At 41.0% G+C, this 63,009-nt stretch overlaps 2 protein-coding genes across 6 annotated transcripts in view; both read left to right on the top strand.

The window, feature by feature from the left end:
* Positions 1-21,788: 21,788 nt before the first annotated feature.
* Positions 21,789-37,009, top strand: LOC131245779 (uncharacterized). Of its 5 annotated transcripts, XM_058245464.1 has the most exons (5): positions 21,790-22,167; positions 30,096-30,139; positions 30,541-30,611; positions 33,012-33,164; positions 36,142-37,009. In XM_058245464.1, the coding sequence occupies exons 1-5, from the start codon at positions 21,955-21,957 to the stop codon at positions 36,831-36,833; spliced, it is 1,173 nt and encodes a 390-aa protein (XP_058101447.1). In that variant the 5' UTR covers positions 21,790-21,954; the 3' UTR covers positions 36,834-37,009. The 5 variants fall into 5 exon arrangements, with proteins under 5 accessions (XP_058101448.1, XP_058101447.1, XP_058101446.1 ...); XM_058245463.1 differs by lacking the exon at positions 30,541-30,611 and having other exon boundaries at positions 21,792-22,167; positions 30,096-30,324; XM_058245467.1 differs by lacking the exon at positions 30,541-30,611 and having other exon boundaries at positions 21,992-22,167.
* Positions 37,010-50,366: 13,357 nt separating this feature from the next.
* LOC131245777 (uncharacterized) overlaps positions 50,367-63,009 on the top strand; it is a 24,136-nt gene continuing 11,493 nt past the window's right edge. Inside the window, exon 1 of the mRNA XM_058245461.1 lies at positions 50,367-50,548. Coding sequence (XP_058101444.1) covers positions 50,514-50,548 — 35 coding nt within the window. The 5' untranslated portion in view covers positions 50,367-50,513. The remainder of the gene's footprint in view (positions 50,549-63,009) is intronic.

Below are 63,009 nucleotides of genomic sequence, written 5' to 3'. Positions count from 1 at the left end.
TAAATGTTCCTGCATTAGGGGCACGAAGCCTGCTAGAAATGATAAGTTAGCTTGCAGGACCGTGACAAAGAATGCGTTTGGCTGGTGACCCAACTGTGTCAAAACCGTGGGCCCTACAACGATGTATATTTTGCCCTTGTTTTAGGAAAGGAGCCAAAAAATGAGGCAGATTCAAAGCTCAAATAGACCACCGATAGGAAACAGTCAGTACTGAGCACTTACTGTTGAAAACTTCTTTGGGGACACCGATGGGCTATTGATGCTATCAGAAACTATGTGCTGGTTGGTGTTACGTGGGCTCTACTGTGATTTATGTGATTTATCCACACTATCCATTTATTTTCCAGGTCATTTTATGGCTTGATTCGAAATGAGTCGGATCTAAATCTCAGGTAGACCACAATACATAAAACAATAGTGATTGAATGTGCACCATTAAAAACCTTTAAGGGCCCACTGTAATATTTTTTTGATATTCAACCCACTCATTAAGTCATATAAACTTGGATGAAGAAAGAAAAAAAACAAATATCAACTTGATCCAAAACATTTGTGGCCTTCAAACAACTTGATCCAAAACATTTGTGGCATTCAATCAAGACTATTTCTTGTGATATGGTCCGCTTGAGGCTTGGATCTATCTTGTTTTTTAGCTTGCCATAATATGATATAAGAAAATGGATGAAATGTGTAGATGAAACACACATATCATGGTGGGGACAACAATGCACCGTTTAGTAACTAGTACTAGCTAGTGACAGTGCCAGTAGCCATGTGTCTGTGAAGTCATTTGACTCTTGGTGAAGGGGAAACGGAAATATTAGCTCGATCCAAAACTTTTTGTGGCCCGAGAGTTTTCAACTGTAAACATTCAATCGCTACTATAATTCCCCTGGTGTAGTCCACTAGAGCTTTGGATATGACTCATTTTAGGGCAAACTGCCGAAATGGATAAATAGTGTGGATAAAACACATACATCGTCGTGGGCCCCATAGATTTGACACTATCCAGCCGGCTGGTGTTTGGTTTACCAGCCAACCCGTATCCAAGACAGATGAATGCGGATTGCCAACGATGCCATGGAACTTCTTGCACTTTGAAGCTAGGTGGGGTCACTGTGATGTTTGTGAGAAATACAATCTGTTCATCTCTTTTTTCAGCTCAGGTTAAGATACGTGCCTGAAAACAAGGCAGACTTAAAACTTGAGTGCTTTACCTGGTAGGAAAAAAGTGGGTAGGGAAATGCCACCGTTGAAACTTCCCTTGATACACCGTTATGTTTATATTTCATCCATTAATATGGTCATTTCTATTACGATGGATTGAAAACAAAAAATATTAATCCAATTCAAAACTCCTATAGCTCCATGAATATTTCAGCTGCAGACATTTAATCCTCACAAAAATATTAGCTTAATTCAAAATTCTTAAAGCCCTGTGAATATTTCAATGGTGTATGTTCAGTCCTCACTGTTTCCGATGCTGTTTGGTTGGTAAAGTGACTACCAACAAATAAAATGGTGTTAAAGCTTTGTGGGCCTCAAGAAAATGTATGTGTTTTATCCATGCTATCCATCTATTTGCCAGCTTATTTTATGGCTTGAGCCCAAAAATAAGGCAAATTTATAGCCCAAGCGGAACACACTATAGGAAACAATGCGGATTGAATGCTTACCATTGAAAATTTGGTAGGGTTACGAAAGTTTTGGATCGAGCCAGTGTTCGAAGTATCGGTATCACTATAAGTTTTGCTGGCCAGCGATACGAGAACAAAATTGATATTGCCGATAATATCGCTAATAACCAGAACTGTGGGGAAACATGGGGAAAATGACGGAATTTTTAGTGAAACTTTACGAGATGTTAAAATATACATATTTGCATATTTAGAAATTTAAATAATACTAATAATAATTACAAAAAGAATGCATACATAACAAATTTCCATTTAATAGGGCCTTAAAAGCATGTGTTGTTGTAAGAAATCAGTCCAATCATCCCATCCAGCCTATTTAGTCATCTAAACATCCCTCGATATTGTAAAATGTCAATAACATATGATATCACCAAGAAATCATCAACAATTATAAAGGAAACAAAAGATTATGGTCTCAAAATCACGCATGTTGCGATATCAATAATATCGAGATATTATCAATATTATCAATGATAAATTGAACGCTACATACAGCCATGTGCCTATGAAAAAAATTTGTTCTAATAAACAAAAATTTGATGATATCAATACATTGGCAATATTATTGAAATATTGTCGATACACAGTTATGATACAAGCATAACCTAAAATTTACATAATCGAAAATATTAGTGATACATTGGCGATATTGATGCATTGGTAATACGAGCAACACCTAGAATTTACATAGTTGAAAATATTAGTGATTACATTAGCGATATTGGTACGTTGGCGATACTTGGCGATATATTGCTAATACTTGGAATTTCTATACTAACAACGTTATCGGTATCGTTACCGGTGTTATCGATATCATTGAGTTGGAGAAAAAGATAACATCGGAGATATTTCGAACATTGGATCAAGCTGATATTTATATTTTCCCTTTATCCATATTTGTCTAACCTTATAAGCAGGTTGGATGACAAATAAATATCACTATACCCTTAAAGAGTTTTCAATGGTAAGCATTTCAATCCCCATTGTTTCATGTAGTGTGGTCCACTTGAGCTTTGGATCTACCTCATTTTTGGGCATTGCCATAAAATAAGCTGGCAAAATAAATGGACAGCGTGGATAAAACACATACATTATGATGGGCCTGCATAGCTTTGACATTAGTGAGTTGGCTGGTGTTCGAGTCACTAACCAACTCGCGTCCCATGATTCCTTTAGTATGGCCTAGTTGAGCTTTGGAACTACCTCATTCTTTTTTTTTGGCTCATGTGTTACTATGAGTTGGCAAAACGTATGAACGAGTTGGATTTCTCGAAAACATCATAGTGGGCCTCATTTAGCTTTCAAGTGCAAGTTGGCAATTTGCGTCGATGGATCAACAGATCTTTCATCGTTTGTGACCATAGGCTGGACACGAACCAAGTTGGCTCGGTCGTCTCACTTGACTCGACTCGAAAAAGATCGACTGGAAAATGGTGTTGTTAACAAATGTCTTAAATCTGAAAAGTTCGACTAGCCCAGAGAACGTTTAACTCAAAGTCCAGCAATAATGTATGTTGGAATTTCTGAGATCTTCGACCAGTCGAAGGACAAGTTTGACTAGCCTAAGCCCTGCTTCGACTAGTCGAAGGTTACACAGACTGCGCGCGGACTGCTTAAATTTGAGGCGGTTTTCAGACTATTTCAAGTTGGTGCGAAAGTGAGGTTTCCTAAACTATAAATAGGAGTTCCTAGGGCCTTTTTAAAATAATGTTAAGTCTTTCTAAAGTATTCCAAAGGGTTTCTAGAAAGGGTTCTAGGGTTTCAAAGGGTGTAGAAAGGGTGAGATTGGAGGTTGTTCAAATCGGGTAAGTCTTTTCTCTTTGTAATTTCTGCTTTCATAGTAGATTTTTGTCGCTTTGTGCCGTGGTTTTTTCCCAAAAGGGTTTTCCACGTTAAATCTTTATGTTCTCTTGTGTTTGCTTGGTGCTCTTGGATTGTTATCCTAGATCCATCTCTGTGTGATTTCGCAGAACAATCACCAACACGTGGTATCAGAGCAATCGTTGGGGCACGGATTTGAATATGCAGGATTAACATCAATGGGAAACACCAAGTTTGATATTGAGAAGTACTCAGGCAAAAATAATTTTGAGTTATGAAAGATTAAGATGATTAGTCTATTAACTAAGCAAGGCGAAGCTAAGGTTCTTAAGGATTAGAAATCGACTATGAATGAAGAAGATTAAAATACTCTTGATATGAATGCTTTATATTCCATCCGTTTATGTCTCACTGATGAGGTTCTCTATAATGTTTTGAGGGAGAAAATTGTGGCTAGTTTATGGGTGAAGTTAGAGGATATCTATGCGAAAAAATTCTCTAAAAATCCCCTACACTTAAAGCTACAATGGTATGCCTACAAGATGGCAAAGGGTGGAGACCTATAAGCCCACATCAACAACTTTAATAAATTGGTTTGCAAACTGTTGAATATGGAGGAAGTAATCAAAGATGATGAACAAGTATATATGTTGTTGAATTCTCTTCCGGCATCGTATGAGTCATTCGGGTACTCAATGTGCACCGCAAATAAAACCCTAAGTATCGACACCATTATTTCAACCCTTCAAGGGAAGGCCATGAGAAAGCTAAATGGCGGCATGGGGACATCTCCGATGCACTGATTACAAGAGGTAGGAATACTGAGCGAGGTACAGGATATTCAAGACCTAAATCCAAATCCAAGGGCAAGGGCAAAGGAAAACTAAAGTGCGGAACTGTGGGATGGCTGAATACATGAAAATGGATTATACTAATCTTAAAGCGAAGAAAGAAAACTCAAAGCTTCTTCCAGGGAGGCCAATATTGTCACATCTGATGAAGAGACAAATTGATTTGTGTCTATGATCGGACACATGCACAACAATCATAGAGATGAGTAGATCCTAGATACAGGAGCGTCATATTACATGACTCTTCATCGGAATTGGTTCGTAGTTACAAAGAATGTGATGATGGACAAGTCTTTATGGGTAATGACAATGCCTATAATGTTGTGGCTATAGGTACGGTGAGCATCGAGATATTTGATATGATGGAGTGTACCTTGACTGATGTCAAGCACGTTGCTGATATGAAGAAAAGTTTGATTTCTCTCAATGTACTCGAGGCAATGGGGTGCAAGTTCATTGGTCTTAATGGTGTCCGTAAAGTTTCAAAAGGGGCACTCATGATTATGAGAGCGCAAAGGCACGGAAACCTTTACAGGTTGATCGGAAACACTTCAGCAAGTAGAGCGGCAACAGCTGTTGTAGATTCCACGTCTATACGTATGTGGCATGCACGTCTGGGCCACATGAGCAAGTGGGACATGAAAGTACTATCTGATCGTTGTTTGATTCCAGCTTTTAAGAATTATAATTTAGATATATGCGAACATTGTATATATGGTAAACAATATAGATTATCTTTTAAATCTGAAAAACAGATAAGAGAGTGCTTGATTATGTGCACTCTGACGTATGGGGCCATCGCCAGGAATTTTCATTGTGGGGTCATTATGGTTTGTTTCATTCATTGACGACTACTCCGGGAAAGTTTGGGTTTACTTCATAAACGTAAATCAGAAGTTTTTACCATATTCAAACAATTGAATGCAATGGTGGAAAAACAGTCAGGGCAAAAAATAAAGGTTTTAAGGACTGACAATGATGGAGAATTCACTTCCACTGATTTTAATGAATATTGCAAAGATGAAGGGATCATTAGGCACAACGCAGTGCACCACACGCCCAAACGAAACGGTGTGGCTGAGCGGATGAATTGAACTCTCTTAGAGAGGGCCCGATGCATGTTAAGTAATGTTGTGTTGGGCAAGGACTTATGGACTGAGGCGGTTAACATGGGTTGCTACTTGGTTAACTGATTCCCGTCTATGATAATTGAATGTAAAATCTCAGAGGAAGTATGGAGTGGTCTTAAGTTGAACTACTCAGATTTACACATATTTGGTTATAACGCTTACTCTCATTTACCATCAGTTAAGAGAGTTAAGCTAGACCATATAGTCAAAAAGTATATTTTTGTTGATTATAGTGTTGGTGTGAAAGGTTACAGGTTATTCGACGAGGTCACATGCAACGTCATCACTAGCCGTGACGTCAGATTCGATGAAAGCTTCTTATTCCACAAGAATGATCAAGAGGAGCAAGAGGAATCAGAAAAGTTGATCGTAGACGTCCAGATTGACACAGATGATACTTAGGCAGAGATGGATGCGCAGACAGAGGTACAGGAGCAGGTGGAGCAGCCATCTGTGAGAAGAAACCCACCGCATGATCGCAGGTTACCGGTAAAATACATGGACGACTCTAATATTATATATGCCCTCATTACAAATGAGGGGAACCCGTCTACTATTCAGGAGACTCTTGATGAGTCTGATGCAGAAAAGTAGAAGACAACTATGAACAATGAGATGGACTCGTTGCATAAAAACCACACATGGGAGCTAGTGGAGCTTCTAGTGGGCCGAAAAGCGATCGGATGCAAGTAGTTATTCAAAAGGAAACATGATAGATACAAAGTGAGGCTGGTTGTGAAGGGGTATGCTTAGAGAGAAGGAATCGACTTCACAGAGATATTCGCGTTAATGGTCAAGCAAGTATCCATTAGATTCGTGTTGGTGTTAGTTGCCCAATACGATCTCAAGCTAGAACAAATGAATGTCAAGACTGCATTCCTGCACGGGGAGTTGGAAGAGCAGATCTACATAAAACAACTAGAGGGCTACGAAGTTAAAGGGGTAGAGAAAAAAGTTTGCAGGTTAATGAGGTTGTTGTATGACCTGAAATAATCGCCTAGGCAGTAGTATAAAAAAATTAATTCTTTTATGTTGAGTCAGAAATTTACTCGGAGTGAATACGATCACTGTGTTTATTAGAAGACACTGAGTGATACAAATTCATTATCATAGTATTATATGTTGATCGCCTATCATGATATGTTTGAAATCAACATACTTAAGACTCAGTTATTAAAGACATTCGATATAAAAGATCTGGGGGCTGTAAAGAGGGTTCTTGGTATAGATATTCTTAGCGACAGGAAGAGGAGCATGCTTTGGTTATCAATACCTTGAAAAGATGCTGATCAAGTATGGAATAGACCAGGCAAAGTCAGTGAGCGTTCCCCACGCGACTCACTTCAAGCTTTCCTCAGAACAATGTTCTAAATCAATTGAGGAAAAACAGGTTATGTCTCATGTGCCTTATTCGAATGCAGTTGACAGTTTAATGTATGTTATGGTCTGTAGGAGACCAGATATTTCACAGGCAGTCGGTGTTGTGAGCAGATACATGTCAAACCCTAGCAAGCAACATTGGAAAAGGGTAAAATGGCTACTTTGATACATTCGAGGTACAAAAGACTACGTCTTAACTTTTGATAAAACAGGGGCAAAGTTGGTAAGGTATGTGGATTCAGACTATGTAGGCAGTGTGGATTGGAGAAAGTCGACTTTGAGTTTCTTGTTTATACTAGGGGGTGAAACAATTAGTTGGATGTTAAAGCTTCAGTCTGTGGTGGCTCTTTCTACGATCGAAGCAGAATATATGATAGTGACAAAAGTGTTTAAGAAAGGTATTTGGTTAAGAGGCATGATAAATCAATTAAGACTTCAGCAGTAAGCCGTGCCAATTAATTGTGATAGCGAGAGCGCTATTAATTTGGCTAAAAATTATATTTATTACTCATGTACTAAACACATTGATGTTCGTCACCACTTTATTCGACAGGTGCTTGAAGAAGGAGGCGTAACACTAGAGAAGATTCACACTAGCATGAATTTATCAGACATACTTACCAAGGTCGTTCCTACAGATAAGTTCAAGTTCTGTGCAACTTCTTTGGGCTTAACGATGACGTAAAAGAAGGATAGAATATGCATGAGAAACATTGATTGAAGTTATGATGCAATGCAGAAATAAGAGAAGAGGTCAAGAAACTACACGTTTGAAGATTGAAGACATGGTGGGGATTATTGTTAACAAATGTCTTAAATCTGAAAAGTTCGACTAGCCCAGAGAAAGTTCAGCTTAAAGTCTAGTAGCAATGTATGTTGGAATTTCTGAGATCTTCAACCAGTCGAAGGACAGGTTTAACTAGTCAAAGGTGCCCTTCGACTGGCCCAAGCCCTACTTCAACTAGTCGAAGGTTACACAGATTGCGTAAATTTGAAGCAGTTTTCGGACTATTAATTTCAAGTTGGCGCAAAAGTGGGGTTTTCTAAACTATAAATAGGAGTTCCTAGGGCCTTTCTAAAACAATGCTAAGGCTTTCTAAAGTTTTCCAAAGGGTTTCTAGAATTGGTCTTAGGGTTTCAAATGGTGTAAAAAGGGTGAGATTTGAGGTTGTTTGAATCGGGCAAGTCTTTTCTCTTTGTAATTTTTGCTTTCATAGTAGATTTATGTCGTTTTGTGCCGTGGTTTTTTCCCGAAAGGGTTTTCCACGTTAAATCTTTATGTTCTCTTGTGTTTGCTTGGTGCTCTTGGATTGCTATCCTAGATCCATCTTTATGTGATTCTGCAGAACAATCCCGACTAAATGGGTGCGGGTCAAGTCGAGTTGATTTTTAGAGCTCTAAAAATTTTCGAGCCAAGTCCGAGCTCGACTCAACTCAGCTTGAACCCCAACTCGAATCAACTTAGCTTGACTTAGATTGAACCGACTTTGTGACTTGATCATCTATACTTCCAAACTCTCTCTAATATCCACACTCTCTCCCCCTCTCTTTATTCTTCCATTTTGTACCTCTACATCAATTCAAACACATAGAAAAGAAGGTAGAGTCATCCATCACCATCTTTTGCAAATTTGTTGTCTCTGATTTGCATTTAAACACCAAATTCATCATTTTCTATGATAAAATCAATGATCTTGGTGTTGCTCACGAAATGTTAGATGGAATGTCACGGTGAAGCATTGTTTCTTAAATTACCCTCGTATCAGGGTATTTTCAAAATGGGTATTCGATGGAAGTTTTGGAATTTTTTTTTAGCGATGTGTCGGTCAATTATTAAGGCCAATCATCTTAGGAGTTTTAGTTGTAGTTTAATTCTGATTTCTTTTCCATTGCTTGGTACCCTTATTTAAAGGGTTGTGAACTCATTTTTATTCATTCATTAATCAATTTTGAATTTATTAGAATTTATTTCTATTTTCTGCATTCTTTCCTCGTGGATTCGAGAAGTCTCTGTGAGGAGTCCAGAGAAGTTCCATGGATTCGGAATAGTTATCCTCTTGAGGAAGACGGTGCTCGACCTCACATCCTTTCCTGCGTCAATTTGGTATCAAAGCGAGGATTCCCCCCGGGCCGATGGCAAACAATGAAGGTATGAATCAAAATCCTGTGGACGGTGATCCAGGGATTCGTTATCTTTCGAAAAGAATGGAAGCTTTCCACCAGGGGAGTCAGTTGACCATGCAAGGGTTGAAGGTAACCCTCAACCATCTTGCGGATGCACTACTTCCACCCCGAGCCCTAGGCGGTGCTCCACCACCTATGGTTGCTCCACCACCCATGGTAGCTTCACCACCCGTAGTTGCTGTACGACACAACCCCGATTTTCGTAGAGCTCTACCAGTGGCAAACTGTAGGGCTACACTAGATGATTCAACTTCTATCGATGATGATCTTAATGAGGGTTTTGCTCGACGACCAATCCATGGAAGCGATCATCTAGATCGTGTTGAAAGAGACTATCGAGGTAAGGCTGAACTTCCTAGTTTTAATGGTTTATTACGTATAAAAGATTTTCTCGATTGGCTAGCTGAAGTAGAGATGTATTTTGATTATATGGATGTGTCAGATCATAAAAGGGTAAAATTGGTAGTGTTTAAATTAAAATCTGCTGCTTCTGTATGGTGGGAACAATTACAACTCTCACGAGGCCGTCAGAACAAGGTGCTCATCTCATCATGGCCACAGATGAGACGTCTTCTTCGATCACGATTTCTCCCCAGTGATTATGAGCAGATATTATTCTAGCAATATCAAAATTACCGACAAGAAAATCGAACCGTCATAGATTACACTGAAGAATTCCAGCGGTTGGCTACACGAAACGATTTGTTAGAATCTGAGTCACAGATGGTCGCACGATTTATAGGTGGGTTGCGACCGATAATTCAGGACCGAGTTCAAATGTACCCAGTCGGGACCGTGGATGAAGCCGTTTAATTGGCGGGTAGGGCAAAAACACAACTTGCAAGAGCTCCTGCTCGTCCTTATCCTTCAACTCGACCCCCCATGAAGGGTCCCACGTAGGATCCAATGCTGGCACGAGGAAAAAATCCAGTAGGAGAACGTCCTCAACCTCCTACAACCGCAAACCATGATACGGGGAGCGGCTCATCCAGACCTCAATGTGCAGCACCTACAACAGCGGGCCCGAATAGGATTCCAAATCCATATGCTCGGCCAAGGTCGAACAATTATTACCGTTATGGCTAACCGGACCACTTATCAAACACTTATCCTCAACGTCCCGCAGCACACTTGGCTATAAACGAAGGGGGTACTGAAGATGAAGCCGCAAAAGAAGACCATGGCTTTGATGAACATGAACAAACCACTGAAGAAATAGCAGGTGACAATGAAGTGATGGGCAAGGATTGTGGTGAATTTTTAGTTGTGAGGCGATTACTGTATGCCCCACGAAAAGAATTACATCCACAGCGACACAATATATTTCGTACTCGGTGCATTGTCAGCGGAAAGGTCTGTGATGTGATCATAGACAGTGGTAGTAACGAGAATATGGTGTACAAGTTGCAGCTACCAACGACGAAACATCCTTCCTCGTACTTAATTGGCTGAATTTAGGGCATCAACAAAAAAAAAAAATTAGGCAGATCTCAAACTCAAGTGAATCGCACCACATGAAAACAGTGGCGACTCAATGCTTATAGTTGAAAACTTCTCAAGGGCTACAAAAGTTTTTGATCAAATTGATATTAGCGTTCTCCAATCATCCAAGGTTTTTTAAGTTTCTAGAAAAATGGATGGACATCGTGGATAAAACACATGCATTATGGTGGGCCACGAAACTTTGAAACCAGCTGGCTGGTGTTGGGTTAGTGATGTAGAGCGGGTCGCGGACAGTTTCATGGCCAAGATGGATCAGAAAAGGCCCGGTCGACGACAGAAGTGATCTGGACCGTCAGACCTTAGGTCGGGCGTATCTCACAATCCGGAATGAGTTATCAGGCATAAAATATATGATTTTGGGGTAGAACGAGCTACTTTAGCCAACCAACCCGCTACGCCCGGTTGCGTAAGCCGGATTTGCGAAATACCCCTGGATCGACGGTCATTTCCCTGTTTTAATTTCGTTTTTACTATAAATAGTAAGTTTTAGTTGAATTCATCCGTCGGGCTTTAGGAGTTGCGTCTAACGTGAAAAAGAGCCTAGAATAATTAAGAAAATGGTTTGGTGAAACCAAATAGGACACTTACTATTTTTGGCCGAAAACCTTCCGCATTAGTAGACATCACGACCGTTTATAAATAGTAAGTTTACTATTTATAGTAAGTCACGGATTCTAGGAGTTTTAGTTGTAGTTTGATTCTGATTTCTTTCTCATTACTTGGTACCCTTATTTAAAGGGTTGTGAACTCATTTTTATTCATTCATTAATCAATTTTGAATTTATTAGAATTTATTTCTATTTTCTGCTTTCTTTCTTTGTGGATTCAAGAAGTCTCTGTGAGGAGTCCAGAGAAGTTCCATGGATTCGGAATAGTTATCCTCTTGAGGAAGACGGTGCTCGACCTCACGTTCTTTCTTGCGTCAATTTGGTATCAAAGCGAGGATTCCCCTCGGGCCAATGGCAAACAATGAAGGTATGAATCAAAATCCTATGGACGGTGATTCAGGAATTCGTTATCTTTCGAAAAGAATGGAAAATTTTCACTAGGAGAGTCAGTTGACCATGCAAGGGCTGAAGGTAACCCTCGACCGTCTTGCGGATGCACTACTTCCACCCTGAGCCCTAGGCGGTGCTCCACCACCTATGGTTGCTCCACCACCCATGGTAGCTCCACCACCCGTGGTTGCTGTACGACACAACCCTGATTTTCGTAGAGCTTTACCAGTGGCAAACCGTAGGGCTACACCAGATGATTCAAGTTCTAGTGACGAGGATCTTAATGAGGGTTTTGCCAAACAACCAATCCATGAAGGCGATCATCTAGATTGTGTTGAAAGAGACTATCGAGGTAAGGCTGAACTTCCTAGTTTTAATGGTTTATTACGTATAAAAGATTTTCTCGATTGGCTAGTCGAAGTAGAGAGGTATTTTGATTATATGGACATGCCAGATCATAAAAGGGTAAAATTAGTAGCGTTTAAATTAAAATTTGGTGTTTATGTATGGTGGGAACAATTACAACTCTTACGAGCTCGTCAGAACAAGGTGCCCATCTCATCATGGCCACGGATGAGACGTCTTCTTCGATCACGATTTTTTACCGGTGATTATGAGCAAATATTATTCTAGCAATATCAAAATTGTCGACAAGGAAATCGAATCGTCACAGATTACACTGAAGAAATCTAGCAGTTGGCTACACGAAACGATTTGTCAGAATCTGAGTCACAAATGGTCGCACGATTTATAGGTGGGTTACGACCGATAATTCAGAACCGAGTTCAGATGTACCTAGTCGGGACCATGGATGAAGCCGTTCAATTAGCGGGTAGGGCAGAAACACAACTTGCAAGAGCTCCTGCTCGTCCCTATCCTTCAACTCGACCCCCTATAACGGGTCCCACGCAAGATCCAATGCTGGCACGAGGAAAAGATCCGGTAGAAGAACGTTCTCAACCTCCTACAACCGCAAACCGTGATACGGGGAGCGGCTCATCCAGACCTCAATGTATAGTAACCACAACGGTGGGCCCGAGTAGGATTCCAAATTCATATGCTCGGCTAAGGTCGAACAATTGTTACTGTTATGGCCAACCGGACCACTTATCAAACACTTGTCCTCAACGTCCCGCAACACACTTAACTATAAACGAAGGGAGTACTGAAGATGAAGCCGCAAAAGAAGACCATGACTTTGATGAACATGAATAAACCACTGAAGAAATAGCAGGTGACAATGAAATGATGGGCACGGATTGTGGCGAATTTCTAGTTGTGAGGCGATTATTGTTTGCCCCACGAAAGGAATTACATCCACAGCGACACAATATATTTTGTACTCGGTGCACTGTCAGTGGAAAGGTCTGTGATGTGATCATTGTCATGCCCCAAACTCGGAAATCGATTCACTGGAATCCCGATCACCGAATCCGGTGCCGACAGCCTCCGTAGTATCTCATTCTTGGCTCTCAGCGCCCATATGCCAGGTTCCGATCTTGGGACCCTACAAGGAGGATTTTTTAATGTACATTTTACTTATAAGAAGCATAACCACAAGTATACCCAAATCACAAAGGCAACATCATCATCACATATCCACTAATATAAACATTTGAATACAGTACTGAAAGGAAAATACATAAATCGAAAACCAAGCTCCAGAAGTCCGCTGCATGCTTCAAGCTCAACACCGCTGCGACGTAACGCCACCTACACGCATCTATTGTACATAAGCTTATAGAAAGCTTAGAGGGTGGGGAAAGTGTGTGCACAAAGTAAGTGTCAAGTACGCAATATCAGAATAATCAAAGCGGAAATACTAACAAGCCCATAAATCATACAATATCAAAAATACTGGCAAGTTCATAAATCATACGATATCAGAGTAATGCGAAGACATGCTGATAGTCCAGGAGTCATACAATATCATAGTATGTAATATAGATCAGTTATGCAAATGAGGAGTCATAAAGAATCAAATATCAGATGCCGTATCTAGGCCATATAAATGCAAAAACACAGTAACCCAAAATGTCATATGCTGCGGATGTAATATAATATGCGATGCAAATGGAATGACCATGCTGAAGTGTGAAGTCGAGATGATAGTACGTAGTATCGCAGGCTATGGGGTCCATCATAAGGGACTTCTATCCAAACCAGTCTCATACCTAAATTTGGATAGTTAGACTCAATGTGGTAAACCCCTGATATCAGGTTAGTCGCACGCCCAACCGAAATCCTTGCCATTACGAAGATACACAACAATTAGTTGCGCACCACCAACCTGAGTGGATAGTGAATGAATATGTAACTCCTACTCGATAAGTCCGCATATTAGTGCATTTTCTCTCTGAAATCATCACAAGGGTCTAGTACACTCCAAATGGCACAGCCCCTCTCCCAGCAGCACAGTCCAAGTGAGTGTAAGAAACCTCACTATCCGCCTGGCCAATAGTCTACCAATACCTATCCGGCATGTCGATAGCGAACTCATTCACGAGCTAGTCAAACTCAGCCTAGTAATGCCCCCTACCCTTGGGTGGGTAAGGCCACACCCCCTCCCAACTGACCACGACACAGTGGGAGACGCGGCATCCTGGTATTCGGCACTCGGGCGCTCATGTATCCACTCAGTCTCGACGTTGGGGCGTCCTCTGGTACCAAAAGGGTTTAGAGATTTTCACCCAGGGCCATCTATGGCAACCCGATGCTAGAACAAATTTTCGGTGTCTCGTCTGGCCATCCACGATATGTCTGTGGAGGCTACGTCCCTGATGTCTCTAGGGCACACAATGCAAGATGCATGAGTCATACAATCCAGTCATGCATCAATCATGCGCATACAGTGCGCTCATGTGAGACCATTTCCACTTATCATGGAGTCTCATAACAACCTGCCCAATGACATATGCAATGGTCAACCACATCTTATAACAAACATGCAGATGATGCGTATGAGCATGTATCATGATACTATGTTGTCACATACTCATAATTAGTATCGGATGATATACTCGTAATCGGTATCGATAACCGGCACCAATAATCAACATTGACAATGTGGACATTTAACCAACATTGCTCCCAAGGAATGGTCCACATAGAGCCTAACATATAGTGGACCTATGACCTTACACAAGGGCCAAATATACAACACCATGAGCCTCACTCAAGAGCTTAACACATCACGATGGGCCTTTCACATAGGCCCAACGTACATCACAATGAGCCTTAAACACGGGCTGAATACACATCACAACGAGCCTTAAACACGGGTCGTATATACATCACATTGGGCCTCAAACACGGGCCAAATGTATATCACAATGGGCCTCAAATACGAGCCGCATATACATCATATTGGGCCTTGTCAATTGGCCTAGACAATCGGAATCAACCTCGATAATCAGCCTCAACAATTGGAATCGGCAAATCGGCCACGTCAATCGGAATCGACAATCGGCCATGACAATTGGAATCGATCAACAATCGGCATTGGTAAATCGGCCACGTCAATCGGAATCGGCAATCGGTCACGCTAATCGGCCTCGATCGCTAACCGGCAATCGGCCACGACAATCGAAATCGACAAATTGGTTATGTCAATCGGAATTGACAATCGGCCATGACAATCGAAATCGATCGATAATCCGTCCATCGGCCACGACAATCAGCACATAAACAAGGCGGGGTCCATAGATAAACAGACGATCAACCATAATATAAAGATCGGCCCTCGGGTGTAGTTATATCAAATCCGATAGCACAGAGTCATCCGTTTATAGTGAATGAGGCCCATTAATTAGGGTTAACCCACAAGTGAATGATGAGAATGGGACTATCAAGGCCTAAGGGAAGGTCATAATGTGGACATTCAACCATCATTACCCATCAATGTGGACATTTAACCAACATTGCTCCCAAGGAGTGACCCACATAGAGCCAAACATCATAGTGGGCACATGGCCTCACACAAAGGCCTAATATACATCGCAATAGGCCTCACTCAAGAGCCACATATACATCACATCGGGCCTCGCTAAATGGGCCACAAATACATCACAACGAGCCACATACCTGGGCTTATATACATCGCAATAGGTCGCATACATCAAGTCGGTCACATTACATGGGCCGCACCAATGGGCTTTATATACATAACAGGTGGGCCCCGCATACGTAGCAAATGGGCCTCATATGCATCAAGCGGGCTACGTAACTGGGCCTTGAATACATCAAAAGGGCCACGCGTCATGGGCCTAATTCATATCACAACGGGCCTTGCCCATAGGCCATGAATACATCACAATGGGCCTCATCACATGGGCCTAACACGCACCACTATGGGCCGCTCACATGGGCCTAACACTCAATAGGTGGGCCCTGCACGTGGGCCTCATAATACAAGGCAGGTGGGCCCTATCACACGGGCCTCAAATAGAAGCAGGTAGGCCCTATCATATGGACCTCAAACATACATCATGGTGGCCCCCATGGATGCGTCGCACCAATGGGCCTCAAATAGGCTTGGACCACACCAAAAATCATTTCAATGGTTGTGGGTGTAACATGTGTATCACTGTACACTATCATTTCATGGGGTACACGGCCCATTAATGGTGATCAGTGCTGTCCAAACATTGTCCAGGTAATTCAGCACCACCCAAACATTGTCTACGTAAATCGGCACCATCCAAACATCATCTATGTAAATCAACATCATTCAAACATTGTTTATGTAAATCAACACCATTCAAACATTGTCCAGCACCATTCAAACATTTTACCAGCACCGTCTAGCACAATTTGGCGGTGTGGATATAACAAATACATCACAGTGGTGTCCACACATCCATGTGGACAGTGGATAAAACACGTACATCGCGGCTAGCACCATCCAAGGTCTGGACAGTGGGCAATATGGATGAAACGCATGCATCAAGGTAATCATAAGGGACATAGATCACGTACGAAGGTGTGGGTCCCACCGTCCCATCTTGTGGACAGCGTGGGCACCATACGTGCCAAGGGGTCCCACGTTCCCCAACAATACATATGTTAAGGTGGCCCCATCGTCCAGCAGCTGCTGGACGGTGCTGGATAGGACCCTTCATCAAAGAAGGCCCCACCCTGCTTGCTGACATCAACGTCCAGATGATGGACGGTTTGGATATAATAGTACCTCATGGTGGAGGCACGCAAGCATTGCTGACGTCAATCCAGTCGGCTATATGGCTGATGTGGGATACACCAGCCAATCAGGTTCCCACGTCAGGTGGGTCCACCATATATATTGTATATTATATAAATATATATACATAATGTATGTATGCTAATGCCCAGCCCTGGACGCCTGTTGATGGACGGTCTGGATGGACTGCATTCAACGCTACAGGTGGGTCCCACGTAGGCCTATATATATAATGATATATTATATTATAATAATATTATACTTTATTATATTATATTATATTATATATGTGATATAATACATATTATATTATATAATAATATACATTACTCCTTTTTTTTCTTTTTTTTTTTTAAAAATCGTCCAGGCTCTGGACGTTCTCTGGAGGACGGATTGGATATACAATCCACGCATAAAGTGGGTCCCACGTGGGGCCATTAGATGACATTTAATATATATATGGAAAAAGGAACTATGCGCTCGACCTCACGATAAGCTCCCGTGAGGTCGAGTTGTGTGGCCCCACCGTGATGCGTGTCGACCATCAACACCGTGCATTTTATGGGTCCCCTTTAAATTACCAGATATCCCAAAAATTAGCCGTATACGGAACTCAGGTGGGCCATACCATGTAAAATCATGTGAAGACACCGTTAAAACATATAAAAGCACTTGGTGGGGCCCACCTGAAATTTGCATGCGTCTGAAACTTGGTCTGAACCCTCATCCAAGTGGGACACACATAATGGATAGGCTGGATTTCCAAACCACATCTCAGTGGGCCCAAAAAATGGTTATGAATGTTTTAATGGTGCACGGCCCCTCTCCACTTCTGTATGTGGTGTGGCCCACACAAGTCATGGATTGACTTGATTTTTGAGACCTAGGCCCACGATGGAATGGTGCATCTGACTGATGGGGTAGATGTTCGAAACGCATCACGGTGGGGCCCACACAGCTCGACCTTATGGGACGAACTCGTGAGGTCGAGCGCATAGTACCTTTTCCCTATATATATATATATATATAATCCTTTATATAGCTAGTGTCTAGGCCTTGGACGCCCTGGATGCAGATGCTTGCAATGGGACCGGGCCCACATATGTGGGTCTACATGCGTGGCCCACCAACAGTAGGAATAAAGCTCATATTTGTGTTTTCCCTTCATCAAGCCTGTCTAAACGGATAGCGGCAGGGTGGGCCTCACATGTGGACTATGGTGTGGTCCACTAAATGGATAGCATGGATAAAATATATAAATCTCTAGGTGGGCCATCAACAATGAAAGAGAGATAGAGAGAGAGGGAGAGAGAGGGACAGTGTAGTAGAGGGACCCCGCCACTATGGGCCCCTCTATGATCATAATACATACATCAAAGTAGGTCCCACATACAAGTAGGCCCTAAGATTAGAAATTAACGGTAGATCACCCACCTAAGGATCTTCTTTTCCTTCTTCCGCCTATAGCCTCTAGAGCTCCAATGGATGCACTTCAACGGTTGAGATCGATCATGGAGGGTGGGATTAGGTGGTAGGAAGGTGGGCCACACATGGCTTCTCCTCTCCGATGGAAAATGTTTGGGACGTTGGGTTGCTTTGGGTTTGCTTGGAATGAAAATGAGAAATGAGAGAGAGAGGAGTGGTGTAAGGTATATTACATGGGAATGTATGGGTTGCCTTGACTTTTTGGTAAGAATGGGATGAGATAGGTATGGGTGTTGTTGACTTGTGGGTGAGAGAGGGATGGGTGTGATGGATATGTACTTGACTTGTACATTGATTGGTTGATGTGACTGGTCGTAGAAATTCTCTCAGAATTTGCAACACGCGGCGTTTTCCTCAAACTGAACGCGAGCTCACATCTCCTAGCCCGAGTATCGCCTCGGTGAATGAGACACGGCGTTGGAACCGCGGCGACGACGCGGTCGCACTGGTACAAGTCTTGTGTCAAGCTAACTCTAGAATACAGGATACAACTTAGGATTGCGCGCAACTGCTGTCTACCCGTCGCGGGTCGCCAAAATTCGACCGGGAGGACCGCGGAAGCCTACGGAACAGTACAAGGTAGGATACGGGTCTTACAATCATAGACAGTGGTAGTAGCGAGAACATCATCTCAAGAGTGATGGTGGATAAGTTGCAGCCACAAACGACGAAACATCCTTCTCCATACTCAATTGGCTGGATAAAAAAGGTGAATGGGACCAAAGTAACTGAACAATGCACTATCTTGTTTTCAATTGGCAAAAATTATAAGGGTCAAATACTTTGTGACGTGGTCGACATGGAAGCTTGCCATATGCTACTCGGTCGGCCCTAGCAGTCGAACTGTGATGCGACCCATCGGGAATGAGACAATGTCTACATATTCGTCAAGGATAATCAAAAAATAATCCTTGTCCATATGGCACCAGAGAACCACCCTGAAGCCTCTAAAGTAGAGGAGAGTTCTCTCTTGACCATTCGAAATTTCATGGAGGAATCAAAGGAAACCGGTAAGGTATACGCCGTAGTGGTGAAGGGCGAGGAAGAAGAACCCTAAAAAATCCCTCCAAGTTTAAGACTATTGCTAAATAAATTCAAAGAAGTCTGGCCTGAGGATTTACCTGATGGATTGCCCCCCATGAGGGACATCCAACATCACATAGACCGCGTCCATGGGGCTAGCTTGCCCAACCGCCCTCATTATCGGATGAGTCCGAAGAAGTGTGAGATACTTCAGGGGCAAATGGAGGAATCAAAGGAAACCGGCATGGTATACGCCGTAGTGGTGAAGGGCGAGGAAGAAGAACCCTAAAAAATCCCTCCATGTTTAAGAATATTGCTAAATAAATTCAAAGAAGTCTGGCCTGAGGATTTACCTGATGGATTGCCCCCCATGAGGGACATCCAACATCACATAGACCTCGTTCATGGGGCTAGCTTGCCCAACCGCCCTCATTATCGGATGAGTCCGAAGGAGTGTAAGATACTTCAGGGACAAATGGAGGAATTGATCCGTAAGGGTCTTTGGAGAGAGAGCATGAGAACATGTGTCATACCAGTATTATTAACGCCAAAAAAAGATGAAAGCTGGCGCATGTGTGTCGACAGCCGGGCAATCAATAAAATTACCATCAAATATCGGTTCTCAATACCACGATTGGACAACATGCTCGATATGATAGAAGGGGCCAAGGTGTTCTTTAAACTAGATCTAAGGAGCGGGTACCATCAGATTCGTATCTGACCTGGTGATGAGTGGAAAACAACATTTAGGACCAAGGAAGGGTTGTATGAGTGGTTGGTCATACCCTTCGGCCTATCGAACGCACCAAGTACTTTTATGCATTTGATGAATCAAGTTTTCAAACCGTTCACCGGCCGATTTGTGGTTGTATATTTTGATGACATATTGATATATAACCAGGATGAAGCGGAGTATAGGAAACATCTCAGGCAGGTGCTGCAGGTCCTACAAATTAACAAGTTGCACCTCGACTTGAAGAAGTGTAGTTTTTTAATTAACAGCTTGTTGTTTTTAGGATTTGTTGTGCTGATCCCGACAAGCATTTATGAGGTGAGGATTTTTCACGGGTTGACGACTTTCTGGAAAAATGGATGGACATCGTGGATAAAACACATGCATTATGGTGGCCCACGAAACTTTGAAACCAGCTGGCTGGTGTTGGGTTAGTGATGTAGAGTAGGTCGTGGACAGTTTCATGGCCAAGATGGATCAGAAAAGGCCCGGTCGACGATAGAAGTGATCCGGACCGTCGGACCTTAAGTCAAGCATATCTCACAATCCGAAATGAGTTATCGGGCATAAAATATATGATTTTGGGGTAGAACGAGCTACTTTAGCCAACCAACCCACTATGCCGGGTTGCATAAACCGAATTTGCAAAATACCCCTGGATTGACGATCGTTTTCCTGTTTTAATTTCGTTTTTACTATAAAATAGTAAGTTTTAGTTTGATTATAACTCTTCATCTGTCGGGCTTTAGGAGTTGCGTCTAACGTGAAAAGAGCTTAGAATAATTAGGAGAATGGTTTGGTGAAGCCAAATAAGACACTTACTATTTTTGGCCGGAAACCTTATGCACTAATAGACATCACGACCGTCTATAAATAGTAAGTCCGGATTCTAGGAGTTTTAGTTGTAGTTTGATTCTGATTTCTTTCCCATTGCTTGGTACCCTTATTTAAAGGGTTGTGAACTCATTTTTATTCATTCATTAATCAATTTTGAATTTATTAGAATTTATATCTATTTTCTGTTTTCTTTCCTGGTGGATTCGAGAAGTCTCTGTGAGGAGTTCAGAGAAGTTCTGCGGCTTCGGAATAGTTATCGTCTTGAGGAAGACGGTGCTCGACCTCACATCCTTTCCTGCGTCAGTTAGGCAGCCAAACTGCATCGCCTGAGTCCTCAGGTAGGTCAACGACATGGTGGGGCTCACCAAATTTCACTAGAGGTGGGCATGGGATGACTTGATCTTGCTAACTTGACTTGTCCGACTCGTTCAAATCTGACTCGACCTGAACTAAATGGGTGAGTCGGTCCGAACCTAGTAGGCTTCGCCCAATCTGAACTCAAACAGAGTTGAGTTCCAGTTATCTAGTAACTCGACCCGAAACTTGATCCAGTTAGACCCGACTCTCTAACCCTATCCGCCGCACCCTACCCCGACCCGATCCCAAAATCTCTCCCTCCCTCCCTCCCTCATCCTCCTCATCTTCCAAGCTCGTCAACCACCCACCACCATCACCCTCCTCCTCTTCCTCTTCCTCTCTCTCTCTCCTCTCCACTCTCTCGGTCTCTCCCTCCCTCATCCCTCGATCCGACTTGGTGCCAACTCGACCCGACTCAGTACTTCTGACCGGTTCGGACTTCATCCGGATCAGTCTAGGCCAGACTGGACTCGGATTGAGTTAGGCATGCTGGACTCGGTATTGAGTTGGATCGAGTTCAGGTTAGTCCATTTCAAAACCGGATCGAGTCGAGTCAGCCATAACTCGGTCCGACTCGACTCGATGCCCAGCTCTTGAATTCACTGCTCGGATGCCCACGAACTCGCGGTTTGGCACGTGTAACCGCGTTGGATTCTCTTCCAAACAGCGGCGAAGTTTCATTGCATGGATTTAGGGATTTTCAAAATTTCAAGAGGGAAAGCCAACAGGACGGGGAGAATTAGGGTTAGGGTTTTGAAATGCTGTGGCTGAGAGCGAGATTGAGCTCGAGATGGAGGATCCAAAGGTTCTCCTCCGCCGCCTGTCGTCTTCGTCGTATCGAGGACGAGGGGGACTGGTTCTACTCCTCGGAGTGGTGGGGAACGGAATCCGACGGCCACACCGTTTTCCAATCGAATTCCGTTAAAGGAAACGGCGATGTATCCGTCGTCGCGTATCCTTCTTCAAGACCGGTTAGTTCCTTTCCAGGAATCTCTCTCTCTCTCTCTCTCTCTCTCTCTCTCTCTCTCTCATTAGTAGAAGCTCATAGCTGTTATGCTCAGTGACGTTCATGTGGGTATAGCTGTAAATCATTCAAAGCTCTGTTCTTTGATTGTCTGGAATTTCTTTACGATCCCTACAAACGGGACTAGCATGAAGGAAATGGCAAAGGACTGCTGCCGCACATGTGTTTATGTGGCACACGTGTGCAGGATCAGGGGCATTCATGAGGTGGCTACTGCCTTGGGTATGCCCTGTTCCACTCCCATGGTAGGTCCCTTTCACGACATCATGGACCCTACTAAACTCCATTCAACTCCCCATGTCATAAATAGACATGCTTTAGTTATCAGCTGATGGCTCTGCACGTAGACGTGACATGTGCCCTTGTGGGTCCCACATATAGACTCCAATGCCGGCCGACCCACTGAAATAGATTGAAGACTCCGCCCAACTGATAGTGGCCCATTTTCGGTTGCATTGATTCTCTAGCGGGCTACTCTCCATTGACACTTTGAGCTAGGTTATGTATCTGTTGCTAGCAATTTTCTTTTATGTACAATGCCATGCCCATGGCATACTTGTGTGGCATTGGCACGTCATTAACACAGTCTGTGAAGTGCATAAAGATGATGACCCACATCACAGAGACATCCATTTGGAACATAAACTAAAAAATAGAATTCCACAGTGACCCATCTATGGCGATTGGCTTTATGAATCCAATGACGGGCAGAATACGACCATGAGTCTGCATGATGCAACCTGTGTCCCGAGGCTTCTTTGAATTGATTGATTGAAGGTGGGGTCTGGCAACATCTGTTATCTTGTTATCACAGGCTATGCCTTAACAACAGCCCATCTAAACACATTGATTCATTAGATATTTAATTCCAAGAATGTTCGAGCTTTCTTTAACTTTTATCAATGACTTGTTTTTTGTACATGAGATGTGGACCCACCATCAGGTAGGACTTGCTTTCATTTGTATACTGCGAGATCTTTGGAATCATGATTATGTCATCCACCAAAGAGACCTATATTTTCTCTTTTTGTTCGGTTAGTAATGTTTTATTAAAAAGAGAGGCCTAGAGGCAAATTACAACGCAAGTGCATTACAAAGGAAAACTCACCAACGGAAAGTGGCATATCTTGAGCTAATTAGATGAAATACGCTAAAGCCTCCACCAAGGAGCAAACAAGATGTTTAATTTGAAAGATTATGGTGGAAATTGGGACGTTAATGCCACATGATTCTTCCTTTATCCCAATAGCCCAAATGATAGTTGCAAAGCATGACCTCCATAAAACTCCTCCCCATTGTTACTTAGAAGACGAAACCCCCACGTTTTTCATTTTGGATTATTGGTCATTGCGATCCATATCGCTATGTTTAGGGACCTGAAATTATGGCTCTCTAGTCTATACTTACTATTGATTGAGTTAATGCAAACTTATATTTACAATGTAGAGTTTTATACTTTTATTTATTTGCCTAGAATACAACAGAAAGCACATGGTAAGCCTGGCTACATCTCATGGCATCATTAATCAAACTTGTGTGCTCATATGCTGCAATAAAAAAGGATGGCTGAAAGTAAGAATCTTCATTTACTCGAAGTTGCCAGGGTGTTGTTGTTGAATATGAAAATTCCAAAATTGTTTTGGAGTGATGCGGTTTGAACTGCATGCTACCTAATAAATCGGATGCTGTCATATGTCTTAGGTGGAAAATCTCCTTTTTTTTGTTATGTATCTTTAGACTTCTTATTTCGTTCCTCCTAAATTATTCACTACATGTGTTTTGTACATCGGCTTGATCATGTCCATGACAAGTTTGAACCAAAGGCTATCAAATTTATTTATTTATTTATTTATTTTGGATATTCTCAAGCTCAACGGGAATGTAAGTGTTATGATCCTTTCTCCACAAACGTTACGTGTTAGCCGATGTTACATTCTTTGAACATACTCCTACTCCATATTTCTTAAGGGAGGAAAGTCTTTGTAGTTTGAAGAAAGTTACACCACTTTACTCATTGTGCAATCTTTGTAGTTTGAAGAAAATTCCCCTACTTTACCCATTATCCCGGGCATGATTGATGTAGTGGGGGAGAAGCCTATACAATGTGTAGATCTGCTTTTGTAGGCCTACTCCAAACGTTCAAAGCATGGAGATGGAATGCATACAAGCATGCTTTTTATTATTATTATTATATATAGTATCAATCCTCCTGACATGTCAGAAGATCATCGTCCCTTTAAATCATCACCTATATCGTCAAACGAAGGTAATTTGCCCATCGCTCTTTGTAAGGGTATACATTTTTAAACTCTACATTCATCTTTCCAATTTGTTTTGTTTGTCGGTTTATCTCCTTCATTTCGACAATTTTCTATCCTTGTCGTTTGTTTTTATTTCTCATTCTTTCTAGAAGGCTTTTAGTAATGATTGATGGGTATGTTGGCCTCAATGAAGCCAATGATCTCTACGTGACAGACCTTTCTCATGGGTTTTACTTCGACCCACTTAGTGAAGTAATCAGTCACCAATATGATGAATGTGTCCAGCCAAGTCGAAGGTGGATGGATCTGCCCGATCAGGTTGATCGCCCATCCCTGAAATGGCCAAGGCGTTATGATGGGATGTAATTTGACCGCAGGAACATGTTGTACTGGCCCATTCCTTTGACAAGCTTGACATCCTATTGCGTATCGCGTGCAATCGGCCAACATTTTTGGCCATAAATACCCATAGCATCTAAGCGTAAGCTTCATTTTCCTCCCTGCCTGGTGGGCCCCACAAATGCCTTCATGAACTCCTCCCATGACCGACATAGCCTCCTTCTTAGACAAACATTGAAGTAAAACTCCATCGGCCCCTTTCCTATATAGTTCATTATCAACCATTACATAATTGACAACCGACCTTCATATGCTTCTGTCGGTCTTATTACGAGGAATTTGTAGGTAGCCCATGAGAGGAGCTCTCCAGTCATCCCCTTCAACTTCTATTTGACAAAATTTTGCTATGTTTTCTCTCTGGAAAATAGAAGGCAAAGACCTCCTCTAGACCGTGATTGACCTATTGGTCGATTCTTTCCAGGCTTCCAGGCCTGTAGCTAGTTGTGCCATTTTCTTGGCATGCACATTATGCTCTCGAGTGATATGCATCAGTTGGACCTCATTAAATTGTTCAAGTAATTCGATTACCACAGCATAATATGTTAGTAAAGATGGTCTTGTGCACTTAAACGCTCCCGCCATCTGATTTATCACTAGCTATGAATCTTCGATGATCATCACGTCTTTTAGTTGTAATTCTAACAATATCTCTAGGCCAATTATCATGACTTCATACTCAGCCTGATTGTTGGTGCATTCAAATTGTAACTGGAACGCAAACTCTTGCTGATTCCCATTAGGAGCAATTTGCACTATTCCAGCTCCAGACGTCTCTCGTGTCCTCGATCCGTCGAAAATCAATTTCCACGGTGTGAGTTGCACGTAATATGAATCTACAATATCCATAGGAATTTGTTTTTCTAGATATGACGGGTGATCGGCCAAAAAATCTATTATGGCTCGACCTTTTACTGCGTTCTGTGGCACATAATGCAAATCAAATTTAGGTAAGGCCAACACCCATTTACCAATTCGACTGCTAAAAATTGGCCGATTTAACATATACTTTACTAAATCAGTCATAGCTATTACATTTACTCTATTGGGCATTAAGGTGATAAGGTCTAAGGTGGGCATCAATTTGTCATAATGAAAATATGTAGTAGATTTACTAGATGCGATAGGCCATCTAGGAGCCAAGCCTGCCAAAACTCTCATGGATTTAAATACAAAACTTAGTGTAGATCAGGAAGAATTGTTTGATGATACAATTTTTTTTTTTTTTAAAACACAATCGAGGATTGGACCCTAGATCGCTCACACAGAGAGACATCGTCTGCTCGTTGGAAAGTTAATGGCCTATGGGCTTTATTCGAACATACATTCATTGTAACTAATGAACCCTTATCCAGAGCTTTATTTAAATGCAAACTCTGTTTATTTTATTGAACTGGTTCGGCCGGATTCTTGATAACTTCCCATAATGAAGGAAAACATTATTTAAAAAAACGGTCGTTTATAGGGGCCTGTGCAATATTACTATTAAAATCTTTTAGAAGTCCACCTTATCTGGTTTGCGAGTCAACTTAGCGAAATCCAAGATGTACGGGGTCAATTTGAAGACAGAGGAGCTCAATTCATTCGTCGAAATTTTCGACTGTAAGGCAGCCACTCTTCCATCTCTCTTCGTTGGGCTCCCTCTTTGTTTTGGTTCATCTCCTAAACATTTATGGGAGAAAGTCATAACAAGGTTCCACAAACATCTCGCCAGATGGAAAAGCCGCTATCTGTCTTTGGGAGGCCGCCTTACCCTCATCGAAGTAGCCCTTTCCAACTTATCGTTGTACTTCATGTCTATCTTTAGATGTCTAGGTTCGGTCTTGGCTATCCTTGAAAATCTAAGACGGGACTTCCTTTGGCAAGGTAAGGAAGACAAGAAGAAATTTCATTTATTAAAGTGGAAAGAAGTGTGTAACCAAATTCAAAAGGGAGGAGCAGGGATTAAAGATCTTAAATCGATGAATCAGGCTCTCCTTGGGAAGTGGATCAGGAGACTAGGGTCGGAAAACGGAAATCTTTGGAACATTATCATCAAAAGCAAATACGGCAAATCAGCGGGTGGATGGTGGACTAAAGACTCGTCGACCTATAGGGCGTCGGTAATTTGGAAAGACATTCTTAAAACGAAAAATGCGGTGCTCAAAGGTGTCGGCTTTGATCTTGGAAAGGGTTCTAATATCAGGTTTTGGGAAGACATCTGGGTGGGGGAGGTCCCTCTCAAATAAAGATTTCCGAACATATATCTTCTTGCTTCCTTTAAAGCCAGTACAGTGGCTGACTGTTATTCCGCTGTTGAAGACAAGATTGTTTGGAACATACATTGCAGAAGGAATCTACAAGATTGGGAGATCAGAGAATATGCGGAGCTTCTGGAACATATTTATTTTGTCAGGCCTTCTCAGACAGGTGACGACAGATTAATCTGGAGACTGGATAAGTCGTGCAGATTTTCTGTCAGATCGCTCTATCAATTGATCCACAGTAACTTGCTCGTTTCAAAATCTTAGCAGCCCTGGCACATTTGGAGATATCCGGCCCCTCCTAAGATAGTTGTTTTCGGGTGGTTAGTCAGCAAGAAGAAGATTCTTATTATTGATAATTTGAGAAAAAGGGGGATGATGATTACCAACATCTACCTCTGTTGTATGAGAAATGAAGAAACAGGAGATCATCTCCTCCTGCATTGCCCTTTTATCTGCAGAATTTGGTCTGATTTCAGCATTCAATTCAATTTCTCTTGGTGCCTTCCTAAAATGGTAGATCAACTTCTTCTCGCTTGGCATGGGGTAATCATAGGCAAGAAGAAGACCAGGATATGGAGGATGGCAATTCTTGCCATCTGGTGGGCCGTGTGGATGGAAAGAAACGGAAGATGCTTCCGGACGACTCTAATTCAGTTGAAGTAGTTATTTCCAAGTCTAAGCGCCTCGTGATAGAATGGGCCACATATGTAGATTCGTTGAAGGCTAGCGATCTTAGTTTTATTGAAGTTTAGAGAGTTTGCATTCTCAGCAAACCTCTCTCTCCTTTTGTTTTGTATCTTTCTTTTTTCTTAATACAATTGTTACCTTTCAAAAAAAAAAAAAATCTTTTAGATCATAGGCCCCTCAAGAACTTGCTCAATGACATATGGCTCATCCTAGGTGGGTGACCATTTGCCTAATGCTAAGTCTTTCTGGCCGATGGGCAAAACCATCTTCCAGACCGCGTCCCTTTCTTCGAAAGATTTTCCTTTATCCCTTTTGTTATATGCTTGAGCCATTGCCCCTTTATTAGCTATGATTGAGTTCAGAGCTCTAATGCGAGCCTCATCCAATTCCTCAAGCTCGGCCAGCATTACTTCTGTGAACTCTGGAGGAGTCAGTTGGGATTGATGTGCAACTTGCAACGATGAAACCGTAATCTCCAAAGGCAATACTGCTTCATGCCTATAGGTTAAAGCAAATGGACTGACCCCTGTACTTGTGCGAGGCGATACTTTGTAGGCCCAGAGGGCCTCGGATAGCTTTAGGTGCCATTCTTGTGGGTTCCCTCGCATCATCTTTCTTAAAATATTTTTGATCACCTTGTTGCTAGCTTTGGCCTGACCATTGGGCTTGGGTATAATATGGGGTCGAATGCAAAATCTTTATGCCATATCGGTCGGTCATGGCACATATTTCTTTGACTGAGAAAGCAGCACCTCGGTCCATAGTAATGGATTTTGACACCCCAAAACGGTGGATTACCTGACCTAATATTATATATCTAGTCAGTATGGTTAGTCAATTCATTGAAGTTCTCGTGTCCCTCATATGGAAGTTGTGCTTCGCATCCGCAGGTATTTAAATGGAACTTCTGGTTGTGGTATCCTCAATAAGCGGAATGGTTGTCTCCACGTATATGGGTATTCTAATGCACATTGGGTTAGTTCTCCATCTCATAGACAATCTACTACTAGTTACTGTACCTTTGTAGGTGGTAATCTTGTTATATGGAAGAGTAAGAAGCAAAGTACAGTAGCTCGTTCAAGTGCGGAGGCAGAATACCAGGCAACGAGCCATGCGACGTGTGAACTCATTTGGCTAAAGACTCTAATGTGTGAGCTTGGATTTATGGTTGTATTGTAATAATTAAGCAGCCTTTATATTCTAAAAAAAACCTATCTATCATGAGAGAACCAAGCACATTGAAATAGATTGTCACTTCATCCTGAAGAAAGTTGCTAGCGAGGAAATTTCATGCCGTTTGTCAAGTCCCAAGATCAGTTGGCAGATATGTCCACTAAAGCTCTGGGTAGTACTAATTTACACTGTCTCTTTGTCAAGCTGGGTATTCATAATATATATATATATATATATATATATATATAGAGAGAGAGAGAGAGAGAGAGAGAGAGAGAGAGAGAGAGAGAGGCATGCTAACCTATGCACGTGCGCACCTTTCCACGTGTCGTGGGTGTCGAATCTGAACGGTCCATAGGATGCGGAATCCCATGAAACCTCAGGGGGTGAATTTTCACCCTGATCTAAGATTCTGGTGGGCCATAGCAAAGAGAAATGCAAATCAAGGAAAGAAACTGTTTTCATTTTTTCATAGCCCACCGAAGTTTTGGTTCAAAGTAAAAATTGGTACCAGGGGTTTTAATGAGGTTCTGCTTCATGTGGACCGTTCAAATTTTCGAGACTCATCACGTATGATGAGTTCTCAAAAAAGTTCGTAGGTAGTCCGTGCGAACTGGTTTGCAGGTGAGCGTTCCGCTACACACACACACACACTTCAACTTGAGAGGCCATGCTAACGGATATGAGCCATGCCACTATATGCCCGCTGATCTCTAACTTTTAGCTCTTATATTTTATTATTAGTGATTTGGGACATAGTGGGTATTTTTGCTTTTGCTATTAATGGGCAAACTTGTCATTATTAATTTTATGATTTAATATAAAGGAGTAGAGGTGGGGGCGTGTGTTGCAACTCTAATCTCTCTCTCTCTCTCTCTCTCTCTCTCTCTCTATTTGTCAATCACATTTACACATGTCTAAACTAGATTTATATATAAGTAGGTCCAAAGAATAGAAAAATATTCCCAGCCTTGATTTTCCGTTCTATCTTCTCTCAAACTTTAAGCTGCCTTTTTTTTTTCCGGTGTCTTGACTGCCCATTTGGTGAATCCACCTTTACTGTGCATTTTGATGTGCAGATACTTAGTTTTGTTGTATACTTTTTGTCCCAGGATGCGGCCCATTGGCCAGCAATGGAAAAATGGCTTCAAGAAAGGTACACAAAGATACATCCAGAATCTGAACACAATGGACTGTTTAGGATACTCGGTTATCAATGGCGTGTTCTTCGCTTTAATGAAAACACTCGCCAAAGTGCAGTTAAAATCATGGCTGCATATAGGAAATCAGACCCTGGCACTGTATACGTTATGCAGCAGCCCCTTTGTTTAGCTGTTCCATGTAAATTCCTTCACCTGCTCTTTAGCAATTTCTATGCTTCAATTTCAGCTGAAAAACAATGAATTGGTAATGCATGTTGTTGTCTCATTACTAAAGGTGTTTTCTGTCACTGCAGAATTTGTTGATTCAATCTCAACTAAGAATATAGCTTTTCTAGAGATAGTTTCTTGCAGCACGACATGCACTTTTACTGATGAGCTTTGGATCTTGTACTAGAACATTCCTTAAACTGGTAGCAGTGAAGGGCCAGCTGATCCCCAACCCCAGTAAAGGAGGGATGATATCAGGTAGGATGCTGGTTGTTGAACTTCTGCCCAGGAGGATTCATAAAGCCAACCCCAAGTAGTTGGGTCAAGGCTATTGTGACGATGATAATGATCATTCAAATCTTGCACTCATGGTTTTCAATATCGTCCGATACAACTCAGTATCATTCGAGTCGTATCATTTTTGGTCTGAAACAATGAGTCGCCACACTGATATGGGACTAAGTGGGATGGAGTCAGGGCAAGTTGTACCAGTTTTGGTCCCGACTCCCCAGGCAAGTCGCACTTCGAAACCGGTACTTAAATCCATGTTTGCACTCTGAAACACAATGCAAGTTCGTAACACGATGTAGTCAAATGTGCTAGTATAGTTGAGGATAAAAAAATGCAAGTGTAATTTCCAGTTCACATTTAAGGACAAGCTAATAAGATGTCTTGCCTTTACCCTATTTACCTCAAGACATTGTGTTGTTTTATCTGTTATGGTGTTTTGTTCGACTCACTAGGAGGTTTTTGGTTTCTGGTTTTTATATTTCTTGGCTTAACAATTTCCCGGTTTTTAGAAAAATTGAGTGCGATTCACACTTATAGGGTGGTTTTTACATTCCACATCTATTCCTAGAAAAACTTGCCCCGACTTTTTGTTGGGGAAGGAAAAACTTGGGGAATTAAGACAGAAGTTTAGACTTCTCCCAGGTTTCCCCCAATAAACCAGGTGAATCAATCAAACAAAAATTAATCATTCTCCAAGAAACACAAGGCTGACTCTAGACATTCCCCAGGGAACATAAAAGCCAGGGAATGAATTCCCAGCAATCAAACAGGCCTGTAGAATTTGGCTGCCAATACATTAGGAGGGATAACATTCAGCTCCCTCTGCTCGGTGAATGATGAAGGGGAGAATTAAAGTGTTCCACATGCCACTACATGTGCTTGCTCCTGCTTTTATGGATCCATAGTTCCCGATAATTGCTCCATGCATTTTAAATAAAAAAAGTGATCAATTAGAGGTTCTTGTTATGTATGAAATAATTCCGTGCTCACTTCTGCTCTATATTGGACATTCTATTGCATCAGAGCATGAACTGTTTGGGTTGTCTTATCTGCATAAGTTGAACATGACTGGTGCAAAAAAAGAAAGAAAGAAAGAAAAGTTGAACATGACTGGTGATGGCTAACTGCTTAATCTGTCACCATCATGTACTAGTTATCTAATACAAAATCCATGCACTCTGTTTTGGATGTCTATTTTATTAGACTTCCGACCTACAATAGGTTTTTTGACAACAATATTAAGTTTCTCATGTCTTGTGGGGTCCCAAGTTTGCAAATATTAAGCTTTTGTATGTATTTATGAAGGCTGCTTTCCATGGGACAAGTTGTTGACAAGTCATTGTTTTTGAACAGAACAGTGAAGCAGCTCACCAAAATTTATGGAAACGTTATGAATTGGAACACATCCAATATCTGATATAATGAGGATATGGAATGTTGGAGAATCATGTCAGAATAGCTCAGTTAGCCACACAGCTGCATCAATTGAGAAAGTCAAGGGGTTGAACATTAATTGGGCAGCGATGTCTCCAAAATTGGTGGAAAGTCAGCTTGTGAGATAGGAATTGGTTGGTCCAGTCTGGTAGGGTAGTGATTGGTTTCCTCCCCTGACTAAATAATCATTTGATCTCGGGATGCCGTCAAGGCGTCAACCCTCCTATTTGTTGCAGCTTTATTCCTGCTTTTACACATTTCTTTGTATTTTTGTTCGTTGGTTTTTTGTTAGTCACGTTATTTGCTCAAAAAAAAAAAGAAAGAGAAGGGAAGTCAGAATAGCAGATGGTGCTCATTGCTACGACACTGGCTTTTACTTTTGGTTTGACAGTCCAACTGCTATGCCATTATGCCAGAGAGGGGTTTGACCGAATTTGCATAGTCAGGAGAATGTTATCTGATGAATAGATCTTAAATTTCATCTCGAGGATGTCACTCTCATATGTAGATTTTCACTTGACTTCCAGAACTAACAAGTTGATATGCTTACAAGCATTTCATTCTCTAATAAACATTGAGAATTTGCTCAACCATTTCATCACGTAGACTCTCTGAATAGTAGCAATTGTTTCTTGAATATCATTTTCTGTATAAACTTTCCTTACCTCTTGGAGATCTGGACAATTTTGCAGAGCTTTTTCCATCACGTGGTGTCATTTTTATTCAAAATGTAACCCTTGGTTAGATGTGTTAGATTTTTTTATGATTTATTGTGTTTCTGCATTTCTGAATGCTGTCTATGTTTGGCATTGAATGATTGATGCCTCGGGTGTTCTCCAATCCCAAAACTATTCCTACTTATTTTGATTTTGGGGCCTGGTCTTTCATGGTAATTTTGAGCTACTGATTGATCTGGATGATTTTATTTGGCAGACTTAAAAAGTATGGTTTCAGCTGGTTTGGCTTCACTAGCATCTTGCAATTATGACTTCATCGGTGCAGTTTGTGGGAAGAAAATAATGCGTGTTTTATGCATTGGTCATGGTGGTGGAAGCCTACCATTATTTTTGGCAAGTAAAATTCAAGGTGGGGTGCCCTTTTTCTTTTTTCATCAGATACATTAGAGGTTCTCTATGTCATTTTTCAGTTGTAGAGTTGATACTTTCCCAATGCAAAAGCACCAAGACAGGCTGTAGACATGCTAGGCTCAGAAGCATAAGACTTGATTAGGATAATGGAAAAGAAGAACTGAAAACCCCTTCTCTGGCTAGAGAATCTGCCATAGTGTTAGCTTCCCTTGGAACATGCTGAAAAATGATGCGTGATGAGCATGGTTGGAGCCTTGTGGAATTGGACATGAAGGCGAATTCCAGAGCGCATCACAATGCTCTGACACTCAAAATTCAAATATCAATCTTATTGTGTGCGTTGCTTCTTTTATGTTTGTTTTGTTGGTTTCACTCTGTCAGAGAAGTCTTCATACAATATGTTTCCTTTCTATGGGGGAGTTTTCTTGCTTAATTATGCTGATTCAGGAAAAAAATTACTAGCTTTCATTGTATAGATTATTTTTTTTTTCATTAAATTTTTTTCTGCCTATTGAAAACTTGAGCACACTTTGTGATGTTTTAAGAGTTTGCCAATATTCCATCGACCAAGTTAAGGAAACTCAACTTGACTTGGGCTTGACAACTCCTTGAGCCTAGTTGACAGGATCTGGTTGGGCTCTTTCTGGTTGATTCAATTGAATCTCGTATTGGAAGTGAAGAATTAATAATATATAGAAATGGTGAAGATGACAGCCCCAAAATAACTGGAGAAGGTTAAGATAACCATGATAATGAAAATATTGAAGATACTTATAAAAATTGAAGGTTTATACCAACAAACCAATATAAACCAATGTTTCAAATAGCACCCGTAGCATTGCCGTAGCGCTACGTAGCATCCCAAATTGCATACACTACAAGAGTCGTAGCGTACGCTACAGCTGCGTAGCGCGTAGCGTCCGTAGCATAAGCTACAATGTATTTTTTTACTGTTTTATTTTTTTTAATTATTTTTTTCACGTTTTCTTTGTTTCTAATGTTGAGGAATTTGACACTTGTATTGTACTTGATACTTTTAACATATGAGATTTTTATTTCTTTTCATAATTGTGACTTGTGGTTTCAATTAAACATTATTAATTAAAGTGGTTTGCTTAGAAAGTTGTTGATGTGATAATTATTTGATTTGGCTTATATATGTGGATTGGCTTTTGATAAATGATAACTAATAACTTTTTTGAACATGTTTATAATTGATAAAATGAATCATCTTTTAGGCATTTTTATATTTTTTTTCCTTTTTTTTCACTATTTATTATATTTGTCATTTTTTTTAATTGAAAAATAGAAGTATCATGTAGCTTACGTTACACGCTACGTATTTACACTACATGCTATAGAGGGTTGAGCGCTACGCATCATGCTACCGCTATTTAAAACACTTAAACAATGCAAGTTTGGTTAAAGACTTTTAAGGTTGAATTTGAGTAGATTCTAAGGGGGCATTTGGATCGTAAGTTGCTTAAGATAAGCTACTTATTCCACAAGTAGCTTTTCTTCATTTTTACTTATTAAGAAGATTAGTATGTTTGGCAAACAACATACTTATCAGCTTCTCCTCTCTTTCGTCTCTCTTGATGCCTCTCTTCAGCAACTTATGAAAAGTAGAAAAGCTAAAAAAATTCACTGAAGTGATTATGTTTTTTTAGTAAAAAAGTTACTCATAACTAATCATAAACCAATATTTATCCTTTATTTTTTTCATTAATTTTTGAAAGGAGTGTCAAACAACCAATTGCTCTAAAAGCTCGAGCCGTTAGAAGATGGTGTATCGATGTATATCAGGGGACTTTAACACTCCCCTGCACGTGCGAGGTGGAACTCCCCACGATAACATACTAGGCATGGGTGGAGACACTCACAACTCACACCATAAATGGGGCCCCGTGGGAGAATATATTAGGGAGGCATGTTTGCTGCTCCCGGGATTCGAACACAAGACCTTCCTCTCTAATACCATGTCAAATAGCCAGTTGATCTAAAAGCTCGAGCCGTTAGAAGATTGTGTATTGATGTATATCAAGGGAATTTAACAAGGAGAACTTTGTGTACACACATATCTGCTGCAATCCAAAATGGTGGGTGAGAATCTTAACACACATTTCAACAGAGTCTTACCAAAAATTGCATTTGAAATACTTGCTAAATTCCTGCCAGCCATCTCAAAATGTGGTGAGGGCTATGCACACATCAAACTCTTGGTGTGCACATGCACATTGAAGCTGTGCCCTTTTCCAAGAAGTCCTAAACAGTGTTATGATTTTTTTAATGTCATAATTACCATGGGATCCACATGCCAGAACTGAAACGTATATACCGTGCAAAAATGCAGGTGAGGTATGATATAGAAGATGATTAGCTCTCCCCCACCAAAGCAGGAAAGGAATATAGTTGGTTGAGGAAAATAATCACCAATGTCAATTACGTAAAAAAAAAAAAAAATCATTTTTGGAAAAAAAATTATGCTTCTTTTTCAATGGGCTCAAGCCTGTAGCTCAATGGGAGAGAACATGTTTCAACATTGATGTCTTGTCTTGGTTTCATGTCCTTCTTACCTCTCCAAATTAAATAAATTTAAGTCATGGTTTTCATGTCCATTAGTAGAAAATTCATGATTTACTAGCTTAGATCAGGACCCTGTTGAAATATTGTGAAATCAGTCTATTTCAATTTATAATGTTTGTAGAATTTGAGTGGACCATTGTCTAAACGTGCGATATATCCTATAAACAGTAGATCAGGCTTGTTTTACAAACCTCTTAGACCCTCTTAAATCTCTGTGATATCACTCAATGTCAAATTATAATGTTGGTAGACCCTGAATGTTGCACTGTCACATGGATGTGACAACGGCTCTTGTTAGTTTTTGGATGAGGCAAATGGAACAGAAGTGGAACAACTCAATGTTTTTCACCATCAATCGTAACCCTGATCTAAATTCTTCTTCTCTTCAGGGGCAGTTGTCCATGTTGTCGAGATCGATCCTGTTGTCATCTCAGCCTCAGTTCAGGCCATGGGCTTCCCTGCTTCTGCAGTGAAAACGCCCACTAATTCCTCTCCCTCACAACCTGACATGGTCGATCACGTACTGTGGAAAGGCATCTCTGAACGGCTTTTCCTCTACGAAGCAGATGCAGAGAACTTCGTCCTGGATAATAACAATATCTATGACTTGATCTTCATAGATGCTTACGATGGCGATGATATTTTCCCTCACAAGCTGTGGGACCCACATGGCCCATTTCTTGGAGCCCTCAGAAGCAGGCTCCATCCTGAGCACGGGACCGTTGTCGTCAACCTTCACGCAGACTCCGATGTCTTGACCCCAGATGGGAGAGTCTCACCCCATCCTTACCACCATATTCTACCCATGGGTAAGTATGTCTCTCAAGTTTGCAGATCATATAAGGATACATTGTTAGGGAAAAGCATCGGCAAAAAGAGGGAGGTTAGTCCCAGGTTTGCTTTTATTGTTTCAGTTCCTTGGCTTTGCAACATTTCTCTCGTTGTTAGCAAAGGTACCTGCCTTGATAGGCATTTGATTTCAGACATCCTCAGATCTAAATCCCGTTTGGTGGAAGATGCTCTTGACTTGCCATTTTCTTCTTTACAGTACATAAAGAGAGATTTTATTATGGTGGATTAATTGCCTATGGAATTGATAGTGAGGTGATGACTCGTTTTACTTGCATTGAAATGCAGGTTGTCTTCTATCGATTATGCTAATAGATTCATATGCAATTTCGATGGTATTGTGGATGTATTACCTAATCAAATTGCTATTGTTAGTTAATGAAGTTGAAACAGCCAAATTGCAGTTTCCTTCCCAGCATTTCTCATTGAGGAGGCTACTGCCGCAATCATGATTGTATTAATTTCAAATTAGGCTGCAATCTGAGAGTGCCACTACCACTAATTTTCGATGGTATTGTGGATGTATTACCCAATCAAATTGCTATTGTTAGTTAATGAAGTTGAAATAGCCAAATTGCAGTTTCCTTCCCAGCATTTCTCATTGAGGAGGCTGCTGCCGCAATCATGATTGTATTAATTTCAAATTAGGCTGCAATCTGAGAGTGCCACTACCACTAATTTTCTTCCCCCTGGTTAGACAGAATATTTGCAATTCAATACTCTTGTGTATCCAAAGATTATAAGTTTATGTGGTCATATGTTAGCATTGTTGTCATTTTGGGGCATGTTTGGATATTCATGGAACCCAAACAATCAGCCGTATTAGTTTTACATGGTAATGTTTTAGCATGGTTGTCATTTGGGGTGCGTTTAGATATTCGGTGAACCCAAACACAACCACATTAGTTTTACATGGGAATGTGTTAGCACCATGTCATATTAGTTTTACATGGGAATGTGTTAGCACCATGTCATCATTTTTGTTGTGTGTAATCGCATCACAAATCATAGTAGAGGTTGAGTCATATACTCATATTGAATCACAAATTGTAAGATTTTTTTAAAAATATGAAAAATATAAATAAATCAGAAAAAATTAAAAACTTAGCAATCATCCTTTTACCATAACATGCATCTAAGTAATTCCATGTCATGACAGTTAAAATTCCAACACTTGATTCCCCAACCGTTATATATGACAGAGTTACCCTTGCTTTGTCAATGTATATCATTAGAATTTGTGAGGATCATGCATGGTGAAGACCTTAAGCTCGACCAGTTCACGTTTGCCGGTGTTATATATAAGAGAGATATATGTTCCTGCATTTGGGGCACAAAGCCTGCTAGAAATGATAAGTTAGCTTGCGGACCGTTACAAAGAATGCGTTTGGCTGGTGACCCAACTGTGTCAAAACTGTGGGCCCTACAATGATGTATGTGTTTTATATCTATTTTGCCCTTGTTTTAGGAAAGGAGTCAAAAAATGAGGCAGATTCAAAGCTCAAAAACAGGGATAGGCTATTGATGCTATCAAAAACTATGTGCTGGTTGGTGTTATGTGGGCTCTACTGTGATTTATGTGATTTATCCACACTATCCATTTATTTTCCAGGTCATTTTATGGCTTGATCCGAAATGAGTTGGATCTAAATCTCAGGTGGACCACATCGGATAAAACAATAGTGATTGAATGTGCACCATTAAGAACCTCTTAGGGCCACTAATATTTTTTTGATATTCAACCCGCTCATTAAGTCATATAAACTTGGATGAAGAAAGAAAAAAAACGAATATCAACTTGATCCAAAACATTTGTGGCATTCAATCAACACTATTTCTTGTGATATGGTCCGCTTGAGGCTTGGATCTATCTTGTTTTTGAGCTCATGCCATAATATGATATAAGAAAATGGATGAACCGTGTAGATGAAACACATATTCATGGTGGGGCCCACAAAGCACCGTTTAGTAACTAGTACTAGCTAGTGACTGTGTCAGTAGCCAATATGCCACTTGATACCATGTGTCTGTGAAGTCATATGACTCTAGGTGAAGGGGAAATGGAAATATTAGCTTGATCCAAAACTTTTTGTGGCCCCGGAGTTTTCAGCTGTAAACATTCAATCGCTACTATAATTCTCCGGGTGTAGTCCACTTGAGCTTTGGATATGCCTCACTTTAGGGCAAACTGCCAAAATGGATGGATAGTGTGGATAAAACACATACATCGTTGTGGGTCCCATAGATTTGACACTAGCCAGCCGGCTGGTGTTTGGTTTACCAGCCAACCCGCGTCCATGACAGATGAATGCAGATTGCCAAGGATGCCATGGAACTTCTTGCACTTTGAAGCTAAGTGGGGTCACTGCGATGTTTGTGAGAAATACAATCTGTCCATCTCTTTTTTCAGCTCAGGTTAAAATATGTGCCTAAAAACAAGGCAGACTTAAAACTTGAGTGCTTTGCATAGGAGGAAAAAAGTGGGTAGGGAAATGCCACCATTGAAACCTCCCTTAATACATCGTGATGTTTATATGTCATCCATTAGTAAGGTCATTTCTATTATGATGGATTGAAAACAAAAAATATTAATCCAATTCAGAACTCCTATAGCTCTATGAATATTTCAACTGCAGACGTTTAATCCTAACACAAAAATATTAGCTTAATTCAAAACTCTTATAGCCCTGTGAATATTTCAATGGTGTATGCTCAGTCCTCACTGTTTCCGACGCAGTTTGGTTGGTAAAGTGACTACCAACAAATAAAATGGTGTTAAAGCTTTGTGGGCCCCAACATGATGTATGTGTTTTATCCATGTTATCCATCTATTTGCCGGCTTATTTTATGGCATGAGCTCAAAAATGAGGCAAATCAATAGCTCGAGCGGACCACACTACAGGAAACAATGGGGATTGAATGCTTACCATTGAAAATTTCGTAGGGTTACAAAAGTTTTGGATCAAGCCAGTGTTCGAAGTATTGGTATCACTAAAAGTTTTGTTGGCCAACGATATGGAAACAACATTGATATCGCCAATAGTATCGTTGATAACTGGAACTGTGGGGAAACATGAGAAAAACGATAGAAGTTTTAGTGAAACTTTACGATATGTTAAAATGTACATATTTGCATATTTAGAAATTTAAATGATTAAAAAAATAATTTGCAAAAAGAATGCATACATAACAAGTTTCCATTTAATGGGGCCTTAAAAGCATGCATTATTGTAAGAAACCAGTCCAATCATCCCATCCATTGTATTTAGTCATCTAACGTTCCATCCAAACATCCATCGATATTGTAAAATATCAGCAACACATGATATTTCACCAAGAAATCATCAACGATTGTAAAGGAAACAAAATATTATGGTCTCAAAATCATGCATGTTGCGATATCAATAATATCGAGATATTATTAATATTATCGATGGTAAATTGAACGCTACATACAACCATGTGCCCATGAAAAAAATTGTTTTAATAAACAAAAATTTGATGATATCAATACATTGGCAATATGATTGAAATATCGTCGATACACTGTTATGATACAAGCATAACCTAAAATTTATATAATAAAAAATATTGGTGATACATTGGCGATATTGATGCATTGGCAATACAAGCAACACCTAGAATTTACATAGTTGAAAATATTAGTGATTCCATTAGCGATATTGGTACGTTGGCGATACTTGGCGATATATTGCTAATACTTGAAATTTCTATACTAATAACGTTATCGATATCGCTATCAGTGTTATCGATATCGTTGAGTTAGAGATAAAGATAATATTGGAGATATTTCGATAATATCAGAGATATTTTGAACATTGGATCAAGCTGATATTTATATTTTTCCTTTGTCCATATTTGTCTAACCTTATAAGCAGGTTGGATGACAAATAAATATCATTATGCCCCCAAAAAGTTTTCAATGGTAAACATTTCAATCCCTATTGTTTCATGTAGTGTTGTCCACTTGAGCTTTGGATTTACCTCATTTTTTGGCATTGCCATAAATGAGCTAGCAAAATAAATGGACAGCATGGATAAAACACATACATTATGATGGCGCTGCATAGCTTTGACATTAGCAAGTTGGCTGGTGTTCAGGTCACCAACCAACTCGCGTCCCATTGATTCCTTTATTATGGCCTAGTTGGGCTTTGGAACTACCTCATTTTTTTGGCTCATGTCTTACTATGAGTTGGCAAAACGTATGAACGAGTTGGATTTCTCATAAACATCATAGTGGGCCTCATGTAACTTTTGAGTGCAAGTTGGCAATCTGCGTCGACGGATCAACAGATCTTTCATCATTTGTGACTGTGGAGCTGGACATGAACCAAGTTGGCTCAGTCATCTCACTTGACTAACTCGAAAAAGATCGATTGAAAAATGGTATTGTTAACCGATGTCTTAAATCTGAAAAGTCCGACTAGCCCAGAGAAAGTTTGGCTCAAAGTCCAGCAACAATATATTTTGAAATTTTTGAGATCTTCAACTAGTCGAAGGTGCCCTTCGACTGGCCCAAGCCCTGCTTCGATTGGTCGAAAGTTACACAGACTGCGTGCGAACTGCGTAAATTTGAGGTGGTTTTCAGACTATCTTAAGTCGGTGCGAAAGTGGGGTTTCTTAAACTATAAATACGAGTTCCCAGGGCCTTTCTAAAATAATGCTAATGCTTTCTAAAGTATTCTAAAGGGTTTCTAGAAAGGGTTTTACGATTTCAAAGGGTGTATAAAGGGTGAGATTCGAGGTTGTTCGAATTGGATAAGTCTTTTCTCTTTGTAATTTCTGCTTTCATAATAGATTTCTGTCACTTTGTGCCGTAATTTTTTTTCAAAATTATTTTCCACGTTAAACCTTTGTGTTCTCTTGTGTTTGCTTGGTGCTCTTCGATTGTTATCTTAGATTCATCTCTATGTGATTTCGTAGAACAATCCCCAACAAGTGGTATCAGAGCAATTGTTAAGACACAGATTTGAATCTGCGCGATTAACATCAATGTGAAACGCTGTTGAGGGTCAAATATTGTATATTGGACCCCATTTATTACTTAGTCTTATGCGCATGATAATGCTTAATGTTCTATTTTAATCATGTTTGTGTTGCAAGGTGAATTCAAAAGCTTGGATTTTAAATAGTACTAAAAGCATGGGTTTGATGCTCAAGAATTACCAAGGTAAGAAATGAATCTTAAGAGACCAAGATTGAAAAATTCTCATGTCAAAGATCCACGGAAACCAAGTGATGGAGGAAGAGAATGGATTGAAGATAAGGAAGCCTGACAATTGTCCTGAATTAAAGATCACAGGGTTCCCACCATTCATTTTGCACGAAACCTTATATCCAGCCCAAGTATCATAAAGTAACCGTACATGTAAAATTCCAGCCCTTAGGTCTTTGTGAAATTGGTCCAACAGAAAGATCATCCATAAACCCTTGATCCTGGGGCCCACGTGATCTTTGGATAGGCCTCAAGTTTGGGATCGACCCTTTACATTAGATGGGAAAGCGGATGGACGGAATAGATTTCTCACAAATAGTGAGGTGGGCCCCACTTCATGTGACCAGCGTACACAGCAGGAGTACACCCGCTGTGTACCGAACCAACAAACATGGTCAGCAGCGCTGACCCGCAAGGATTCAAAAAAATCCCTCCTTTTTCCCTCCCAATGAAAAACGGCCTAGCAGAGGGTTGCGGACGAGCGTAGATGGGCCACCATTATGACTCCCAGGGAAAATCTTGACCGTCTATTAGAAGTCCAATGTCGTCCGATCCAGGCCTAGGAGAGGGATTAGTGATAGGACAGCAAGATCAGTTTTCAGACGTGCAAATGGAAGATAACGGTGCCAAGAAAGATTTTGCAAGCCACCATAGATCCGATGAAAATCACACTTTATTGAGCTGATTCCGAGGGGAATCCAATGGACGGAGTGGATTTCTCCGTAGACATTGATCATGGGCCCACCAAACATCACAGCGCAAGACCGTGCGCTGGTGGGTGCGAACGCAAATCACGGACGCTGGCCGGCTTGTTCCGGGCTGTTGTGCGATCATGGTCAGGATCGGATCAATGATCCAAACCGTCCAAACTTCAAGAAAGGGGGTGTCGACGCTTCCTATGCAGTCAGATTGAGCGGACTGGACGAATTTTCTTCCCAAAATGGGATCAAACGCAACCTGTTTTTATGTTTTCGCTGCACAGGAGCAGATGTGTGAAAACAGGGTCGGTTCTCCGACTCCGGCCGACCTACGGACCTCTCCTGTAAAGGAAAGAGAAGGACGCACCAGAGGAGTAAGAAGAGAGAGAGAGAGCGTGGATCGGTCGGCTGTCTCCGAGAGTTTTTTTTTTTTTTTTTTTCCTTTCTCTTAATTAGTTTTGTTATGCTTTTAAAGATTCTATTTTAATCATATTTATGATTGGCTAAACCTCTTAGCCATGGCTAAGAGGTGAAGCTTGTAGCGTGATAAGTTGTTTCATATTGCTTTGATTCATGTTGTTAAACTCTCTTTGATTATAGTTTGATTATAAGGGATATTTTTAGTTTTTAATAATTTATTGTGACTTCAATTATAATGGATCAGTGATAGCTTTGAGTATGTTCTTTACATTATCGAGATTGTGATTTTAGGAAATTCTGTTGTTCACCATCATCCCCTGGGCATAATTGGATGATAGAATCCTCCTTAACTCTCACAATTCTCTCAGATTGGTTGTGGATTGGTAATTTATGTTGTTTGCTTTGTCTCATGGGCATGATTTTGTGATGGAATCACTTCTAGTTCTAATACCTTTCATCCATTGAGAATTAGATCAAAGGAAGTTCAGATTTGATTTTTAATGAAATATATCTTCCAATTAGATGAAGATGAGACTTTGAGTCTAGTTGTGTTCGTGAATCAAGCATAGATCGCCCTGATTTCTACAAGTGGATCCTTGGAAACCCTAGTTTCCCACCTTTGAATTCACAAGTTTTAGTTAAATAATTTACAATTACTCTCTTAAATTTTCTAGATTTAAATTTTCATCTTCGTCTAGTTCTAGTTCTAGTTGCTCTCAGAAGACATAAGTTCAGTCCCTGAGGATTCGACCTCAGTCTTACCGAGATTATTACTACATCGCGACCTTACACTTGGGGTTGTGAACAAACGCCAAGTTTGATATTGAGAAGTACTCAGACAAAAATAATTTTGAATTATGAAAAATTAAGATGATTAGTCTATTAACTAAACAAGATAAATCTAAGGCTCTTGAGGAGCGGAAATCGACTATGAATGATGAAGACCGGAATACTCTTGATATGAATGCTTTATCTTCCATCCATTTATGTCTCACGGATGAGGTTCTCTATAATGTTTTAAGGGAGAAAACTGCGGCTAGTTTATGGGCGAAGTTAGAGGATATCTATGCGAAAAAATTCTATGAAAATCGCCTACACTTGAAGCAATAGTAGTATGCCTTCAAGATGGTAGAGGGTGGAGACCTGGAAACTCATATCAACAACTTTAATAAATTGATTTGTAAACTGTTGGATATGGAGGAAATGATCAAAGATGACGAACAAGTATGTATGTTGTTGAATTCTCTTCAGACATCGTATGGGTCATTCGGAGACTCAATGTGCACCGCAAATAAAACCCTGAGTGTCAACACCGTTATCTCAGCCCTTCAAGGGAATGCCATGAGAAAGTTAAACGGCGGCATGAGGATATCTTCCGATGTATTAATTACGAGAGGAAGGAATACTGATCGATGTACAAGATCTTCAAGACCTAGATCTAAATCCAAGGACAAGGGCAAAAGAAAACTAAAGTGCTGGAACTGTGGGATGACTAGACACATGAAAAAGGATTGTACTAATCCTAAAGCGAAGAAAGAAAACTCAAAGGCTTCTTCCAGGAGGCCAATATTGTCACATTTGATGAAGAGACAAATTGAGGTGATGTTCTGTTTGTGTCTATGATCGGACACTTGCACTACAATCATAGAGATGAGTAGATCCTAGACACAGGAGCGTCATATCACATGACTCCTTATCAGAATTGGTTCGTCAGTTATAAAGAATGCAATGATGGACAGGTCTTTATGGGCAATAACAGTGCTTGTAATGTTGTGGCTATTGGTACGGTGAGCATCAAGATGTTTGATGTGATGAAGCGTACCTTCACTGATGTCAAGCACGTTCCTGATATGAAGAAAAATCTGATTTCTCTTTGTGCACTCGAGGCTATAGGGTACAGGTTCATTGGTCTTAATGGTGTCCTTAAAGTTTTAAAAGGGGCACTTATGGTTATGAGAGCACAAATACACGAAAACCTTTGTAGGTTGATCGGAAGCACTTCAACAGGTGAGCGGCAACAACTATTGCAGATTCCACGTCTATACGTATGTGGCATGCACGTCTGGGCCACATGAGCGAGCGTGGTATGAAAGTACTATTTGATTGTTGTTTGATTCCAGCTTTTAAGAATTATGATTTAGATACATACGAGCATTGTATATATGGTAAACAATCTAAATTATCTTTTAAATCTGAAAAACATGTATGTAAGGGAGTGCTTGATTATGTGCACTCTGACATATGGGGGCCATCGCCAAAGGTTTCCATTGGGGGGTCGTCATGCTTTGTTTCATTCATTGATGACTACTCCATTAAAGTTTGCATTTACTTCTTAAAACGTAAATTTGAAGTTTTCACCACATTCAAACAATTGAAGACAATGGTGAAAAAATAGTTAGTACAAAAAATAAAGGTTTTAATGATTGACACTGGTGGAGAATTCACTTCCACTGATTTTAATGAATATTACAAAGATGAAGGGATCATTAGACGCAATGCAGTGCGCTACACACCCGAATAAAATGGTGTGGCTGAGCGGATAAATCAGACTCTCTTGGAGAGGGCCCGATGCATGTTAAGTAATGCTATGTTGGGCAATGACTTATGAATTGAGGCCGTTAACATGACTTGCTACTTGGTTTAACTGATCCCCGTCTACGACATTTGAATGTAAAATCTCAGAGGAAGTATGAAGTAGTCATAAGTTGGACTATTCAAATTTACGCATATTTGGTTGTAAGGCTTACTCTCATGTATCGTCAGTTGAGAGAGTTAAGCTAGACTATAGAGCAAAAAAAGTATATTTTTGTTGGCTATGGTGTTGGTGTGAAAGGTTATAGGTTATTTGATACGGTTACACGCAAGGTCATCACTAGCCATGACGTCAGATTCGATGAAAGTTTCCTATTCCACAAGAATGATCAAGAGGAGCAAAATGAACCAGAAAGGTTGATCGTAGATGTCCATATTAACACAGATGATACTCAAGTAGAGACAGATGCGCAGTCAGAGGTACAAGAGCAGGTGGAGCAACTATCCGTGAGAAGAAACACACCGCGTGATCACAGGTTACCAGAAAGATACAGTGACGACTCTAATATTGCATATGCCCTCATTACAGATGAAGGGAACCCGTCTACTATTTAGGAGACTCTTGATGAGCCTGACACAGAAAAGTGGAAGGCGGTTATGAACAATAAGATGGACTCGTTGCACAAAAACCACACATGGGAGCTAGTGGAGCTTCCAATGGCCCCAAAAACGATCAGATGCAAGTAATTATTGAAATGGAAATAAGATAAATACAAAGCGAGGCTGGTTGCGAATGAATATGCTCAGAGAGAAGGAATCGACTTCACAAAGATATTCACGTTGGTGGTTAAGCAAGTATCCGTCAGATTCGTGTTGGCGTTGGTTGCCCAATATGATCTCGAGCTGGAACAGATGAATGTCAAGACTGCATTCCTACACAAAGAGTTGGAAGAGCAGATCTACATGAAACAACCAGAGGGCTACAAAGTAAAAGGGATAGAAAAAAGTTTGCAGGTTAATGAGGTCGTTGTACAACCTGAAACAGTTGCCTAAGGAGTGATATAAAAAAATTGATTCTTTCATGTTGAGTCAGAGATTTACTCGGAGTGAATACGATCATTGTATCTATTACAAGACACTGAGTGATGCAAATTCATCATCCTAGTATTATATGTTGATGATATGTCTAAAATCAACATACTTAAGACTCAATTATCAAAAACATTCGAGATGAAAGATCTGGGGGCTGTAAAAAAGAGTTCTTGGCATAAACATTCATAGCGACAGGAAGAGGAGCATACTTTGGTTATCACAGAAAAAATACATTGAAAATGTGCTGATCAAGTATGGGATGGACCAGGCAAAGCCGGTGAGCGTTCCCACACGGCTCACTTCAAGCTTTCCTCTTAACAATGTTCTAAATTAATTGAGAAAAAGCAGGTTATGTCTCATGCACCTTATTCGAATGTGGTTGACAGTTTAATGTATACCATAGTTTGTACGAGACTAGATATTTCACAGGTATTCAGTGTTGTGAGCAGATACATGTCAAACCTCGGCAAGCAACATTGAGAAGCGATGAAATAGCTACTTCGATACATTCGAGGTACAAGAGACTACGTCTTAACTTTTGATAAAACAGGGGCAAAGTTGGTAGGGTATGTGAATTCAGACTATGTAGGTAGTGTGGATTCCAGAAAGTCGACTTCAAGTTACTTGTTTAACTAGTGGGTAGAGCAATTAGTTGCATGTTGAAGCTTCAGTCTGTGGTGGCTCTTTCCATGACCGAATCAGAATATATGGCAGTGACAAAAGTGTTTAAGGAAGGTGTTTGGTTAGAAGGCATGATAAATCACTTGATACTTCAGCAGGAGGCCGTGCTGATTAATTGTGATAGTGAGAGCGCTATTAATTTGGCTAAAAATTATATTTATTACTCATGTACTAAACACATTCAGGTTCGTCACCACTTTATCCGACAGGTGCTTGAGGAAGGAGGCGTAACACTTGAGAAGATTCACACCAACGTGAATCTATCAGACATGCTCACCAATGTCATTCCTATAGAGAAGTTCAAGTTCTGTGCAACTTTTTTGGGCTTAACGATGGCGTAAAAGAAGGACAGAATGTGCACGAGAAGCATTGATTGAAGCTATGATGCAATATAGAGTTAGAGAAGAGGTCAAGAAACTGCACGTTTGAAGATTGAAGACATAATAGAGATTGTAGTTAACAGATGTCATAAATCTGAAAAGTTCGACTAGCCCAGAGAAAGTTCGGCGCAAAGTCCAGCAACAATGTATGTTGGAATTTTCGAGATCTTCGACCAGTCGAAGGTGCCCTTCAATTGGCCCCAGCCTTGCTTTGACTAGTTGAAGGTTACGCAGACTGCGTAAATTTGAGGCGGTTTCTGGACTATTTCAAGTCGGTGCGAAAGTGGCGTTTCCTAAACTATAATAAGGAGTTCTTAGGGCCTTTCTAAAACAATGCTAAGGATTTCTAAAGTATTCCAAAGGGTTTCTAGAAGGGGTTTTAAGGTTTCAAATGGTGTATAAAGGGTGAGATTTGAGGTTATTCGAATTGGGCAAGTCTTTTCTCTTTGTAAGTTCTGCTTTCATAGTAGATTTATGTCACTTTGTGCCGTGGTTTTTTTCCAAAAGGGTTTTCCACGTTAAATCTTTGTGTTCTCTTATGTTTGCTTGGTGCTCTTGGATTGCTATCCTAGATCCATCTCTGTGTGATTTCGCAGTACAATCCCCAATAAATGGGTGCGGGTCAAGTCGAGTTGATTTTTAGAGCTCTAAAAATTTTCAAGCCAAGTTCGAGCTCGACTCAACTCGGCTCGAACCCCGACTTGAATCAACTCGGCTTGACTTAGATTGAACCGACTCTGTGACTTGATCATCTGTACTTCCAAACTCTCTCTAATATCCACACACTTTCCCCCTCTCTTTATTCTTCCATTTTGTATCTTTACATCAATTCAAACGCATAGAAAAGAAGGTAGAGTCATCCATCACCATCTTCTGCAAAATTGTTTTGCCTCTGATTTGCATTTAAACACCAAATTCATCATTTTCTATGATAAAATCAATGATCTTGGTGTTGCTCACCAAATGTTTGATGGATTGTCACGGTGAAGCGTTGTTTCTTAAATTACCCTCATATCAGGGTATTTTCAAAATGGGTATTTGATGGAAGTTTTGGAAATTTTTTTAGTGATGTGTTGGTCAAGTATTAAGGCCAATCATCTTAGTTATGGAAGTGTTTTGCAGGCATGAATGGGTTTACTGTGTATTAAAAGTGGGAAACAAATTCAAGGGTGTGTTAAAAAGAGTTGATTTTGTGGGGATTTGTTTGTACAAAGAGCTTTTATTGATTTGTATTTGAAGTATGGGAAAATTGAAAATGTAATCTATGTATTTGAGAAAATGTTGCACAGACCCAAACTTGGCTCGAATTGGCCCGATTTATTAATCGAACCGAGCCGTGTTGGCCAGTCAAATTCAAGGATAGAGTCGAGATGAGTTTGAGCTAGGGTTGGTTGCTGGCCGAACCGAGCTGAGTGGTGTCAAGCTCGACTTAATTTGACTCGTGTACAACTCTAGTTGTGAGTGGCACGTGATGGCTTGACAGATAGATGGTGCCAAAGCTCAAAGCTTTGTTGACCCTACCATGATGTAAGTGTTTTATCCATTCCCTTCATCCATTTTGCCAGTTAATTTTAGAGCGTCAGCTAAAAAAATTAGGCAAATCTCAAACTCAAGTGGATCGCACCACATGAAAACAGTGGCGACTCAATGCTTATAGTTGAAAACTTCTTAAGGGCTACGAAAGTTTTGGATCAAATTGATATTATCTTTCTCCAATCAACTAGGGTTTTTTAACTTTCTGGAAAAATGGATGGACATCGTGGATGCAACACATGCATTATGGTGGCCCACGAAACTTTGAAACCAGTTGGCTGGTGCTGGGTTAGGCAGTCAAACGGCGTCGCCTGAGTCCTTAGGTAGGTCAACAATATGGTGAGGCTCAACAAATTTCATTAGAGGTGGGCATGGGACGACTTGATTCGGCTAACTCGACTCGTCCGACTTGTTCAAATCTGACTCGACCCAAACTGAATGGGTGAGTCGGTCCGAACCGAGTAGGCTTTGCCCAATCCGAACTCAAACTGAGTTGAGTTCGAGTTACTTAGTAACTCGATCCGAAACTTGATCCAGTTAGACCCGACTCGATCCGAAACCCGACTCTCTAATCCTACCCGCCACACCCTACCCTGACCCGATCCCAAAATCTCTCCCTCCTTCCCTCATCCTCCTCATCTTCCAAGCCCGACCTCTCTCTCTCTCTCTCTCCCTCCCTCATCCTCCTCATCTTCCAAGCTTGTCAACCACCCACCACTATCACCCACCTCGTCCTCCTCCTTTTCCTCTCTCTCTCTCCTCTCCAATCTCTCGGTCTCTCCCTCCCTCATCTCTCAATCCGACTTGGTGCCAACTCGACCTGAGTCGGTACTTCGGACTGGATCGGACTTGGTCTGGATCAGTCTAGGCCAGACCGGACTTGGATCGAGTCAGGCATGTTGGACTTGGTATCGAGTTCGGGTCAACCTGTCTCAAAACCGGATCGAGTCGAGTCAGCCCTAACTCGGCCCGACTCGACTCGATGCCCAGCTCTAGTGAATTCACTGCTCGGATGCCCACAAACTCGCGGTTTGGCACGTGTAACCGCGTTGGACTCTCTTCCAAACAGCGGCGAAGTTCACTGCATGGATTTAGGGATTTTCAAAATTTCAAGAGGGAAAGCCAACAGGACGGGGAGAATCAGGGTTAGGGTTTTGAAATGCTGTGGCTGAGAGCGAGATTGAGCTCGAGATGGAGGATCCAAAGGTTCTCCTCCGCCGCCTGTCGTCTTCGTGGTATCGAGGACGAGGGGGCCTGGTTCTACTCCTCCGAGTGGTGGGGAACGGAATCCGACGGCCACACCGTTTTCCAATCGAATTCCGTTAAAGGAAACGGCGATGTATCCGTCGTCGCGTATCCTTCTTCAAGACCGGTTAGTTCCTTTCCAGGAATCTCTCTCTCTCTCTCTCTCTCTCTCTCTCTCTCTCTCTCTCTCTCATTAGTAGAAGCTCATAGCTGTTATGTTCAGTGACGTTCATGTGGGTATAGCTGTAAATCATTCAAAGCTCTGTTCTTGGATTGTCTGGAATTTCTTTACGATGCCTACAAACGGGACTAGCATGAAGGAAATGGCAAAGGACTGCCGCCGCCCATGTGTTTATGTGGCACACGTGTGCAGGATCAGGGGCATTCATGAGGTGGCTACTGCCTTTGGTATGCCCTGTTCCACTCCCATGGTAGGTCCCTTACACGACATCATGGACCCTACTAAACTCCATTCAACTCCCCATGTACATAAATAGACATGCTTTAGTTATCAGCTGATGGCTCTGCACGTAGACGTGACATGTGCCCTTGTGGGTCCCACATATAGACTCCAATGCCGGCCGACCCACTGAAATAGATTGAAGACTCCGCCCAACTGATAGCGGCCCATTTTCGGTTGCGTTGATTCTCTACTGGGCTACTCTCCATTGACACTTTGAGCTAGGTTATGTATCTGTGCCTAGCAATTTTATTTTATGTACAATGCCATGCCCATGGCATACTTGTGTGGCATTGGCACGTCATTAACACAGTCTATGAAGTGCATAAAGATGATGACCCACATCACAGAGACATCCATTTGGAACATAAACTAAAAAATAGAATTCCACAGTGACCCATCTATGGCGATTGGCTTTATGAATCCAATGACGGGCAGAATACGGCCATGAGTCTGCATGATGCAACCTGTGTCCCGAGGCTTCTTTGAATTGATTGATTGAAGGTGGGGTCTGGCAACATCTGTTATCTTGTTATCACAGGCTATGCCGTAACAACAGCCCATCTAAACACATTGATTCATTAGATATTTAATTCCAAGAATGTTCGAGCTTTCTTTAACTTTTATCAATGACTTGTTTTTTGTAGATGAGATGTGGACCCACCATCAGGTAGGACTTGCTTTCATTTGTATACTGCGAGATCTTTGGAATCATGATTATGTCATCCACCAAAGAGACCTATATTTTCTCTTTTTGTTCGGTTAGTAATGTTTTATTAAAAAGAGAGGCCTGGAGGCAAACTGACCAACAATAAGTGGCATATGTGGAGTTAATTAGATGAAATATGCCAAAGCCTCCACCAAGGAGCAAACAAGATGTTTAATTTGAAAGATTATGGTGGAAATTGGGATGTTATTGCCGCAAATGATTTTTTCCTTTCTCCCAATAGGCCAGATGATAGTTGCAAAGCATGACCTCCTTAAAACTCCTCCCCATTTTTACCTAAAAGACAAAACCCCCACGTTTTTCATTATGGATTGAGTGTTCTGGATTATCGGTCATTGCGATCCATATCACTATGTTTAGGGACCTGAAATTATGGCTCTCTATCCTTACTATTGATTGAGTTAATGCAAACTTATATTTACAATGTAGAGTTTTATACTTTTATTTATTTACCTAGAATACAACATAAAGCATATGGTAAGCGTGGCTACATCTCATGGCATCATTAATCAAACTTGTGTGCTCATATGCTACGATAAAAAAGGATGGCTGAAAGTAAGAATCATCATTTACTTGAAGTTGCTAGGGTGTTGTTGTTGAATATGAAAATTCCAAAATTGTTTTGGAGCGATGCGGTTTGAACTGCATGCTACCTAATAAATCGGATGCTGTCATATGTCTTAGATGGAAGATCTCTCTCTCTCTCTCTTTTTCTTTTTTTTTTTTTTTGGTTATGTATCCTTAGACTCCTTATTTTGTTCCTCCTAAAGTATTCAGTATGTGTGTTTCATACATCGGCTTGATCATGTCCATGACAAGTTTGAACCAAAGGCTATTAAACATTTTTTTTTTTTTTTTTGGATATTCTCAAGCTCAACGGGAATGTAAGTGTTATGATCCCGTCTCCACAAACGTTATGTGTTAGCCGATGTTACATTCTTTGCACATACTCCTACTCCATATTTCTTAAGGGAGGAAAGTCTTTGTAGTTTGAAGAAAGTTTTTTTTTTTTGAAAGATAACACAATGTATATTAAAAACGAAGGAGAAAAGGAAATACAAAAAGAGAAGCAACAGATCTGCTGAGAGGGCAGAAATGACTACACTTTGAGAAAAAGAAGGTCATATTATTATTTTTTTTTTTGAAAGATAACACAATGTATACAATGTGTAGATCCACCTTTGTAGGCCTACTCCAGACGTTCAAAGCATGGAGATGAAGTGCATATAAGCATGCTTTAAAAAAAAAATCAATCCTCTTAACCCGTCAGACGATTATTGTCCCTTTAAATCATCACCTATATCATCAAATGAAGGTAATTTGCCCATCACTCCTTGTAAAGGTATACATTCTTAAACTCACAATTCAACTTTCCAATTTGTTTTCTTTGTTGGTTTATCTCCTTCATTTCGACAATTTTCTCTGTCCTTGTCATTTGTGTCTATTTCTCATTCTTTATAGAAGGCTTTCGGTAGTGATGGGTGGAAACGAGCTATGGGAGAAGAAATGGCTGTGCTTTATAAAAAAATAAACTTAGACATTAACTAAACTACCTGTCGGAAAATGTGCAGTAGGGTGTATACAGTGAAGTATAACTTCGGATAGTTCAATTGATCGTTAAAAGCTCGGTTGGTTGCTAAAGGGTACTCTTAGACTCTAGGAGTCGACTATTTAGAGACCTCTCTTGTGGCAAAACTTTACTTTATACGTGTGATTGTTTCCATTGTTGTAAATTTGGATTGGCCTCTGTATAAGCTTGATGTGAAGAATGCTGCTCTTCTTGGAGATCTTGCTGAAAAAGTTTATATGGAGCAATCGCCTGTTTTTGTTGCCCAGGATTCAAACAATGTATCTTGCCTTAAGAAGTTAATCTATGGTTTAGAGCAATCTCCAAGAGCTTTGTTCGATAAGTTCAATAAAGTGGTGTCTGAATTCGGGATTAAATGTAGCCAGGCTTACCACTGTCTTTATAAGATGAAGTGAAGTAGGTATCATTGTGTTGGTTGTGTATGTGGATGATATCATTGTCACATGCAACGGCAATACAAGTATGGACAAGTTGAAGAAGTTTTTACAACAACACTTTTATACCAAGGACTTGGATTGTCTTTGATACTTATTGGGCATTAAGGTGATAAGGTCTAAGGTGGGGATCAATTTGTCACAATGAAAATATGTGATAGATTTACTAGCCGAGATAGGCCTTCTAGGAGCCAAGCCCGCCAAAACTCTCAAGGATATAAATAAAAAACTTAGTGTGGATAAGGAAGAATTGTTTGATAATACAGAGTTTTTTTTTTTTTCTTGAAACACAACTAAGGTGATGCGGACACAAGCGCATTCAAGGTGTACCAACGAAGAAAGCGCCAACCACAAGTGCCGTCCTTGTGGATAGGCGACTATTGAGGAGATGAAGACCTTTCATATGTGATTGGACATATAGAAGACCCCACTCAGGGAAGACGCATGTGAAGGAAGATTGGAGAAAGAAGACCGAACGCCCAAACTTTCCCGTACTTATGTTATTTGCGCGTTTTTGACTTAGGGGTCTTTTAGTAATTTTATGTCTTTATTTGCTTATTCTAGGGGTATTTTAGTAATTTTATGTCTTTATTTGCTTATTTAAGTGGGCTAAAGCCCTAAACTCGAATTTTAACTATTGATTAATGAAAAGCAAACCCTTTGGCTGCCACCTTCCTCTCTTCTCTCTAATGGTGCTTCTTCTCTTCCCTTGATCTTCTTCTTCTAATTTCTTCTTGTGCCCCTCCAACTTCTTTAAGGTAATAATTTTCTTCCTTCTATTTTTCAGTTTTGGCTAATCCTTCTTCGATCAAAATCTTGAGAACCGATCTAAACCCTAAACCCCCAAATTCTCAAATCCCTAATTCGAGAAACTTCTTGGTTCTTCGGACTAGTGATCTTCGTTGATCGATTGGGTGTGACCATGCAAGATCGGGAGGTCTCATCCCTCGCCGGATCCAACCTAAGTAGTAATTGAATTCCATAATCCATGGTTGTGGTGATGGCCCGCTCCATTGCATGTTTCCTTTATGATTTTCTCAGTTATGATGATTACTGTTAGAATTTTAGATCATTTATTCCTTTTATTTCCGCTGTTTAATTATGTCCATGAGCATGCATCATAATTAGGGCTGTCCTGCGTCAAATTTGGTATCAAAGCCTAGGCTTGCATGGTTTTTGTCTAGATCGAGTTATCAAATTAGGGTTTTGATATTTAGGTTTAACTTAGGAAAGTTCCAGGTTTAGAAAGTTTTCAATTTTAGAAACTTTCCAATTTTAGAAAGTTCCTAATTTGAAAAATTTCCAGATTTGAGTAGTTTCCTGTTTCAACTTAATTGTGTCAGTTCATAGTAGTTTTGCATTCATCGCATTCATCTTGAAAGTCATAACACCTAGTAGTCTAGTTAGGTAGTGTTTGGTTCAAGTCTTCATCGTATGCCCACGAAAAGAGGTAGAGGTTTCGGACTTCAACTTACCATGAATAACGAGCAGTTATCTGAGCAACTTGCTCAATTGATACAAAAGATAACCGCCCTAGAAGCGGGTCAAAGGCGTGAGTTTGCCCACCTTGAGAACCAAATTACCACTATCATGACTAAGGTGGAGCAACTAGAGGCGTCCCAAAAGGAAAACCCCGCTGTAGGGGAAGATGCGCACTCCCAAGTGGAAGGAATTATTGAAGAACGCGCTGCCACACGTGGTGGTAGTGAGGATAGAGATCGTAGTAACGGTCATGGTGTGGTGCGAGAGGCACGAGCCACATGTGGTCATCAAGACCGCTATGATCCAGATGAGCGTGCGATGAAGAGTGTGAGAGTTGAGGCCTCGAGTTTTGATGGGCGCTTGGATCCCAAGGCATACCTTGACTGGGTTGCTGACATGGACCACTACTTTGAGTGGTATGGCATGTCGGAAAACTGTTAAATGCGGTTTACTAAGATGAAGCTTGTGGGTCAAGCCAAGCTCTTCTGGACCAACACCGAGCGTAGGATAGAGAGAGTTGATAGAGCCCCTATCACACATTGGTATGAGATGAAAGAGAAGTTGAAGGAGAAGTACCTTCCTCTCTCATACCGTCAGAAGCTCCTTGACCAATGACAATCCTTACACCAAGGGTCAATGCCTGCCGCTGACTACATCGCTAAATTTGAAGAGTATGTGATGCGATGTGATATCCAAGAAGACCCTCTAGTAATGCTCTCGCGTTTCAAGACGGGCCTTTGTGCGGATTTTCAGCGCGAGCTTATTACTCGGCCCTTAACGGACTTAGATGAAGCATATCAAGTCGTGCAGGAGTTAGAGCAATATTTGAAGGCTCCTGTCGTTCGTCGTTTTGAGTCCCGAGACTCCAGTGCTAGATCTAGTTCCCAAGGAACTAGACCTAATATTGGTAGTCAACCTAGGGCACAGGCGACCATTCCACCTAGGCCTAGGGAGGACAAGGGCAAAGGGGTTCTTGGTGCCGGTTCTAGTAACATGAGCCAAGTGAGGTGCTATGAGTGTGGTAACCTTGGCCACATGTCTAATCAGTGTCCTACGGAGAGTCGTGGGAGAGCCTTAGTTATAGGCGAGTCCCACGAGGGTGGAGATGACCAGGGTGATTATGAAGTTGAAGAGTATCACCCTGAAGGAGGACTTACTGATGAAGAAGAAGTGGATGGAGAAGCAACGCTTGTAGTAGTCAGGCGTGTGTTAGCTTAGTCTAGAAGTAGTGCTGACTGGCATCGAAGCACTATCTTCTACACTATTGCCAAGTGTGGTGAAAAGAATTGTAAGGTGATAGTGGACAGTGGAAGTTGTCAGAATGTGATTTCCACTAGCACCTTAGATCGCTTAAAACTGAAATCCACACCTCATCCAGACCCGTATAAAGTTTCTTGGGTTGACAAGACATCCCTACCTGTCACCTAGCAATGTCTAGTCCCCATTGAGTTTGGGTCATACAAAGAGTCCCTGTGCTGTGATGTTTTACCTATGGATGTGGGACATGTTACCCTAGGTAGACCGTCGCTATTCGATAATGATGTCACGATCTTTGGCCGTTCGAATGCGTGTACTTTTATGTATAATGGTAAAAAGATCAAACTTAATCCCATGCCACCTGAGAATATACTAGGGAAGAAGAAGGATGAGAAGGCAAGTGAGCCTAGAGAAATGGGGAAATCCAAACCTAAGTCTTTACATATAATCAGCGCAAGAGAGTTTGAAAAAGAGGATAAGGAGTCTATGGTGTATGCCCTTGTGGCTAGAGAAATTACACTTGAAGTTCCATCAGAGTTGTCCCGTGAGGTGACCTCGGTCCTGAAGGAATACAGTGATGTATTTCCTGAAGACTTACCGAATGAGTTGCCACCTATGAGGGACATACAACATGCCATTGATCTTGTCCCATGGTCTACTCTACCGAACCTTCCTCACTACAGGATGAACCCTGCAGCGCATGCAGAGTTGAAGAAGCAAGTTGATGAGCTTCTGCAAAAGGGTTTCATCAAAGTGAGTATGAGCCCGTGTGCCGTGCCTGCATTGTTGACGCCAAAGACGGCACGTGGCGCATGTGTGTGGACAGCCGTGCCATAAACAAAATTACTGTCAAGTATATGTTCCCTATACCTAGACTTGATGATATGCTTGACATGATGGCCAGGTCCACTATATTCTCTAAGATATGCCTCAAGAGTGGATATCACCAAATCCGTATACGCCCAGGAGATGAGTGGAAGATGGTGTTTAAGACGAAAGATGGGCTGTATGAGTGGTTGGTTATGCCCTTCGGCTTAGACTAACGCACCCAGTACTTTCATGCGGGTGATGACACAAGCTTTGAGGCCGTTCATGGAAAAATTCCTAGTGGTGTACTTTGACGATATTCTTATTTATAGTACCACTAAGGAATCACACCTTGAACATTTAAAGAAGGTCTGTAGTGTCCTTAGGAAGGAAAAGTTGTACGCTAATCTTAAGAAATGTGCATTCATGTCTAGCCAAGTTGTGTTCTTAGGATTTATAATGTCATCTGAAGGGATGCGCGCAGACCCTGAAAAAGTCAGGGCCATAGTTGAGTGGCCAGAACCAAGGAACATTCATGAGGTGCGAAGTTTTTACGGCCTAGCAACTTTTTATCGTTGGTTCATTAGGGGTTTTAGCACGATCATGGCTCCCATTACTGAGTGCATGAAAAAGGGAGAGTTCGTGTGGTCTAAAGCCGTCGTTAAGGCTTTTAAAGAAATTAAGGGCAAGATGGTGGAAGCTCCTGTCATGTGTCTACCTGACTTTTCTAAAGTCTTTGTAGTAGCGTGCGATACGTCTGGTGTCGGTATAGGTGGAGTGTTGAGTCAAGAAGGACACCCAGTGGCCTATTTCAGTAAGAAACTGAATGAGGCAAAACAAAAATACTCCACTTACGACAAAGAATTTTATGCGGTAGTGCAATACCTGAAACATTGGCGACACCACCTCCTACCGCAAGAATTCGTTTTGTTTTCTGACCATGAGGCTTTGAGATATTTGCATTTTCAGAAGAAACTCAACCTAAGGCATGCCAAGTGGGTATCGTTTCTTTAGGAATATTCGTTTGTTTTGAAACACAAGGCCGGGGTTGAAAACAAACCAGCGGATGCCTTTAGTGGGAGAGTGGCGTTGCTCAACTCCTTGAGTGTAGAGGTAGTCGGATTTGAGCAACTAAAAGATGAATACCCCATATGTCCTGATTTTGGGGGTACTTACGCGTCGCTCTCTAGTGACCAGCATATTATGGGTGAATATGTTCTTAAAGATGGCTTTCTTTTCAAGGGAGACAGACTTTGTATTCCCCGTATGTCCCTTCGTGAATTCCTCATCTGGGAGCTTCATGCAGGAGGGATAGCTGGCCATTTTGGTCGTGATAAGACCATTGCCCTTGTGGAAGATCGTTTCTATTGGCCAAGCCTCAAGCGAGACGTAGCCAAAGTTTTAGGGCAGTGTCGAACATGTCAGCTGGCAAAGCAAAGAAAGCAAAATACCGGGCTATACACGCCATTGCCAGTGCCACATACTCCGTGGCAGGACATTAGTATGGACTTCGTGCTCGGGCTTCCCAAGACTATAAAAAAGCACAATTCCGTTTTTGTCGTTGTAGACCGTTTTTCTAAAATGACGCATTTCCTCCCATGTTCGAAGACGTCAGATGCATCTCATGTTGCTTGTCTCTTTTTTGATGGTGTGGTGCGTCTCCATGGGTTACCTAAAACCATAGTGTCTGATCGTGATGTTCGATTTACTAGCTATTTTTGGAAGACACTGTGGCACATTATGGGAACTCGTTTACAATTTTCTACTGCTTACCACCCATAAACAGATGGTCAAACTGAAGTGGTAAACCGTAGCTTTGGAAATCTTCTACGTTGTCTAGTGGGTGAACATGTTAAGACTTAGGACCTAATTTTACCAACTGCTGAACTTGCTTATAATGGGTCAGTTAATAGATCTACAGGGTTGAGTCCTTTTGAAATTGTAAGTGGTTATAAACCTAGAATGCCCATAGATCTCTTACCTATGTCTGTTACCCAAAGGTCTTCTGAGTCAGCCGATGCATTCGCACGCCATATTCATGATTTGCATACACATATTAGACAACGGTTAAATAAGAGCAATGATGATTATAAAGTTTCAGCTGATTCTCATCGTAGACTGCAAGAATTTCAAGAAGGAGACTATGTAATGGTGCGAATAAGTCCAGACCGATTCTCTCAAGGATCTGCAAAGAAATTACAAGCGCGTAGTGCTGGACCATTCAAGATATTACAAAAGGTTGGGTCCAACGCGTATCGGGTTGACCTTCCACCTGAAATGAGCATTAATCCAACTTTTAATGTGAAAGATCTAGTCCGTGCCCATACTCCCATTGTTGATACATCGTCCCTTTCATGACCTTTTTCTGAGTTTGCTACCCAGCCCCTTCCACCCCCTCCTCCACCCATTACCCATAAAGAAGTAATTGAGAAAATCTTGGATGACGAGATAGTATCCACGAGAGATGGGGGTTTCCAAAGGTATCTTGTCAAGTGGAAGAACAAACCATCGTCTGAATCTACGTGGCTGTCAGGCGACGCATTCTGGGGTATTGATCCAGATCTACTCGAGCGCTACAAAAGTTTCAACTCGTCGGAGTTGAGTTTTTCTCACCCGAGGGGAATTGATGCGGACACAAGCGCATTCAAGGTGTACCAACGAAGAAAGCGCCAATCACAAGTGCCGTCCTTGTGGATAGACGACTATTGAGGAGCTGAAGACCTTTCACATGTGATTGGACATATAGAAGACCCCACTCAGGGAAGACACATGTGAAGGAAGATTGGAGAAAGAAGACCGAGCGCCCAAACTTTCCCGTACTTATGTTATTTGCGCGTTTTTGATTTAGTTAGGGGTCTTTTAGTAATTTTATGTCTTTATTTGCTTATTCTAGGGGTATTTTAGTAATTTTATGTCTTTATTTGCTTATTTAAGTGGGCTAAAGCCCTAAACTCGAATTTTAACTATTGATTAATGAAAAGCAAACCCTTTGGTTGCCTCCTTCCTCTATTCTCTCTAATGGTGCTTCTTCTCTTCCCTTGATCTTCTTCTTCTTCTAATTTCTTCTTGTGCCCCTCCAACTTCTTCAAGGTAATAATTTTCTTCCTTCTATTTTTCAGTTTTGGCTAATCCTTCTTTGATCAAAATCTTGAGAACCGATATAAACCCTAAACCCCCAAATTCTTAAATCCCTAATCCGAGAAACTTCTTGGTTCTTCGGACTACTGATCTTTGTTGATCGATTGGGTGTGACCATGCAAGATCGGGAGGTCTCATCCCTCGCCGGATCCAACCTAAGTAGTAATTGAATTCCATAATCCATGGTTGTGGTGATGGCCCGCTCCATTGCATGTTTCCTTTATGATTTTCTCAGTTATGATGATTACTGTTAGAATTTTAGATCATTTATTTATTTTATTTCCACTGTTTAATTATGTCCATGAGCATGCATCATAATTAGGGCTGTCCTGCGTCACAAGGATTGGCCCTTGGACACTCACTCAGAGAGATATCGTCTGTTTGTTGGAAAGTTAATTTATTTAATGATTACCCGACCTAATATTATATATCTAGTCAGTATGGTTAGTTAGTTCATTGAAGTCCTCGTGTCCCTCATATGGAAGTCATGCTTCGCATCCTCAGGTATTTAAATGGAACTTCTGGTTGTGGTATCCTCAATAAGCGGAATGGTTGTCTTCGAGTATGAGGTTATTCTAATGCACATTGGGTTAGTTCTCCATTTGATAGACAATCTACTACTAGTTACTGTACCTTTGTAGGTGGTACTCTTGTTAGATGGAAGAGTAAGAAGCAAAGTATGGTAGCTCGTTCAAGTGCGGAGGCAAAATACTAGGTAATGAGCCATGTGACGTGTGAACTCATTTGGCTAAAGACTCTAATGTGTGAGCTTGGGTTTGTGGTTGATATTCCCCCTATGTTGTATTGTAATAATCAAGCGGCCTCTACATTCTAAAAAATCCTATCTATCATGAGAGAACCAAGCACATTGATGTAGATTGTCACTTCATCCTGAAGAAAGTGGCTAGCAATGAAATTTCATGCCGTTTGTCAAGTCCCAAGATCAATTGGCAGACATGTTCACTAAAGCTCTAGGTAGTACTAATTTACATTGTCTGTTTGTCAAGCTGAGCATTCATGATCAAGGTATCCCGTATCGGTATCGGTTGGTGTAACGGTGACCTCCAAAACCGATATGGATACGGGGGTGTAACGGCGATACGGGGGCGTAACGGCCTGTAACGGTGTAATTTTTTTTTTTTTTTGCCAAAAAAATATGGATTAAATCCGGAATATTCTAAGCATTCCAAATATGCATTCATTTATAAATTAGAACATGTTTATGGTGGTGTAACGGTCCACTCTTTGGTGAGAAGTTGTATCAGACTGTCTGATGAATTTATGAACCAAATAACCTGAATTTGACTACAAAATTCATATATTTAATTTTCTAACTATCTACTATCAATGATAGATATATTAGAATGAATGTAATATGAAAATATCTTACATTAGGTGTTTGCAATTATTTTTGAGGAATTTCTCGAACATACCTATGGACGTGACTGTAATTCCTGTCTATGACCTGTCAACCTCAAGTCAAGAATATTAAAAAAATAAAAATTAATATTGTCTGATATACTCCCCTGCAACTTGATTAAGGATTACTTGATTGGTTGTCAGGGGAGCTATTTTAAATATAAGTTCGGCAGTGTCAAGTGTGTGCTTGGCTTCTTGCAATAATACTGCTGTGAGCTGTCTGTTGCAAATGCTTACTTTAATACAAATATATACTCACAATCACAAGTCACCACGAAAATGAAAATCTGCTTTTTTGTGGTTGCTCGACCTCCACATCATCGTCATCATCACCATCAGGCTGAGGTTGTCCAATAGGTGTAGGTGCTGCATTTGCATATCGATAATATCCAGTGCCAGAAGGAAATACTAGATCAACGAACTAGAGGATGACTGATCCTGATTAGGCAACGACTCTGACCCCGAGTAAGGATATCCACCAGTGCCCGTCGAATAGCCATACTGATACTGGTGCCCATACTCAGGCTGCTGAGAATCTTGAGATCGAGAGTGTGCTGTGATGAGTAACTTGGATTTGGATCTGGATATCTATAGTCATAAGGATATTGATCGGGAGGACTACTCCAACATGAATGTGATGGAACAGGCTCAGTATAACCATCATAATCATAATCCAATTGACCATAAAATTATCTATCATAATAACCAGGACCATGAGCCTACTGATGTTCCGGACCTCACGGACCCGGTGCACCACTAGATGTACCCTCCTCCAGCTAGCTGTATCGTGACTCAGTACACTCATAAGTTCGACCTCGTGTACTACCTCGTCGATGTTCATCGGCATCGCGATCTGTAGACGGCTGTATAGGGTGCTGAGCAACACCAGAAGTGCCAGCACTAGGGGCAGGGGGGTCATCATCACCATCATCCGACACGGTCACGCTATCACTGCTCGTACTCTTTTGTTGATCTTGACCCATATTTGGTATAAACGCTGCCCCTCTTACAGGGTCCAACACATCTGCACGACTCTCTTGTTGTGCTCTGCGTATTTCTGGGTCATCAATTTCCAGTTCTTCACTATCCTCTTCAATTTGCTTTTCTCTTGTTTCCAACCAAGGGAGAAGTGGGTCATCCTCATCATAAATATTGTCCAAGTTTATTGGACAGTAGTCTCCGTCATCGGCATCTGTAATGCTCCTATGATGTCGTCGCATTCTTAGTTTTATATTGTAGTGCATGAAGACAAGTCTATCTAATATTTTAGTCTGCA

The sequence above is a fragment of the Magnolia sinica genome, chromosome 5, assembly GCF_029962835.1.
Source record: "Magnolia sinica isolate HGM2019 chromosome 5, MsV1, whole genome shotgun sequence".
Classification (NCBI taxonomy): Eukaryota; Viridiplantae; Streptophyta; class Magnoliopsida; order Magnoliales; family Magnoliaceae; genus Magnolia; species Magnolia sinica.
The sequence above is the reverse complement of the archived record's forward strand: the minus strand, read 5'-3'. Positions and strand labels throughout refer to the sequence as shown.

Excerpts from the sequence above, each read along its gene's own strand:
- LOC131245779 (XM_058245463.1), top strand. The coding sequence starts at position 21,955 with ATGCTGTGGCTGAGAGCGAGATTGAGCTCGAGATGGAGGATCCAAAGG. Across the intron at positions 22,168-30,095 it reads CGTATCCTTCTTCAAGACCG|GATGCGGCCCATTGGCCAGC; the intron begins GTTAGTTCCTTT and ends TTTTTGTCCCAG. Across the intron at positions 33,165-36,141 it reads TTTGGCAAGTAAAATTCAAG|GGGCAGTTGTCCATGTTGTC; the intron begins GTGGGGTGCCCT and ends TCTTCTCTTCAG.